Source organism: Amblyomma americanum, chromosome 2 (assembly GCF_052857255.1).
Source record: "Amblyomma americanum isolate KBUSLIRL-KWMA chromosome 2, ASM5285725v1, whole genome shotgun sequence".
NCBI lineage: Eukaryota > Metazoa > Arthropoda > Arachnida > Ixodida > Ixodidae > Amblyomma > Amblyomma americanum.
Window position 1 is genome coordinate 92,618,108 of NC_135498.1, and position 70,825 is coordinate 92,688,932.

Here is a 70,825-nt window from a genome sequence, read left to right on the forward strand (position 1 = left end):
TGATCATTCCTTTGTTTGCATAAGTTGTTAAGCATTATTTTTGCTACACAGTTTAGAACAAGTGTGACAAGGAGCTTGTAGGCATGCCCATTTTCACATGCATCTATGCCCTCAAGCCTCGGTAGAGAGTTGAGCGTCTGTTGCCGAACGAAATTCCTTTGGTTGGGCCCATGGAGAAATTGTGTGCAGGAACTTTGTTTCACAAGCTTTGTAACTACAACCTCCGTGTACATGACTATTGTAATCACAAGGGCAGAGGGAAACTTGAGTCTACCTCGGTCCAGTTGTGCGATTAAGGAATGGGTGTCTTCCATTTCCGTCTCACTTCCGGTAACAACCAAGTGTCCTCGGCAACTTTGACACTTTAAAACTTTCATTGTAGCATGCGCCCAATAGCCGCCAACATAACCAATAACTGGCATTCGTTCTCTGAGTGCATCAAGGTCAGCGTCTAAACTTGAACACTAAAGGAGGTTCCTATATCTCTGACACTGTCTCTTCGATGTTTCTGAAGTCATCAGTGCTCATGTTTGGCAGGGCATTTTGAAGGCGAATCCTGCCCTCTGTCTCACAAAGCTGTCGAACATATATGTGGTACTGCCCACCAGCCATTTGCCGGTACTGTCCAAAACGACTCTCGAGAGGATCCGTTTGAACTTCTCCTAGTAGGACGTGCTTAAAATAAAATTCACTTATGCAGTACTTTGCCAATGCCAGTAAGGATTGAGGAGATAGTCTTAGGGCACTCAATGTGTCCTGGATAAGGACCCCAGTGTCATGTCCATAAAATTCCCAGACATGAAGCCAGGTAATGAAACGATTCAGAAAAGCTACTTTTGGGTCATCTGTACTGCAAGACATGGGTTCTTCGTTAACAGTACGATGATGGAAGCCTTTATTTGGCGTTTTTACGTTGACAATACTCCACCAGCGAAGAATGATTTTGATGAAATCTGCTGTTGATGCCACATGTTGAACATTAGCTTCACCACTGCGAGCTGCCAGGGCTGTGGCTATGTGCGGATTAAAACCCTGCAGTACCAGCTTCACATTTTGCCGTTCCAAGTTGCTCCGATTAAGGGCCTTGGATGTCAAGCCATACTCAGACTTTATAAGTAGAGATGACTTCCCTTTATGTAAATCTCTCAGATTCTTAAATGAGGCAGTCATTTGCATTCAGGACGAACATCATTGCTCGAAAGCTCAAAGCGTGGGTAGAAAAAGCAAGTCCCCGCATTTTTCTGATACACTTCAAAAGATGTACAGCATCTACCACATAAAATACTGGCCGATCTGGATCTGCCGGATGTGGATAAACATGACAAAGCTTTGGCTTTGGCAGAAACATCTTCATTACCTTTCTGTTTGGAGCGTTATTGTCATAAACAACGCCTATGACCCTGTACCCAATCTCTTCTAAGCGTATGATCACCTTCTTCAGTATGGCATGAAGTTGGTCGTCCTGTATGGTTTTACCGGAATAATGTGTGCTACCTCCTTGAATGAGCTCAGCAGACTTTGTATCATAAACACGTGTATAGATTTGGCTGCCTCGCTGGAATTCACTGCAGCACCACATATGCTGCCCCCCTTATAATCAAAACAAGGCTTGATATGAATTTCGTCCAGCATGAACGTCACTGTCTTTTAATGTGGCTGCAGATGTGTAAATCTCTGGGAAACATACTGAACAAAAGTTGCATCACAAGAATCAATTTCTGGGCACATTTGTACAGATGAGCACAATTTTCTAATAGTGCTCGCATGGGGCAAGGGTAGTGTACTTGTTTTTCTCAAATACTTGTAGGCATGCGGCGGTATTGTGTGGAGAATGCATACAAACACCATTACCTGTGTGCTGTACTGAATACGCTCTGCCGAGAGCAGTGCTAATTGTCCCCATAAAAATTTCAAGCCCCTTTTTTGTTTTCATTAATGCTTGCTTACAATTTGTCTAGAAGGGAATTTGCTGCAAGCGACAGGTGGCGAGATCTACAACGCTCGCCAGACTCGTCAGATAGCATGCACAGGTAGTTCAAAATTTCCAACAAGGAGCTTACTTTGCAAACCGAGTCTGGTACAACAGCGCTCCCAAGATTCTTGATCGCGGATCCTTGGTAGCAGGCTGAGACTTGGAGGTTTTCGAACACTGTCAATGACGCCTTCAACCAAGGATCACGATCGTTGGTGATGTTCAAAACATCGTACACTTTTCTTTATGAATCACAGTCCACTGCACTGACACTGAGGCCACTTGCAGACGCGCCTTCAGTTCTTCGAGTGACGAAAATTGGTCTCTCTCCTGCTCCGCTTCATATGACGCTAGTAATCCTTTGACCAAACGGGCGAGTTGGGAAGCTTCTAGTCGGCTCCTCCTAGCATCAGGTGCTTCTCTCTTGTTGTTGTCTGGTGCTGAAAGGTACGAAGGTGTCAAGATATCGTGGGCGGCTGTGGTGTTGGTTGGCGCCGAAGTTACAATTAATCGGGCCAACCTGCCCACCACTGCATTCTCCGTAAGTTCGGAGGGGGAGGAGCGACAAACTTCTCCACCCCGCGTGCGAAAGATTGTGATTCGACTGCTGACCGGCGATAGGGGCCACGCCTGATTAGTCGTTGACGGGAGGCATGAGGCGTAGGCAAGTTCCGTAGCGAATTAATTTAATTAGGCAAACAACAACCAAGTATTACAATATGCCCGACAAGGTAGCGCCGTACACTGACGTGACGCAAATAACACAAGCACCAATTGAACACGTTAACAAAACAATTAACACAAAGAAAAAAACATCAGGGCGATTGCTATACAACAATGTTACGGGACGGAAATACAGTACAAAGGATTACAACGAGAAACACAGAAAGCAAAAATACAAAGATAAAAGAGTTGAAGTGAGTGGTGAGAAACGATGGCTTAGCTGCGGAGTGGCAAGGTCCGGTCGCAGGGAGCGTCGGGCTGCGGTTGCTCGTCGCGGGGCTGATGGGGGCTTGCGGATACGGGCGAACTTGGGCCTCGCGTCTTCGGGACCACCGTCGCCGCGCTCTACGCGTCAGATCTCCGCCTAGGCTCCTCGCCGACCACTTCCCTGGCGACCTCTCACGACCGCACGCACCGAAATCTCCAGAACAACTGCCAGCGCGCGGCGTTCCCGTCGCCCCCTTCGCGTGGCAAGGAATGAAAAAAAAAACACAGGGAAAAAAAGACTCTTCAGGAGCCACGCACAGAGGAATGCAGCTCCAAAAAAGGAAAAAAAGAACACACGAAGGAATGTCGGAAGAATTCGGCACAATGCCTTAATCTCACGAGGAGTCATTGGGGGCCGCGAACAGTGCCGGGGCATTGAATCCGTTTCTGCTGTTCCCAACACATACAAGAGCTTGCCACATGTATGGCAACAATGCTAGGAGGGGGGGGGGGGAAGGGAGTAGTTTGAGTGACCCCTCCAGCGCTATGGTGACAATGCCGTTCCCCCGCGGGGGAGGGGGAAAGAGTCGTCGACGCCGCTCCTCGACATGTTTCTGGGAAACAAAGGTCAAAGCTGAACAGGGCAGGCATGAACTTTGTGACAGAAGGGCAGTTGGGAAATACGGTAGGCACCGATCCACGGCGAAACCGCGGTACTGGCAATCGAACTGTAAGAACATTTCCTGTTCTTGTATCCGTGTACGATGTCGTCGTCTCGATGCATGAAGCGTCGAAATGATCGGCGCAAACCTGCACAAACGTACAAACGTTTCGTAAACATCCCAGAATCCACTTATTAAAGTAGCTTAATGCTAGCCCCTTTGTCTATTAGCGTGTTTGCAGCAAAGAAATGCGGCCACAATCAATCTATCTGGGCTTCGGAAGTATCCCAATAAACGTGCTGATTATGTCAAAGCAACCAGGAACACATAACAGTACCATAAACATTACTTTAGTGTACGAAGTGGGCACGAAGTCCTTCCTTGGAATGGCGCGTAACCACTTCTTGAAAGTGTCGTCGTCTTTTGGGAAAGAAAACACTTGTGTCTTCCTGCCCGTATCGTATTTGCCAGTGCACCCCGGCACTTCGGTATCCACTGCACATCGCACACGGAAACAAAATTGCCACAAAACAGCGCCGAGAGACGACAAACGCGACCACGCCGCTGCAACCAACCGGCCCGCGCGGCGCAGGGAGCGTGAAAGAAAGGCTGCGTTCCAATACTCCCAAGTAGACGGCTACTTAGACGTCTAGCCGGACAGCCGCCATCTTGGGACGCGTTCCATTTCTCGGCGAAGCAGTCTCATAAGAATGCTTCGCCGAAGTCCACATCGATGCAGGCTAACTTGCTGTCTAAAGATGGCGGAGCTGATGTACGCGGATGAGCGAGTCGTGCTCTTGCGGGCGTCGGACTGTACACGGAGTATAGGAAAGGAAAAATGTGAGTCATTCCATTATGTTATTTGGTACGCAAACTAGTGGCTAATTAATCTTCGTGGACGTGCGATTCCTAGCAGTGAATCACGCAGGAGAAAATCGTGCAGTTGAGAGCTTTGCTAAAGCAGCGGACGCTGTAGGTCTGTTTACGTGATCCGGCATCTGACGATGCCGGATCTTAATTAGCACCTTGATTTTAGAGAATACTCGTCGCTGTCGTTGGTTTCCTCGACGGGCGTTAAGACGGCAGGCGTCACGGTTAACAAATGTGTTCTTCTGTTGCTATATTAGTTGCACCAACTCTTTAGCATGCATTCTTTTTTATCTTTACACTCTCAGAACAAATACACCAGCATGTTGCGAATTGATTTTAGTCTTTGCAGGATTAAAGATCGCTGCTGTATTTAGGTCTCTCGCTGTCTCCGAGTGCCTCGTACGGCAGACAGCAGGTTTAATGTCACGTATGTGTTTTCCTGTTGCAGTGTATATTAGCCGTATCGCATTTTGCGCATATTGATTACAGTTTTTCGTATTCTTTCTTATGTTTACAGGACCGTCTGGACGAGCACGTTCGAGGAGCATGTACAATTTAGCATCAATAATAAAAAATTAATCGCATATCACTTTAGCGTCGTCTTCGGAGAGCGGTACCGTCTGCTACAAGTAGACTGACCGATAGGCACATCCACCAGTCCGGTTTACGCGCAAAGTCATTGCAGAAGAAATGTGTAAACTTGTTGAAAACACGTTTTTAATTATTGTTATTGCTCAGTTTGTGAAAAATAGTAGTACAACTGTTCATAAGCTTTAGTTACACAATTACGCCGCGAGGCGGCGTGAGCAGTAGACAAGTTCCAATGCATGGACATGTAGACTGCTTCCTAGACGTCACACTAGACGTCTTGCTAGACGTCTAGAGTATTGGAACGCAGCTAAAGAACAGCAGGGACTAAAATCATGTCGCTGGCGATGCGGCTTCTGCAAGTGTCAGCCTGCCGGATGCGACGTCAAAATTTTGGGCGCAGGCCTGAAAGCTGTTTAGGGGGTAATGGCTGAACCCGGTCCGACGGAGCCCATCGAAACAGGTTCGTCACGCTCGGTGGCCGGAAGTAGAATCCCGGCCATCCCAACGAACACGGGTGGACAGAAATCCGTGCAGAATAAAACCTTTCTTTTCAGTCTTGTGCGCAGAAAAAAAAAATAGTGATGTAAGAAGTGGGATTCGAACCAACGCCCTGAGGACCGGACTGCGACCTGAACGCAGCGCCTTCGACCGCTCGGCCATCCCGACGAGTTCAGTGCAGAGTAAAACCTTCATTTCGGTTCTTGTGCGCATAAACTTTTAAAGTTTATTTCAAACAGCACATTGGTTACCGAGGGGGCGACAATTTGTGAACAAAGTTGCTTGACGAAGTATAACCCCTTTTTCACTCCTACACGCAGAGCAGTGGGCAATTTTTAAACATAAATCATAATACTCTTTCATCCATAAGAATATTACACAGAAAGCAAAACACAGTCATAAGCATTTATTTATATAATTCAGATGAGTGAGAAAAAACGGAAAACTGAAGAAACTAACATGAACAATCGGTATGGATAAAATACATTGTACATAATTGCAGAATATTTAAGACAATACGATGAGAAAAAAAAAACTGAATCCGTATGCTTAACCGAAGAGATAAACAAGAAGTGGATTTCTAGTACAAAAGGAAGGAAGGTGAAAAATATGGGATAGATTTTGTTTGTAGGAAACGGCCTTTTTTAGGCCAACGAAAAGAGGCGGAAAATCTTTTTCTAAACGCCCATATGAAAGCACTATCCTCTATTGTTCCTTAATATGAGCGTATTTATTGAGCAGATCAGCTATTTGATGGTTCAGTGTTTGTGTTGGAGAGTGAATTTATTGATGTGTCACGGCGACCAACGCTGGCAGCACTCAGATAGCAGCTGGACAGGAGAGCCGGAGTCAGCAGCTTCAGACCGAGACTCGCGCTCTAGCCTCCAGCGATGACGACGAAACGCGGTAATAATGAGTCGTCCTCGTCTTCTTTTATCAGCGTTTTTTTTTTCATTTGGAGCTTTTGAACCGCGTCAGTCTGGAAAAAAAATGAGAGCATTTTTGTTTTTAAGTTGAATTTCAACTCCGCAAGGGTTCTCTTTTCGCTAAATATTTTGTTGTCTCAAATTTCCTGCGAAAGAGAAAATTCCCCGAATGGCTCATCGTTGTAACGCAGCGTACTCGGCAGAGCAGACGGGGGCGCAGCGATTGTTCTACCCATGCAAGGCGATCAGTCGGCGATCAGGGGAAGGGCAGCTCTTAGGAACAAATACTGTCAGCGCGATGAGGCACACGTGATGTCATGAAGACACGCTTCTTTCCTTGATTCCGACGCTTCATGCTTGGAGTTCCAGCGCTGAAGAGCCAAAGAAAGCTATCCTTACGAGTGCCGACAGCCTGACGCGCCCTAACTCGCCGTGGGAAGAGGCAGTTTAGAACAGGAGGACCCTATCGGTTAGGGTGTAGGGGAAAGCGGGGAGCCTGTGCTCATGCGCGGGACAAGAACCCCAGGGGTGTTATTGTTCTGAGCATGCGCACTGTCGCTCCGCTATTCCCCTATCCCCCTAATCAATAGGGTCTTCACATTCCAAAACTCCCTAAAGTCGCGCTGCGGAGAATTCGCGTGGGCGCTGTGCTGGCTCCTACGGTCAGGGCGTCCTTGTCATCCAGGTCACATATCCCGCCGCTTAAATGCCCCTTCTGCCCCGCTCCCGCCAAGGAGGCAACGCCGAATCACTTTTCGGGGACTTGACCCGGACTTCGAGCGGCGAGCGACAATCTGCGCAGCCAGGGCTACCATCCAAGACGCTCGCCAGCCAGACACGCGCATGTGGACACGCTGGCCTGAGCATCGACTGGACTGAGCATCGAGCCCTGTTGACATTCAACAACGAATCTAGCCATTACCTTTTCTTTTAACTTATGTCAAAGGGCAAATTTGCACAATACGAAGAAAAAGGAATAGCGGCGAGCAATTGGACTGATGTGGTGGAAAGGCGATTCTCTTCCAGTTCTGATTCATTTTCATTCATTCGCTAATCTGTTCCAGTTCTGCTTGTATTCTATTTGTGATTATGCTTCTGCTTCTATTCTTATTACATTTATATTCCTAATCGCTGTTTTTATCCGTCTTTGCTGAGCTACTCTTAGTAATTTTCATTTTTGGTGAGTCATTCTTAGTCCGGACTCTCCCTACTCTCCCCTACAAGTGGCGTGAAGGGGGACTCCCTTCTCTCCACCTGCCACTGTTTTCAGGTGCAGGCTTCGCACAGACGGCAGTGCCGGGAAGTTTTCGCTTTTATGGTACTCGTTACGCTGTAGCATAAAAACCCCTACTCAGTGTTGCCAGGCAGAGCCACTCCGAAAGTGGACCTAAATTTTTAGAGCGAAAGTTCCACTGGATGCAAAACTCGCATCTCCGATTCCGTCTCTCCAGATGACCCTGAAATAACTTTGCGATGCCCACTACAGCAACAGCGTTGCTGGAAGCTATACATAAGGTGTGCTATCTCTGCAAAGTTCACCATGACCAGCCTAGTCCACCATGATGGCATGGCCTTTGACCCCGGGCCACCCCCCTCCCCCCCCCCCCCCCCAAAAAAAAATGATCTTGTCAGATTTCGAGTTACCAAGATGAGAGACTATTACTACGCCATTTCCTTTCCTCAAAAAAAAAATGGAAGTGGCTTAGCTTGGCTATGCCGGATATACGTAGCGAGAGGTACGTTTCCCTGGCTGAGCTTGTATTTCGGAAATTCGAATGGTGCATGTGATCAATCAGACGGTGGGCCATCGCATCCTCTTCTGTTGGTTCCCGTTGACTGACGCCAAGCTTCTATAGGCTCCATCTCGGCAGCTATGCGCCGTCTATTACGCTCGGCAGGCTGGCATCTCAGTTTGGCAAGGCGTTCCTCTCTCTGTTCTGGAGTCTCCTCTTCTCTCTTCGCCTTCTGACGCTCATTCTCTCTTTGTTGAGCAGCAGCAAGTGCCAGGCGACAACCTGAGGATCGGAAGAGGTAATCTTCTCTTGTTTAAACCACCGTTTAGCAGCGGCTGGACTCTCCGCTGCATGCATGTCAAACGTTGTGATACAGACGCCCATTACATCTCCGCCGTTTATACGCAATGCTGCGCTTGCGACGCGCGGTTCGGGTGATAGAGCGGCGTGCGGCGAAGCGACGACGATGGACGCGGCGCAGCTGTGGGGTCGCTCTGGTTACCATGGCATCGGCGCATGCGCACAACTGCTCATCCGCGTGAAGTCACGATTGACTCCGAAGGTGGAGCGGGCGCTCGGCAACGGCCCCAACTCGATGCATACATCCTAGGCGTACGGCGGAGCGCCTACGCGCCCTGCGCCGCACCGCGCCGGGCGTCGAAAAAAGGCATCCACCTCCATGCTCCGTGTGCTTGCGCGTACCCCTTCTCGAGCCGACTGAAGGAATTTCAAGCTTGAATAAGGGAGATTTGGGGGGCGCTGCAAGGACAACTTAAACCGCGAAGAAAAGTTCCAAGAACCTGAGAGAGTGACGTGTGGGAACGCGAGAACGTGAACCTCAATGAGACGGCCAACTCGGCCGCGCGAGGACTAACCAACCGCGCGGCTGCAAGCACGGCCGACTCGGAGTGTTGGTCGCGGTACAGTGCCAAGGACAAGATGACCACCTTCAACCAAATATTGAAATGGTACAGACTGAACAGACATACTATGCCGCCACCTCACCCGGGGCTTACCCGGAAGGAGGCAGTGTTATACAGACAGTTACAGACGGGGTCCCTGCTCACCCCGGTGCTAGCTAAGCCCGTGTGTCCGAGTGTATACGCGGGTGACGTGTGTAGACCGTGCGCGAAGGAGAGAGCCACCGCGGCTCACATCCTTTGGGACTGTAGTGTAAATTCGCGAGAAGCCAGCGAGAAGACGACGATCCCGCCGCAGCTAGAGGCTGCAACGAGGAGCTATGATCAAGAGACACAACTCAAGGCCGTCCAGCAGGTCTCGGCAGCTCTAGAAAGGCAGCGACCGAGCGAAACCTAGGAGAAGGGGGGCAGCACCCCCAGGAAGGAGGCGGCGGCCCTCTCGGACCCGCGGAAGTAGCGAGGGACCAAGACCTCGAGGAGCGCGACGCACGAGACTGACGTAATCGCCGCGTCGCGGTAAAAGTTTGTCCTCCCTGCGTGGAGGGAGCCTAACCGATTTTGCAGACATTTTCAATAAAGTTCTCTCTCTTTCTCTATGAGAGAGCTTCAAGCCATGAAGAAAAGAGTCCGCAAGAGCCCCGCGGTCCTCCTATTGTTGTAAACCGGACCCCTGGCATGTACAGATATCTGCGCACTGCTCTCGCCTGCGCGCGCGTCGCTCTTTCAGTATGCGCAGACAGGATCTAGTGTACACCCGTGCGCGTACGCGCTCCGCTGGTACGCGTAGGATGCGTCCATCCATTGGGGCTTAAAGTTGGGGCCATGGTAACGGCGCATGCGCGACACTTTCCTCTCCGATCTATCGCGAAATACTCGGCTTGTAGCACAGTGTAACTCTCGCTACAAAAAACAAGCTTTCATTTGGAACAAAACTGATGTCTAACCATAATTGACCGCGCCCAACATGATGGTGATCCCAGCCCTGGATTTCCTGCCGGACAACCCGTTCTCACATATTGCTTGGACGCAGGGGCGACATCCCGGCTCCCTCCTCGCCTTCATTAGATCCGCCCACCTTTTCTTCATCATTTAACACCCACCCACTCTTTTCTTTCTCCTTCTACCTTCCCAAGCCCTCTTATGCCCTGAGGCAATAAATAACGTTATAAAAAAATGTCCAAATTTGGCCCAGGATAGCCCCAGAATTTTACCTACCCACCCCCGAAAATTGACCATGGTAAACTTGAACAAAACCATAATTGAGCGTGTCCGACACGGCGGCGAACTCTAGATTTGGCCCGGGCCATTGCCAAAATTTGACATTGGGAATGATTTCATACTATAATTGCTTTAACCAAGTTACTGGTATTTTTTTTTCTGCGCGTAGGAAGGAGCGGTGCGTGGAGGTCGGGCCTTTGACAAGTCTATAGCTCCATTCACGCACTCAGCGCACAACGCGAATCATTTGCGGACATGTAATGCTGCTCACCGGGTGACTCTTGACCCGAGCACTGGCAGCGTCGTGAAGCGTCGGTTACACAATCGTGCTTGAGAACAGTTCCGACCAAGGCGGCGCAGAAGTTGCTATCTCGACATCAAGATTGAGCGCCGAGAAATGGTTGGGAAGATTCAAGGGCAAATGTCGCAGCGCTGCGGAGCGAAGGGAAGCTTAGCTGAAGCCTGGAGGGAGTTAGGTCACATGACGAAAGGAACTCTGCTGACATTGCGTAGGCATAGCTGACGCGACTTAATTGCTGGGAATTTGAGGAGGAGGTCTTCGTTCTGTAATGGACGTGGCCAGGAACGACCATGATTTTCATCATTACTGCTGTGACCTGCAACCAATTTGCCCTACGCGATTGCGCAACACCTCGAAATTGGCATGCAAAAAGGCAGCTAATTTGTCCACGCCGAGCACTACCGTCACATTAGCTATCAAAAAACAAAAAAATACGGCATGCGTCGAACCATCCACCGCTCAGTCGCGGCCAGAATGTTCACACCCTCACCCTCGAAGTCCATCCGCGAGCATCCGTCAAGTGAGAGATCGTGCGCTGAGAATTCTGAAGCAGGCCACTCTTAGAGGAGAGTGGAGAGGACAACAGTAGTATCCCATTGTCTCCACAGACAGCGTTGCCGCCTGCTACAAACGTCACAGAGGTAGAGTGGCAGCCCCGGATCCTCTGCCCGTCTACACAGGCAGCCCCGTCGGAGAGGTGCAGAAGGGCACTACCAGCGCCTTCCCGATGGCAGTCTTTCGGCTGGTGCAGCACCACACACACCACACGCATGATGCACCGCACGTCAACCGGACGCATTGTGCGCCATTGGTGGGCGGAACCCACTTCTCTCCACCTCACTCCTTTCCTCCGCGATACGAGTAAGGAGAGCCCGAACTCTCACAACACAACGAGCGACATGGGCCGCAATGGCGCCATGAAAGAACAGCACGCGATGAAACTGAACATTTTGTTTATTTGCAACATCATGATAGGCGCCCTGGGCTTTTTTTTCTGAAGAAGGGGCGGAGGAGGGGACGATTGGAATAAAAACATGACTAGTAACGTGACACAGTACTCCTTCCATCACATCTTTTGCCTCGTGTTGACGGCTCTGGGACGGATGCTTGCCGGTTGTGCAATTTTGTCTTCTGCTGTGCTTCCTGCTGCGTATGAACTCGATGAAGTACCAGCCAGCCCCTCGGCACGGTATTGATGTCGCGAACTGTTCTGGAGATGAAAGGTTTTGTACAATACAGGGTCTTCGTCATCACTCCCGGATGGTGTCGACTTGATGGGCTCCGTTTCTTTGTCCCAATTTCAATAAGGAGTTGAACACTGAGCCCGACAGTTGTGAGCGCCCATAGAGATGAAAGTGCTATCTTGTTCGGTGAGGTCATTTCCCGCCTGCCTTTCTTCGGTGCACGTAGCAGAGTGGGCACATTTCACACGAACAGGAGACTTCGGTTCCATATTACTCATGGTTACTTGGCAGGACATAACTTGGGCATGTGGCAGTAATGAGCATATGTTAATAGTGTCTTGCAGCCTGTGTACGTGCGTTGCTGACAGTCTCTCTGAGATAACTTCTCTATAAATTTCTCCACTCGTAACCTTCTCCACGCAAATAGCAGTGGATCTGCAGGGATATCATTGTAAGGAGGCATACTCACGGTTTAATCCTGCGTTGAACACTGCTCCCGGTTTCAGTTCTAACGTACTTGATGCCAGCTGTCCTTCTATAGCTAGAAGTCTGCTTCCGCCTAGGGCAGCTCCTGATTTTTTCCTTCATTGCTAGAGCTACGCCTTGACGTGATGCGTGCTTCCCACTAGCCGTCTCATTGGGCTCTCGATCACTAAAGTCTTTATAAGATGCTCTTTTTCGCCAGAGGTCCACGGCCTGTGCAATGGCCACAGATCATCGTCGCTCCTCATAGACCTCTGAAGGTTTCTGTAACTTCCGTCTTCAGTCGAATCGCGACCTGCATAGGTGAGCGCTCGCTGCGTCCTAACTCATCGGCCTGCGTAACACTTTCCGCTGGCCTTGCTCCGCGAGTCTTTTGTGACGGCGAGGTAACGCGGTTGAGCTCTCTTGACCTCCGGCAAAAAGATCTCTGAGAAATCTCTGACCCACTGCGATTTTCTTGTGGGCTTCCGCCTGTGTTAACTTGCGCCCGATGAAAGTCAAGAGGCCTGCTCGGCGGTTGGAAAGCCGATGCCTGAGGTCCTCGCAGGAGGCTCGTTCATCCGGAAACCCTGGCGGCGTAGGCGGTGCTGGCCAGCATCCACGAACACCCTGTGATGGCGTTGGCGAACTGCGTCCCGGCCGCGGAGATCGCCCAAATGCCCTCCAAGTGCGTCCGTCACGGACAAGCGGCTCGCCGAGTTCAGAGGTCATTCCTGGAGACCCTGGGTACCTCAAAAAGCGTCTGCGGCGGTCCCCAGCTGCAGGATGCGGCAGTGCCGCGGTCGAAGCTGAAGCCTGGGTTGCCGCGGCCGCTGTCGATGCAGATGGGGGGTACAGCTCACCCTGCAGACAAAAGGTGTATGCTCCAGGAAGCTGGCGACTTTCGCAGATAGATTGAACCCATATGATGGGGTCCAGTCCAGTCTTCTCCATCTTCGGCATCCTAAAGCTCGCTTCTGAACGAACGCCTTCTCCGGTTCTATTCGTTTTCTTTCCCTTCACCTTTCCTTAATCTTCTTCGTCTTCTAGCACCGAATTGGAAGGAGTACACGAACACGATTATACTGTGCATTTTTTTTAATGATATGCACAAGACATTCGTAAACATAGGTTGTCACGAGCAGTTATCTTTCGCCCGGTAAATAATTTATAACTTAACATCTTTTCCCATGTTTCTGCTTCGGTTTAAGCCATTGAACGGAACCTATGTCATCGTGAGCGAGCTTGTAATCAGGTGAGGCGCGGGCAAAATGAAATATGACCACTGATTGACGGTGCGATTCTGCTCGCACCTCCTCATCGGGAACCCTGTGTAGTAGCCAGTGCAGTTTCAGGCGCACGTACTGGTTCGCCGGGTCAATCACCTTTTTCACAAGTTGCTCGCCGATGCCTGTAATCCTTTTCAGCGTCTCGGCATCCTTTAGGGTGGTCGCACAGACGTGACTCATGCGATACGCCCCCAGGGCGATAACGTCCGGGAGCAGCGAATGTTCCGCCAACGCGTCGCGGAAACCTTCCACACGGTACGGCAGGGCCGTGACATCCATCCTCATGCAAAAAACTATTTAAAACGAAACGGCCTGTAGGCAACCCTGGTAAAACAACCTGGTAGTCACTTTCCTTTTCCGTAGTCCTATTATCGCGGCCAGACATGGCAGCTGAAGCCGCTTGTACGGAACCCGTCATCGCACGTCCGAACTCCGAACACAGCGGTGGCGGGAAGTGGAATCCCCCCGCTCGGCCATCCTGACAGAACACGGGTGCACTGAAATCAGTGCAGAGTAAAACCTTCCTGCACACGACTTTTCAAAGCCCGTCAATAACGGAAACCAAACAGATGCAATTTCATAGATTTCGCGAAAGCCTTTGACAAGGTCTGTCATAAAAAGTAGCGTTGCAAAATCCATAACACAGTAAGGAATAACAAAATCGTTACCAGGATTTCATCATACCTGATTAACCGTCAACAATATGTATCGTTTGGTGGCCATTCCTCTGAAATTGTTGCTGTTGACTCTGGAGTTCCTCAGAGTTCGGTGCTTGGAGCACTCTTGTTCATTATATACATTAACGACATAGTAAATGACATTCCAGTTCACCTTAAACTATATTCGGACCACTGCGTGCTGTATTCAAAAATTGAAAATAAAACAGGCCAGCTGATACTAGACGATGTTTTTCAAGAACTTACCGCATGGTGTGACACCTGGCAAATGCCAATCAACTTTCAAAAAACCCTCTTCATTAGGATAATTATAAAAATATCCCCTCATATTGCCACAGTACCAATGAATCCAGTGGCGCCATACTGCGGCCGAACTGTTTTAGATAGGACTTGCCGTGCCTTGCGCACTCTAGGGACTAGAGGTTTTTATCTTCTTCCCCGCTCGAGCTCCCCGCTGTCTTGCACGCCCAGCACGTTTAATTAAACCTGGTTTGAGTGCTTCGACCGTTTATCAGGGACATATTTGGTGGAGGTGCTGGGTTACGGTCCATGTACGCTGACCTCGAGGACACTCTTGACGTCAGTTCCCAACGCGTGGGTACAAAACCAATCCACAAGGCGAGCCGCCACCTGCGAGGCCTACAACCAGAGTTCGGTCAACTCGCAAGATCAGCAAGGGCCATGACGTCCGCTACGGCTAGCCAGACAAGTCAGCTTTCCGGGAATACCCCGCCGTTCGTCCTTCACACACCTCGGTCGCCCCCATCATTCCACGGTGAGAGGTTTGAGGACGTCGAAGACTGGATGGCCAGCTTTGACCGTGTGGCGGGCTTCAACGAGTGGGACGGCGAGCGCAAATTGCAGAACGTGTACTTCGCACTACAGGACTCGGCCAAGACGTGGTATGAGAACCACGAAGCTTCCTTCAGTAACTGGGAGATATTTTGCCGAGAGGTCTTAGCCACGTTCAGCACCAGCGAACGAAATGATTAAGGCCGAAATCGCCTTGCAATCGAGGTTGCAGCAGCCGAACGAGAGCGTCGCCATGTTCACCGAGGACATGACGCGACTCTTCAATCGCGCCGACCCTGCTATGCCCGAGGACAAAAAGGTACGCCACCTAAAGCGCGGCGACAAAGAGCAATTGTTTGCCGGACTGGTACGTGACCCGCCAAGAACGGTGGCCGACTTTGCCAAGGAGGCAACAAGCATGGAGCGTTCTTTGCAAGAACGGGGCGCGTACTACGGCCGTCAGGCTAGTGTAGCAGCCGCTCACCACTGCGCGCCCACGGCGTTACCCACTGAGGAGCTTCGAGAGCTTGTGAGGAGCCTGGTGCGCGAAGAACTCGAGAAACTTCGCTTCGAAGCTCCACAGGCCAGCGTCGCTGCCATACCGTGCGTGGTCCGAGATGAAGTCCGGTGAGCTGTTCAGTCGCCACCAGCTCCGCAGTCAGTGCCCTATGTGATGACATACAGTCAAGCACTACAAAGTCGTCCTGGGCCAGTGAGACAAGCCTTTTCCCCCGTCACTCCTGTGCCTTCACCGCGGTACTCAACTGCAGCTGTACCCGTCGTACCGCAGGAGCCCCTGTCCACCATGAGCAAAGCGCGCGTTTGGCGTACGCCAAACAATAGGCCGCTCTGCTACCACTGCGGGGAGCTGGAGCAACAGAAGGCCTTTGAAGACCTCCAAACTCGTCTCCAAAGTACGCCCATCCTTGAACACTTCGACGAGTCGGCCGCCACTGAACTGCACACAGACGCCAGCAACATCGGCCTCGGTGCGGTCCTTGTGCAGTGGCAGGATGGTCTCGAACGCGTAATCGCATACGCGAGCCGCACCTTGTCACGATCTGAGGCAAACTATTCCACCACCGAGAAAGAATGCCTGGCCGTTGTGGGGGCAGTGACCAAATTCCGCCCGTATTTATATGGCCGCCCTTTCAGGGTCGTCAGCGGCCACCACTCGCTCTGTTGGCTGGCGAACCTCAAATATCCCTCGAGACGGCTTGCACGCTGGAGCCTTCGACTTCAGGAATTCGATGACACCATCGTCTATAAGTCTGGTAGGAAGCACAGTGATGCCGACTGTTTGTCTCGTGCTCCTATCGAGGACCCCCGAGCTGACCCCGACGACGATTCAGATTTTCTTGGCGCCATCTCCACGTCCGTTCTGATTCAACACTAAAGAGACGACAGTGAGCTACGGCCCCTCATTGAGTATCTCGAAGGAAGCGCTCAGTCTCCCCCACGAATCTTCTCACGCGGACTGTCGTCGTTCTGTTTACGCGACGGCATCTTGTATAAGAAAAATTACAGCCCGACAGAAGCTGTGTATCTGCTCGTCGTGCCTACGGCTCTTCGCGACGAATTCCTGCAGGCGTGCCATGATGACCCATCTTCTGGTCACCTGGGTTTTTGTCGAACTTTGGCACGAATACGGCAAAAGTACTACTGGTCCAGGGTTGCTGCAATTGTGAAGCATTACGTAAGAACTTGCCGCGAGTGCCAGCGTCGCAAGACGCCGCCGACTAAGCCAGCCGGCCTACTGCAGCCTATTGATCCGCCTCAGGTCCCCTTCCATCAAGTCGGCATGGACTTACTCGGCCCGTTTCCGGTGACCTCACTGGGTAACCGCTACATTGTGATCGCCACCGACTACCTCAGCCGATACTGTGAAACTAAGCCTCTTCCCCGTGGTACCGCTGACGAAATTGCGAACTTTTTTCTCCAAAACATTGTGCTTCGTCAAGGTGCACCCACCATCGTTTTAACTGACAGGGGAACAGTGTTCACCTCGGCCCTTACGCAGGAGGTTATGCTCCTGAGCGGCACCAGTCACCGCAAGACAACCGCTTACCACCCTCAAACCAATGGCCTCACTGAACGGCTCAAGACGATCGCCGACATGATTTTCATGTATGTCGATGCGGACCACCGGAACTGGGATGCCATACTCCCTTACGTCACATTTGCCTATAATACTGCAGTCCAGGAAACGACACGCTTCACTCCTCTTCGTTTAGTACATGGCCGCGAAGCCACAATCATGCTTGATGCAGTGCTGCTTCCAGCTAGCACTACCTGCTCTGCTATGGGTGCTGCCCAATTCGTTCGTTACGCTGAGGCCGCCCGCCAACTAGCTAGAGAGCGCATCCGGCACCAGCAAGTTCTCGACGCTCGGCGCTATAACCTCCGCCACCGAAATGTGCGTTAGAAGCCCGGCGAACAAGTTTGGGTGTGGAGCCCAATCCGCATGTGTGGGCGCTCCGCAAAGCTTCTACAGCGATATTTTGGCCCCTACGAGGTGCTCCGCCAAGTCAGTGAGGTGAACTATGAAGTTCTCCCCCAGGGAACAGTTCGCTCCTCTAGACGGCCGACCTCCGAAGTCGTCCATGTCGCACAGATGAAGCCGTACCACGCCCTCTAGGTCTTTAGGCGTGTCTTCACCAGCCGCCGGAACATTCGCCGTCCTTTGCCTTCCTGCTCCTCATTGTCGCGGCACCGAGTCGTTGCCCTTCAGAGAGTGGGAGAAATGCCACAGTACCGATGAATCCAGTGGCGCCATACTGCGGCCGAACTGTTTTAGATAGGACTTGCCGTGCCTTGCGCACTCTAGGGGCTAGAGGTTTTTATCTTCTTCCTCGCTCGAGCTCCGCGCTGTCTTGCACGCCTAGCACGTTTAATTAAATTTGAGTGCTTCGACCGTTTATCAGTGACAATATTCCATTCTTCCTCCAGTAACATTCTTTGCGAGGTTGAACACTACAAACATCTGGGTCTATGGATCTCTAACACTCCTGACTGGACCAGCCACATGAATCAGGTTTCTAGCAATGCATGCCATAAACTTTTCTTTCTAAGGCATGCACTGAACTTCTCCACCCCCGAAATTTGGCTTCTAGCCTACAAGTCAATTGTCCTCCCAATACTAGATTATTTGGTCGCAATTTGGGATGCGTTCACGAACACAAATATTGAAAAATTGAAAAAAAGAGCAGTACATCAGTGACTAACCTGTTGCATAAGGCTTGTGTGATACCATTAAATGAAAGGAATCGCGTCTCTCGTTTTAAAATTTTGTACCATCTTGTAAACGGTCATTTGAAGAACTTGTAAACGGTCATTTCAAAATTAATCTTGGTGAAATAATATCTTTCTCTTCAGCTTACAACACAAGGCAGCGACACAATCTCACAATTACCCCTTTTAGTCCTCGTGACAATTGGTTCAAATATTTTTTCCCCAAGAACAGTAACGGACTCGAATCGGCTTACAAACTACGAAATTTCACAGCAATCTGTGGCGCCATTTACTACAGGTCAATGTTTTCCCTAATTTCTGCTTTGTGTTTGCATTTCGTTGTACTTGCTCATCAGGTTTAAATATTTTTGTTACTGACTGGTAGTAATAGTTGCACTATGTATTATTTCTGTGTTTACGGCCGATGAGCCTTCGTTTAATACTGTTACTTTTATATCTAAGCTTTTTGCCTGAAGTTTTGGTACCTGTGCCAAGTATTATTTTTTTCTGTTTATTGCCGATGAGCGGTTGTTCATTACTGTGACTTTCATATCTGAGCTTTTTGCCTGAACTTTTGACACTTGTACTTGTAATTTCCTTTTTTTGTATCCATGTGCACACCCTGTTAAACTGTCTTGTGGGATTGCAGCATTCATAAATAAAAATAAATTGTCTTGTGTGCATAACAAGAAAAAAAGATGTCAGAAGTGGGATTCGAACCCACGCCCGGAAGACCGGACTACGACTTGAGCGCAGCTGCTTGAACCGCTCGGCCATCCTCACAGTTTTTCTTTCTTTATTGCATGGAAATAGTGCCGAAAAGAAAAATCTACGCATGCTCACGCCATAAAACACCAGGCCACCTTACCCCTGCATGAACCCGCCTTTCCGAAAATCAAAAGTGTGGGAGACACACACATGCATCCAGACAGGGGAGCCAGCTAGGCGGCTCTTGAAGGGCAGCATAGACACCACGCACCAAAGCGCATATTTCACGAAACAAAGATTTCGACGACCGTGGTGATTCGGCGTGGCGGTCTATCATGCGGCTCTTCCAGAGACTAAATACTCCCAGCAACATAAATAGAACATATAGCACAACACTATTTTTCCACAGGCAAAAAACGTATACTGTAGGGTGTGATGTCAATGTCCTTCTTAATTGATCGTTCTAAAATGTCCCAGAAGAATAGATCGAGCATCAATGCATAGAATAAAACAATGCTCAATTGTCTCAGGTGTATTGCACAGGCGGCAATTCACCGTCCATGGGGCGAGCATCTCCTTAGCATGAAGCCATGCCTTCACAAGCAGCGTTGACGTGTGCAGCTTAAAAAAGAATGTTTTCGCGGCAGGAGCAATGCACATTCGCCTAACACATTTTATAACACTTGCGTCAGGGAACTCCAGAAAAGATTGCCGATACAATGGCACAGGGAACAAATACTCTGCAATGGCCAGAGTCAGCTGCCTTCTGGAGAGGCTATACAGGTAGTCTAAAGAAAAGCGCACACTGAGGAAATTGAAGGCGTCAGCAACTTCCTTAAGGAATCCCCATAAAGGCCCCCTACGAATGTGTCCCGTCGGTGCTAATAGGAAGTGCAAATGAGCACTGAGACGCCTAATAAGCACAGCTACTAAAAAAGGGTGGTTTCACGATTTCAAAAAGAAAAAAAAACGCGAGACAGGCTGATGCACGAATAAGTGAACAAGGCCAATTCCAACAGAATCTAGATAAAGAAATAGGTTATCGCGACACATGGGTTCCCATTTCGAACGCCACACGAATGTAGCAAATATTATGTGCATCACCTGCACTTTCTTCCTCAACCTGCAACACATAGGCAAGTTTTGCAAATAAAAAAAAATGTTGCAGACTTGAGCCCGAGCAAACACTGATAGTTCCCTACCCATCCAAGCCTGGGTTTTTCGCCTCATGGAGACTACCTGTGAATTCCAGTAGGCTTCACTGTTGCGAATTTGGTGAAGAGGAGCCCCTATGAAGGGGCCTGCAGTCGCAGCTTATGCCACCATAATGACTTGGCGTTGTACCCCAATGGCCCAAACAAAACCCCTTGGATTTATCAAGATTAAGAGCCGCACCTGATACCTCGCAAAACTGTTCAATAAAATGCAATGCCTCAAACACCCTTTTCGTGAGAATAAAAGAGGGCGACATCATCTGCATAGGCAAAAATCTTAATTTCACACTACGCCAGGGAGAAACCACGGATAGATGTGCAGTTAATAATACTGAGGCAAAGGGGTTAAAGAAATAGGGCATACAACAAAGGCGATAAAGGACAGCCTTAGCGAAAAGCTAATTTCAATGGAATAGGTTTGGTTAGCTCTTAGTTAACAATTAGCCTTGTATGGGACTCCTTAGAGCACAGTCTTATGACTCTAAGCAAAACACCTCCAATATTTGCATGCTCTAAGACCGCAAACAAGAAATGGTGACGAGCTTTATCAAAGGCCTTGGCAAGGTCAATCTGAATTAGAGCTACGTGTCCGATCTCAACTAATACTGTCTCCACTATTGAACGTGATATATGAATATGGATTTGGGTGCTGCGGCCTCTGATACCGCAGACCTGATGCGTGCCTATTAATTGAGCGAAAACTAGCTGCAGACGATTGCAAAGAACATTTGCAAAAAGTTTGGATTCTACATTACACAGGGAAATGGAACATCATCCCTCAACTGTTTTCAAACGACATGAATCTGCGCTTTTTGAAATCAAAATAGTATGCCCAGAATAGAAATTGGGGGGAAAAAAACCAACATCGTAAGAAGCCTGGAAAATCTTCATCTATACAGGCGCTAGGCAAGTGAAAAATGTTTTATAGAACTCGCTAGTAAGGCAATCTGGCCCAGGAGATTTCTGAGCTGTCAGGTCAGAAATGGCAGATTTAATTTCGTCCAAAGAGATAGGCCCCTCCACAACAGCACGCTGCTCATCGCCAAATCGGGGCAAGGCTTCGAATAAGTGACTGTAATCTGATGTCACATTTGTGCCCGCCCAACCACCAAACAACTTCCGATAATCGACAAAGAAAGCTTCAATAATAGCAGGACCATCGCTGTTTGTGCAACCATCATACTGAATTTCCAGTATTTCTTTAGCTAGAGCAGTCAGCCTTTGATCACACAGGGCCCGACTAGATGGTTGCTCATCCAGAAATCTCCGGGTCCTAGATCTTTTCAAGGCCCTTTGTATATATCGGTTTGAAACTGCTGAAGCTCTGCTTTTACGGCAGTGCTATCATCTGCATAGGCACCTGGGCTAATCCTCTCTAACTGATGTAACTCAACCAAAGTACGGCCGAGCTCTCGAAGGTGATGCCTCTTCAAAATGCGATTCTTGCTGAAGCTTCAATAGCAATGTTTTTTGTTTCTTGTTTAACTAAGTCCCATTTTTGCAAAACTGAGAGATCACCGCGTGACCACGCATCCTTCAAGCAAGTAGATACAGCTCGTTTGAAGATTTCATTAGATAGCAGGCAGCTATTCAGCTTCCACAGCTCACATCGAGGATGGAGTATGCGCCTACTGTACCTTCCTATCTGAAGACACACCATGCAGTGATCACTGAAAAATATGGGCCACACCCATTGACCAAAAACACTAGATAACATGTCTGCTGAAACGCAAATCCTACATGTCGAGCACTAGAGGAGCACTAAAAATGAGTGAAATGAATGTTATGTCATTTATCTTGGCCAACATCCACCAGGTTGTATTCGCATGCCAAATCAGTGAGTAAAGCAGCACTAGGGTCATAACGCTTACTTAACACTGCTCGGTCTTCATCCCTACAAATACAATTGAAATCACTCAACAGCATAATTTTACGATCCGTGGACAAATGGTCTACTAATGACTGGAAAAATAGCCTTCTATCACTCTCCTTCGCAGGGGCATAAACACAAACAATTCACCACTGTACACACGAAATTGCGAGGTCACAGCAGATAAGTCGCCTGTCATCATCTGTGCTATACGAGACGGCTGCAATCCCCACTGTGTTGGCCAGGAATAGCTTGCACCCACCTGATAAGCCTCTCGAGTGACTAACGATAACATTGAACTCTGACGAAACAGGCTCGACAGCAGCTTCAGTCTCCTAATCATAGGACAGCTTGGTTTCCTGGATGGCTGCCACACTCACACCCCATTTCTTTAAGAGATTCCGTAACTAATGTTGCCTTCGACGATTACGCAAACCCCTAATGTTAAGGGTAGCGACTTGAAATGCTGTGGCGCCCGCCATTTTTGGTTCTTGTCTTATTGAAGGCCGTCCCCTGTACTGGGGTGGCCGGCCTGCAAATCGGCGGCCTCTAGGGCAGACATCGCCCTTCATTTTGAGGTGACCCTTCCCAATGCCACCGCACTAAGTGCCATCTGCTCATCGCCATCGATGCGCATCTAATCATTTGCAGGACGCCTCAAAGGTGCGCTGTTCATCGACTCTTCTGAGACAGCCAAGGCTTTGGCCCATGAAGCCGAGTGGACCACGTCACTCGCAACCACACTGACAGCCGACGGGGCACCGAACACACTAGAAGCTGACACTTCAGGCGGCACACTGCTGCACTCTGTCGACGAAGGGGCATCGCCGGCGCAGAAGGCATGTCGCACAATCACTGGCTGAAGCGCCTGCACTGACTCTTCAGCAGAGGTGTTCTGCTCTCGTGATTGTTGGGTGGCACGTGGCTCCTGAGCAGCAAGCACAGGAGTCAAAGTAGCAGACCCGGGCAGACCCGGGTCCGGTGGCTTTGGGTCTGGAGACGGGTATTACTGTTTTTCCGTACTTGCAGGCGGACCCTTGGCGTTATTCGGTGCAGAAGCACTTCGTCCATCTTCTGTTTGGAGCTCATGACTCAGTTCACTCGTCGCTTCCACAATATCCGGCACATCCATAATGTGCTCTGACACTTCATCCTCATGTGCCCAGTTGCATTGGCGTAACCTGTCAGCATAGCTCATAACACAATTGTCTACTCTGTGCCCAAAGCGTCGGCACTGGGTGCATCGAGGCGTACGACACTGACGCCGTACATGGCCCACACGGTTACAACGAAGACACAGCGGAGGCCTGCCTGGAATCACAACTAAATCTTGTACCCCAAAAACGTTGAGCGTGTGAGGAATTGTAAATGCTTACACCCCGTCCTTGAGCATGAGCGGGATTTCACGGTTCGCTGTTTCCATGTGCTCCATTCCGGGGCACCGCCACTTCTCTCGCTCGATAGTTTATACAGTTCCAAAAGTCTCCAAAGCTTCCACAATCCTCCGGTGCTCCATATAGCGCGGGAGCCAAAGAAGCTTAAGCTTCACGTTTTTGGTGTCCGGGTCAAACATGATGCATTTAATTTAGACCTTTGACGTAGAACTCTGTCAATAAGCTTCTGCTTTGAGGAACTGCTCTCGCAGGTACCCTTCCTAACGGGGCTCATTTGGTACCGACCAATACGCAGAATCTCACGGAGGTCCACAATCTGCGCGAGCGCGTCTCGGAAGTCGGGAGCATGGTTTGGGCGACCCTTGAGGTCTGCATGCAGAAAGACGGTGTTGAGGACATTACCGGTAGGTTGTCGAGAGAGGACAACTTTGTACGGGTCCGTGGCAACTTCAGGTGTCGGGAGACCTCGGCCAACGGCCGATGCGTTGTTTCCAGCTGTTGTTGTTGTTGTTGTTTGCCTATCAAAAGATGGAACATACCCACACTGCGGGATCGGCCAAGAATCGGGTGGCTATTCACCTGAACGCAGTTAACAAAAAGGAAAAGCACGTGGGAGCGCAACACCGGTGAATTTTTCGTCATGAACAGAAAAGGGATGTGTTTTGATTTTAAAATTTTAAGAATAATAATAAAGAGAGGGATTAAATATTAATGATTTAGTCAAAAGGTAATAATTGATAGAAAAGAAAAGGTTTTAACACTTAGCAAGGCAGTCGGTGAGATTCTATCAGGAAAATTTGAACAGCGGTGCAAACAGATCTGTGGCTGAACCCAAACGTGGTGGCGCCAAATGATAGCAAGAGCGGGCTGCTCAAACTAAGGCCAAGATGCTGCAAGGGCTCCTCCAGCAACCTTTTTCTCAGTGAGTTGAATCGGCGACAATACAGCCAAAAATGTTCAATAGATTCTGGCTCACGGCAAAATGCACAAAGAGGAGAGAGCGCCAAACCCGACTTGTGTAAATAGAAATTTAGAGGGGGGATGCGGCAGCGCAGCCTCGTCAGTGATACTTCAAGCTGCCGAGAGCAACAAATTTTCCTGTTCCAATAATATTTAAGGTGCTCATAATCCGCCGATGTTAAAAGTGATGTGTCTTGCGTGCTTAAAAACACACGTCGCCGAAATCTAGATGCTGTAATGTAGGCTGTAGCCGGGATGATTGGCAACACTAGAAGCATTTCAACACACAGCCGTTGAGAACGGCTTCCTCTTCCTCTGCACCCGTGTTCTGGTGCACCCGTGTCCTGTCGGCCATCCTGACAGAACAGGGGTGCATTAAAATCTGTGCTGAGTAAAACTTTGCTTTTTTCTTCTTGTGTGCATAAAAAGAAATAGTGATGTCAGAAGTGGGATTCGAACCCACGCCCGGAAGACTGGACTGCGACCTGAACCTCGCTGATGGAGGACTCACCGGTCCGACCACATCGACGTTCACTACCTGAAAGGGGTAACTAGGCCGCGTGAGTGGTGTGATAGGGACTCGGTCTATTGTCCGGCGGTCGGACCTCATTTGGCACCCATCACAGGTCCGACAATGCTCGTTGATATCCGCATTGACTCCTGGCCAGTAGAAGCTCATCTTAATTCTGTTTGCCGTTTTCCTCTTCCCGAGGTGCCCTCTCCACGGGGACTCATGCGCCAGAATCATTACTTCCCTTCTCCTTTCCCTCGGCAGCACTAGCTGCTCGTAGAGTATGCCGGCATTTTGTCGTTGTGATAAAGCAGCCCGTTCCGCACGAACATCCCGTGACTGCCCGCTTTGCCCTGTCGCCAGGCATCGGCCAGGCTCTCCTCCGACCGCTGCGCATCGCGGAATGCCTCATTCTCTTGCGCTCTTGTTTCCTCGGGACACATCTCGCTCGCGGCCACGAGTACCTCCTCCGTTGTCTGGTCTGCCTCGGCGTTTGCCGGTGACTGAGGTTCCTCCTCCCCCCAGCTATCTGTGGCCCATGTGTCGGCCACCTCCATTCTCTGGCCGGGGATCTCGTAAGAGTTGCCGCGCGCCTGTTCTAGCATGTGCCAAGCCTTGGCGCAGAGCAAGCAGTCAGCTTCTTTGCCCGCCAGCTCCTTCGTCACGGCGCACAGCAGTGACGCGCTCTCTCTAACATGCCGATCACGGCCTGCGGCTATGCTGAGTGACACCCGAGCTATTCTCGCTACCACTCTAGCACCAAATGCGGCAACAAGCGTGACGTTTCCTACCTCCTCCATCAGGTTACTGGGTATAGCGCCTTCTTTAATCACCGTTATTTCTGCGCCGGTGTCAATTAGCGCCCTGAGAACCACCTCGCCTCATCTCAAGTCGACATACTCCAGAGAGGCCAGTCCTTCCGTATTCGTGGGCTCCGCACTGGACTGAATGTCCACGGTAGCCCTCTGCCCGAGTGTACCTATATCTACGTCCCCGTAGCTTTCAGCGGCGCTATCTTTTCCTTCAGCTACCCTGTTTACGCTTTTCTTCTGCGTGTTCGCATTTCCCTGGTTTTTAGGGCACGACCGGGCAAAATGTGGGCCATTGCAAATAAAGCATGCCGAGGGCCTCGAAGCATGCGGCTTTTCCCGAGAAGCTGGGACCGACTTTTGAAAAGGTGCTGGTTGGTGGGCCGCAAAGGGGCTTTTGGCCGCCAATATTTGCTTCTTTCCCGAGCCTTTACCCTCACAGTCCTCGAACGCCTCCACTAGCTTCGCTATTTCGTGAGGCATCGCCTAGCTGTCTCCTTCCTCTCGCTTGACATATTTGTATGCCTCGGTGCTCAACGCCTGCTTCATCTGATCTGCCACGTTCAGGGAAACCAGGTCCTCGAGCGTCTTAATTCCCCGCGCCGACATGTAAAAAGCATGGTAGCTCTCAATGCGCGACGCGAAGTGTTGCCAGGTCTAGTTTCGCCCTGGCAGGGCACTAGGGAACTGCTTGAGGTAGTCGCCTGGGGACAGTTGGAGCTCGGACAGAATGGTCTGTTTGACCCGATCGTAGCTGTCGAGCTCTTCGGTAGAGAGGTTTGAGAAAAGGTGCGGGATTCTTGCGCTTACTAGAGGCAAAAGTAAATTGCTCTTAACCTCGTCCGGCACCTTATAGGAGCGAAAAATGCCCTCGGCTCCCTCAAGCCATACCGGCACTTCTGGATCCGTCGGAATGGTAGTCAGCAAGCTCATTAGACGTTTAGCGAAATACGCTAATGTTTCTTCGAGCGTCTGCCGCCCGCCCGCCTGCGAGCCCTGTGGTGAACCGGTTTGCAGCTCCAACTGCCGGGTTCTTTCTCGCTCGATAAGTAGCGTGGTTTTCCTCAACTCCAGCTCTATCTCCAGCCGCCGCATGACCACATTTCAATCTGCGGCATCACCTGCCCCCTTCGCTGCTCCCGTCGCACTTTCTGTTCCCGGCACTTGATCCATACTCGAGTCTGTGCTGTGACACTCAGTCTCGTCTGTACTCATTTTTGCCACAACTGCACCGCTACGCAGTATCATGCAAAATGCCCGTGACTCGCCTTGACGCCTTAATTCCGCGTCAGTGGGTTCCGAGGACCAGCAGAAGAACCACTCACTACAGGAGTAGCATGCCCTGTCGTCCCCGACACCCGCGTCTGATGCGCTTGCGTCTCACTCTCAGGTCGATTTTAGGCACAGTCCCCGTCCTTCGCCGTTCATAGCTCTCGTTGCTTTCCGTTGCCTCCGCTTGATGTGAGTCTCGGAAACCGTGAAAGTACACCGCTAGTCCGTCAGCGGCCAATGTGCCTCTTGTGGTATCATGGCAAAGCTGCTCGATCCGTTGAGCTGGAACTCTGTGGCTGCTGTGACGCTAGTCCGTCAGCGCTGATGTGTCGATCCGTTGATACACAAAGAGCCGGTTGTTCCGTCCGTCGACCGCTGCTCTAGGAGTCGATCGGCTGCTGCGATGTCGGTCGCTAGGCACTGGTCTGCCTTTCCGTTGACGCCTCAGCACCGCTGGCTCGGTCCGTTGGACGCAATGCTGGACTACTTTTGCTACTGTCTTCTTCCGGCGGAGACGTTTCTCAGGCACGGTTCATCGGCCCGGCCGTCATCGTTCTCGAAAGGTTTGAAGATCGCCGAAGTCTGACAGAAAACGGTGATCCTGTCGCAGGGTGCGCCAGTAGTAGTTGTTGTTGTTGTTGTTAGCCTATCAAAAGATGGCACATACCCACACTGGGGGATCGGCCAAGAATCGGGTGGCTATTCACCTGAACGCAGTTAACAAAAAGGAAAAGCACCTGGGAGCGCAACACCGGTGAATTTTTCGTCATGAACAGAAAAGGGATGAGTGTTTTGATTTTAAAATTTTAAGAATAATAATAAAGAGAGAGATTAAATAATAATGATTTAGTCAAAATGTAATAATTGATAGAAAAGAAAAGATTGGAACACTTAGCAAGGCAGTCGGTGAGATTCTATCAGGAAATTTTGAACAGCGGTGCAAACAGATCTGTGGCTGAACCCAAATGTGGTGGCGCCAAATGATAGCAAGAGCGGGCTGCTCAAACTAAGGCCAAGATGCTGCAAGGGCTCCTCCAGCAACCTTCTTCTCAGTGAGTTGAATCGGCGACAATACAGCCAAAAATGTTCAATAGATTCTGGCTCACGGCAAAATGCACAAAGGGGAGAGAGCGCCAAACCCGACTTGTGCAAATAGAAATTTAGAGGAGGGATGCGGCAGTAAAGATTTTCGCTTCTTTCTTGCTCTCGTTCGCTTTCTTCTCTCTCTTCTTCTTCGTAGGTCCCGTTTTCCTGCTTCGCCAAATAAACCTCTCGAATTGGCCGGATTAACTGAGAAAACTGATTTAATTATACACTTGATTACAACAATAAAAACGCAGTGCAGTTAAAATGATGACAGCGGCATAGGTACAGAATAACTGAGCTGGGCCGCCCTTGGACTTAGCACAGTCCGTCGTCCTAAGCGAGCATGCGGGAGGAAGTCCGTCTCCTACCAAGCTCCGGCCTCCACTGCCGCCCCGCTCAGAGCTCGCGGCCGTCACAGGGTTTCTTCCCAAAAGCAATCATTCTTTCGGCACTCCCACATTCCCAACGTCACTTTCCCCCAGATTTCTGAGAATGGATGTATCACGGACGGGGCTGGGACGCCGACGCGTCTGGGCCTCGTTCCGCCATGTCAGGAAACCCATTCCCGCGGAGAAGCGTAAATTTACGACCAATGGCTCCGAGGTTAAGCAAAGAAAAGCGCGAACCCTGCCACCTAACTAACACGCGGGGTGTGGTTCGGCGAAGGCGCTCGGAGACCCGTGCCCTAAATGATGCGCGAAGCGCCGTCTATGGAGACACATGGTGCCTCCCATGTCAGTGCGAGAACAAGACCCGGCACACTCATGCTCTCTCTACGCAAAGTCGGAGTTGACCCGCGTTAACAAACACATCGAAAGCCGGGTGATGAACGCGCGGACCGTGTCGCCCGGCCTCCGCTCAGACCAACAAACAGAAGACAAACCGAAGTTCGCCCGCGGAGGCACGCGGCCTCTCGGCCACGCGGCTCGGGGGTGCAACTGTACAGAACGCGACTGCGAACCACAAACCAAAGACCAACAAAAGTTTTCCCCGAAGACGCCTGGGGTCTTGGCGACGCGGCCTCGGGGGTGCAAATGAAAAAAAAAACATACAAGCAAAAGAGACGCGAACAAGCTCAAACGCATGACGACCTTACACTCTCCCAAGAGGACTGCCAAACAAAAACTTCGAAGAGACGATCAGCCATCCTGACAGAACACGGGTGCATACAAATCGGTGCACAGTAAAACCTTCCTTTTCGTCTTGTGTGCATAAAAAGAAAAAAATTGATGTCAGAAGTGGGATTTGAACCCGCGCCCGGAAGACCGGACTGCGACCTGAACGCAGCGCCTTGGACTGCTCGGCCATCCTGACAGTTTTTTTCTTTATTGCATGAATATACACATCAATAAAATATCGTAGTTGTCATCCCCTTGGCAGACAACCGTGTCTAATGAACTTTCATTACAACAAGTTGGTCCATCAGGCTCAATACATCATCCGCATAGTCCTGCTGCTTCAGGACTTCTCTTAATTTATACATATGTTCGACAAAATAATCACATACCGATCGTGCACCCAAGTCACAATGTCTAAAAGCCATTCTACTCCTCCAAATGCTGTGAAGGCCCAATAACATAATCTGGTCAACTGTGCAACATCCCTTTCAGTGGTCAGGTATCGAATTCCGCGCGGTGTCAATGGCAACTCTTTTTTTAGTGTTCTTTGCAAAACATCCCAGTAGAACACCGCATCCCAACAATCCAGGAACACGTGTTATACCGTCTCTGGCTTTCTACACAAGAGACAGTTTGAGTCCCAAGGAACGAAAAGGCCCTTTTCCTCTAGCCATGTCTTTACTGGTAGAGTTCCTGTATGCAATTTGAAAAAGAATGTTTTAACGCCAGGCGCAACAGTCATCATCTTAACTCGCCTGGGAACGTCTTTTCCAGGGCCTTCACAGTATAAGGTTCTGTATAGTGGAGGTGGAAACAACTGGTTGGTTTGATTTATCAGGGCTTAACGTCCCAAAGCGACTCAGGCTATGAGAGACGCCGTAGTGAAGGGCTCCGGAAATTTCGACCACCTGGGGTTCTTTAACGTGCACTGACAGCGCACAGTACACGGGCCTCTAGAATTTCGCCTCCATCGAAATTCGACCGCCGCGGCCGTGGAAACAACTGCTCAACAAGATCCTTGTATAGTCGCTTCGGCGTTACACTCGCTAAATACTCTAAAGAAAACCGCACTTGCAAAAACCTGAATGACCAGACAACCTCTCGCAGGAAGCGAGACACTGTGTACCTCCGAGGATTGCACGAAGAGACAATGAATTCTGGAAGTGCACTAGATAGCCTGGTTTGTATGAATGTTCGCAAGAAGGCGTCATTTTGGTCACGCAAGAAACAAAGCCTTAAATGCACCTGCCGTACATATAGATGCATAAGAGACAGTCCTCCGACTTTTACCCTCCGGAAGAGATTATCTCTGCGACATCGTTCCCAACTGTACACCCAAATAAAAACAGCAAAAACTCGATGGAACCTTTGGATGTTGTTTCGTGCACAATATAATAGTTGGAGTAAATACATGATCCTTGCAACAAGAAAGGTGTTACATACAGTAGCACGCGCGAAAATGGAAAGGTTACAGCCCATCCACCCTCTCGTCCTGGAACGCATTTCTTCTGCTTTTCATTCCAGTAATTGGTATTCTCCCCATATTTGTTCAGCGGGACTCCTAAATAAACTCCGGGAGTTGCAGCCCATCGGACCCCGCAGAACAATTCTGGTTCTAAGTCCCATTGCCCATGCCAGACTCCAAGACATTTGTCTAAATTAACAGCGCTGCCAGTTTGCCTGCAAAACCTTTCAGTTATTTGCAACGCTTCTACAACACTTTTGCGGTCTTCACAAAAGAGCGCTACGTCATCAGCGTATGCCAGTATTCTCACCTCACACGCTGCCAACCTAAAACGTCGGATGTTCCCACTCGAAGTTATCATCCTACAAAAAGGCTCCAAATAAATTGCAAAAAGGAGAGGGGACAGTGGACATCCTTGTCGAACAAATGCCCTTACATCAATTCTTTCAGATAACAGTTTGTTTATCATAAGGCGTGTCGAGCAGCAAGCATAAGCCATTTTTATCCCTTTGAGAACAACTGAACCAATACCAATATGTTCCAACAAACAGTAGAGTATTTCACGAGACACGCGATCGAACGCTTTTTCAAAACCAATTTGAACCGTGGCCACTTTCCTATTTAGAGCATCGCGGCACTCGAGCACGCTGCGTGCTACATGAATATTTTTAAATATGCTTCTGGCTTTTATTCCACACGTTTGGTGAGGTCCTATACAATATCCTTTATGACGTATTGCAATCGCTTAGCTAACACTTTCATCAGAATATTATAATCAACGTTTGTTAACGTGATCGGTCTATATCCTGTAACCTTTACCAGCTTGGCTAGGTCATGTCTAAGGAATTAGGACCGTATGGGCACTGTTAAACGAAGGTGGCAGCCTACCGACCTCAAAGCACTCCTTGAAAAGCTTATAAATCATAGTGGCAAGGTCATATTTAAAGCTCTTATAAAAGGCCGCACTCAAACCGTGAGGTCCCGGCGACTTTGCGGCATTCAGGTCCCCAATTGCTGTCACTATTTCCTCAATACTTAATTCATTCTGTAGTTTATCTGTGATCTCACTTTCTAATATTGGCATAAGTGGCAAAAAGTTCTCCTGAAACCCTTCTTCACTTGGTGCTTTGCTCGCAAACAGCTCACGGTAATGTTCCACGAACGCACTCGAAAGTCCAGTTTGATCACTCATGATTTGCCCTTTGTATTCGACAACTGAGATCTCGTTCGAGCGTACGTATCGCTTTTCATCTGAGAGCGCGCGTTTTGTTGGCGTTTCGCCAGTAAGCCATTTTTCCGTGCGTGCTCTTATCGCTGCCCCTCTGTACTTCTGAGCATCTAAAGCTTCTAGCCTAACTTTGACGACCTTTATATCATCCATGAACATTCCCGGCGTTTGTTCCTCTTCGCGCCCTAAATTTGCCAGAAGCTCTCGCAGTGGCTTTTCTTCTTTTTTTCCCCTCATACTTTATTATGCTTGAACGCTCAATGGCATGAATTTTCACCTCCAGCTTAAAGCGTTCCCAAGATTCAATACATCCTGCTTCACTATAATTAAACGCATTCATGCTTTCCTTAACTTTCCTTAAAAGTGTGTCGCTTCTATAAGCCTTGAGTTTAGCTTCCACGTATACGAGTTCATTTTTGTTTTACGCTGCTTCCTTCCTCCCAGAGTTACCGTAAATAGGCCGTGGTCACTAAAGGACACTTGCTTCACGCCGTACTGCTCACAGTAAGGCGACAACTCTGGCGACACGTATATTCTGTCGAGCCATGCGTAGCTACTTCCTTGAAAATGCGTAAAATGCACATGTTTATGGCTTTTCGCCAGGTACATTAAATCGGGAATCCTGACATTACACGGGTGCATAGAAATCGGTGCAGAGTAAAACCTTCCTTTTTCGTCTTGTGTGTATAAAAATAAAAACTGATGTCAGAAGTGGGATTTGAACCCACGGCCGGAAGACTGGACTGCGACCTGAACGCAGCGCCTTAGACCGCTCGGCCATCCTGACTTTTTTTTTATTTTATTGCAGACTTTGACATTCAAAACACACAAGATGAACGATTAAAACGTGTCGGCAGACCTTTGCCTGACACGGCATGTTAAAATTTTTTCAGTCTTGCCAAATCATCAAGCACATCGATCTATTTTGGCTGTTCAGGGAGGGCCTTATACGCCTCCATAAATCGCACAACATTTTGAATGAAATGTTCCCGTACAGGTTTCACTTGTTCATCTGCATTGTTAAACTCCATTCTGGTTTTCCACAAGCTGTGAAGTCCCAGGAGCATTACTGCATCAAATGGAAAATCATCTGTTTTGTGAAAAGGTAGAAATCTTATGCCATATGCATCTAATGATAGGTCTTTCTTTAAAGTTCCTGAAGGACATCCCAGAAAAAAATGGGATCCCAACAGTCCAAAAACACATGTTCAATGGTTTCCGGTTTGTGGCACAGCAAACAGTTTGTTGACCAAGGGAAGAAAAGACCTTTATCGTGCATCCACGTTTTCACTGATAAGGTATTAGTGTGGAGTTTAAAGGAAAAGGATTTGATCGCTGGCAATATTGGCATCTTCTTAACTGTTTTAAGTACATCAGCTCCTGGGCCTGCAACGTGTGGCAACCGATATATCGGCAGAGGAAGCATTGTGTCCACTAAGTCCACGTACAATTTTTTTTCTTGACATTACACAAATACTCCATGGAAAACCGAACATGCAGCATTCTGTACGCGAGCACAACTTCTTTAAGGTACCCTCTTATCGCACCATTTACATGTACCGAACTTACAAGAAGGTCAGGAAGAAGTCGACAAGGCCGTACTTGCATTACGGTCCGGAGGAAGACATCGTTTTCATCCCGTAGGTACATGAAACGCGAGACAACTTGTCTAAAAAATAAATGCGCCAGGCCAAGCCCACCTTTCTTCACAGAAAGAAACAAGTTTGTTCGACTCGTCCTTTCCCAGGTCGAAGCCCAAATAAAAACCGCAAATACACGATGAAGTTTTTGAATGCTTGCCCGGGAAGCACTGAGCACATTCATCACATACCACACTTTAGCAGTAAGGAACAGGTTGCAGATAATGGCACGCGAAAACATCGATAACTGTCTTCCTTGCCATGCATCACTTCTTTCCTTGGCCCTCGATGCTTGGTCAAGCCAGTACGGATCTGGGTCCCGGTAACTGTCAAGGGGTACTCCTAAATACAACGCTGGAGTGGTGGACCAGCGCATCCGAGAATAGTGTTCAGGCGTGACGTCCCAGTCAGCGTGCCAGAACCCGTTGCTTTTTCCCCAGTGATCTGGGCTCCGGTGCAGCTACAAAATTTGTGTACTACGTTCGTTACCTCAGAATTACTTTCTGTATTTGCACAAAATACAGCGATGTCATCAGCATAAGCCAAGATTTTTACGTGCGCTGATTGCAGTCTGAAACCCGTTATGCATTCATTATTCCGGATGGCCAAGCAAAGTGGCTCAAGGTACGCCGCGAACAGCAATGGCAACAGGGGACAACCCTGTCTTACAGAAGATCGCACTTGCAGGCTGCCAGTGAGTTCGCCGTTCACAACAATCTGAGTCGTACAGTTTGCGTATGCCATTCTAACACCTGTTATTATTCGGCCAACATTCCCATGCTCTAGTACGGCAAACAGGACGTCATGAGACACCCGGTCAAAGGCTTTTGCCAGATCTAGTTGTATCATCGCCACTCGGTCATCAAAAGAGTCACAGCATTCTTGTATGGACCGCGCCACGTGTATGTTCGTAGCGATACTTCGACCTTTTATGCCACACGTTTGGTGCGTGCCTACAATCGATGTTATAACACTCTGCAGTCTCTTCGCCAACACCTTCATGAAAATCTTGTAGTCGACGTTTGTGAGGCTTATCGAGCGATAAACCCCACCATCAGGAGCTTTTCAGCATCATCGGTTTTAGGAATGAGCACTATGTGCGAAGTTGTGGACGACAGCGGAACACGTTTTTTCTCAAACTTTCAACGACAATGACTTGCAGTATCTGGGCTATTGCAGTTTAGAAAGCTTTGTAGAAAGCTGCTCCCAGGCCGTCGGGACCAGGAGCTTTACCGGTTGGCAATGCATCTATCGCGTCCTCTATTTCTTGCAAGGAAATCGTCTGTTCGAGCCGTATTTTGATTTCTTCGTCAAGTTTCGGCATAAGTGGTAGAAATTCGCAGTGGAAGCCCCTTTCCGCTTCCCGCGAATGACCCAGCATATCTTTGAAGTGATCACAGGTTGTTTCCTTGATTACGCCACTGTCTGCCGAAACCCCTGCCCCAGTGTTTATTTGTCGTATTTGCTTTCGGCACGAGTATCGTTTTTCATCGGATATCGCTCGTTTTGTTGGTGTTTCCCCTGCCCATAGCTGCTCAGTTCGAGCCCGAATAACTGCCGCAGTATACTTATCGGCGTCCATTTTTTCCAGCTGGGCTTTGACATCCCAGATTTCATTAAAGCATGTGCCTGGTTGTGCGCTTTCTATACACGTGAGGTATTCAAGCTGTTCACGAAGCTCTGCTTCCTTTTGTTTCTCGGCATATTTCAACTGCGTACCTTTTTCGAACGCTCTTATTTTTACCCTTTGCTTAAACTCCTCCCACTCTGCAGCGAAGTTCGACGGTTGCGCTGTAATTAGCTTCTCTAGTTCTTGCTTTACTTCCTTAGCGAATCCTTCGTCCTCCAACAACTTATTATTTAATTTCCATAAATGCCAATTAAACCGGTTTTTGCTTTGCTGCCTGCCAAAGGTTGTAATCACTAGGGCGTGGTCACTGAAAGCCACAGGTCTGACATTATACAATGTGCATAGTGAAAAAAGTTCTGCCGACACATACACTCTGTCCAATCGGGCATGGCTATTGCCCTGAAAATGGGTATACCGTGTACAAGGGCCATTGGTGAAAACACTTCCAATATCTTCTAAATTATGGCCATGGACCAATTCGTTCAAGACATCAGCACTCCTATCTCTCACAAACGAACTTCTTGCACGATCGGTAGCCTGACAGACGCAGTTGAAATCGCCCAGTAGGATTAGTACTTTGTCACAGTTTAGGTATGTCTCAAAGCGGTCAAAAAACACTCTTCGCTCGGACTCCGCATTTTGTGCATACACACAAATAACTCGGAACTCAACGCCAGAGTACAAAAAATCAACGACAAGAAGACGGCCGCTATCACACGAGAAAAGTGACTCCACCGTAATACCGAAATTATTGCGAAGAAAAAGTACGCAGCCGCCAGAGGCACCTACAGAATGACACACACATACTTCAAAGTGCGTACGGAAAACGGACACCATACGTTCTGTAGCTTCTTGGCTTTCAATATTAATTTCTTGTATTGCAACTACGTGCAGATCGTTGTCTAGAAGAAGGCGACTGAGCTGGCATTGTCGCCTTCTTGCTGCAAGGCCTCGCACGTTTAAAGTGGCTACACGCAGTGCTTTAGTTAAAATGAGAGCCATATCGAGAAAAAAAAACGCCTTATTTTATGGTGTCTGCCTTCGCGCCACGCCTAAAAAAAAAATCCCCAGACCCCAGAACGGGCTCTAGGCATGAAACTACGGAGGCGGTTTCCCCGCCTGCCGTGTTTCGGACGAAGTGTTCGGCCGCGGCTTCAAGGTCGGCCGCCTCATACCTGCGGCTTTGGACGGCGGCTCGTCTCCGCCATTGCCGTCCTGTTGAAGCGCCGTGCTCTCACCGTCGTCGTGCGGGCGCTTTCCCGCCGCAGGTTAGCCTCCCCGGAAGACATGTCCATGCTCACAAGGTCAGGAGGAATGGAAGGAGCCCCAGTAGCGACTGGGGATTTCACCTCGCCCTCCGACCTCGGCCCTGCGTCCTGGCGAGACGCTGGTTCACGTATGGTTACGCCCTCCTCAGCAACAATTTTGTCCTGTCCGATGTCTCCACGGCATTCGTCTCGCCCGCCGCTGTCGCAGTCGTAGCGGCAGACATCTCTTCCATATCCGCCGCGTCCATGAGCAAGGCTGAAGCGTCCTGAGTGTTAACGGACGCGGTGACTTTTGCGTAGGTACGCTCGCACTGGCTGTCCTCGTGGCCGAACCGTCGACAAGCACCGCACCGCGGTATGCGGCACTCCCGGCGTATGTGGCCCGTGCCACGGCAGCGAAGGCAGAGCGGAGCCCTGCCCGGCACGACCACGAGAGCCAGCTCACCGGCGACGCTCACCTGGTGGGGAATGTCGTCGAGCTTCACTCCCGGTTTCAGCTTCAGGGTGACGAGCCTTGTAGCGGAGCCTTTGTCTGCCATACCCTGCACTCGCCACCGCTCGCGGGCAACGTCAGTTACCTTGCCAAATGCCGCAAAGGCGAGCTTCACGTCGTCGTCAGGAACACTGCATGTGCAAAAGCCAGTGGACTTTCATGCGCACGTCTTGGTTAGCTGGGTCGATGACGAGACACCGGCACTTTTTCACAGCCAGCTCAGCACTCACAATTTTTTTCACGGCGTCTTCATCCTTAAACGTAACCGCCCACACGTGGCTCATCCTGTAGGCTCCGATGGCGATTACTTCCGGCAGGAGCGATAACTCAGCCAGAACATCGCGGAAATCTTCCACCCGGTATGGGCGTGCCCTGATATCACAGTGCAAAAAAAAACTGTGTTGGCAACGAAACGCCCTGTAGGCAAACTCGGTAGAACTACCTGGTATTCAGCACCTGTCGAAGAAAAAGCACCAAAAGACCTGTTTCCGCGGCCCTGCTGGGCCGCTGACGCCGCTCCGACGGAGCTCATGATAACGCGTCCGTTCGCTAGCGCAGCCGGAAGCAGAATCCCCTCCTGACAGGACACGAGCGCATACAAATCGGTGCAGAGTAAAACCTTCCTTTTTCGTCTTGTGTGTATAAAAATAAAAACTGATGTCAGAAGTGGGATTCGAACCCACGCCCGGAAGACCGGACTGCGACCTGAACGCAGCGCCTTGGACCGCTCGGCCATCCTGACAGGACAAGAGCGCATACAAATCGGTGCAGAGTAAAACCTTCCTTTTTCGTCTTGTGCGTATAAAAATAAAAACTGATATCAGAAGTGGGATTCGAACCCACACCCGGAAGACCGGACTGCGACCTGAACGCAGCGCCTTGGACCGCTCGGCCATCCTGACAGGACACGAGCGCATACAAATCGGTGCAGAGTAAAACCTTCCTTTTTCGTCTTGTGTGTATAAAAATAAAAACTGATGTCAGAAGTGGGATTCGAACCTACGCCCGGAAGACCGGACTGCGACCTGAACGCAGCGCCTTGGACCGCTCGGCCATCCTGACAGGACACGAGCGCATACAAATCGGTGCAGAGTAAAACCTTCCTCTTTCGTCTTGTGTGTATAAAAATGAAAACTGATGTCAGAAGTGGGATTCGAACCCACGCCCGGAAGACCGGACTGCGACCTGAACGCAGCGCCTTGGACCGCTCGGCCATCCTGACAGGACACGAGCGCATACAAATCGGTGCAGAGTAAAACCTTCCTCTTTCGTCTTGTGTGTATAAAAATGAAAACTGATGTCAGAAGTGGGATTCGAACCCACGCCCGGAAGACCGGACTGCGACCTGAACGCAGCGCCTTAGACCGCTCGGCCATTTTGACAGGACACGAGCGCATACAAATCGGTGCAGAGTAAAACCTTCCTTTTTCGTCTTGTGTGTATAAAAATAAAAACTGATGTCAGAAGTGGTATTCGAACCCACGCCCGGAAGACCGGACTGCGACCTGAACGCAGCGCCTTGGACCGCTCGGCCATCCTGACTTTTTTTTTATTGCCGGGCTTCGACAAAATACAACAAAAAGCATACACGGGTAGACACCCAAACTACAAAAAGGTAGCCTACAGCCCCCAGAGGGCCAGGCCTTGTCAGTTTAAATTTCCCTGAGTTCCGTCAAAGGTTCGAGCTTTGAAAGCCACTCAGTGGGAGATGCTTGTTTTCAGCACCTCGATGAACTTGTGCATTATCTAAAGGAAATTCAATAGCGCAGGCCGCGCATCCGGGTCACAATGAAATCCTGCAGCCATTCGGGAGCGCCATATGCTATGGAGGCTCGCGAGCATTACTAAATCCAACGGCATGCCATCTTCTTTTGCGGTAGGCAGGAATCGGATTCCATACGGATCCAATGGTAATTCTTTTTTGATGGTCCTTTGAAGGACGTCCCAAAAATATACCCCTTCCCAACAGTGCAAGAAAACGTGGTCGATTGTTTCTGGTTGTTTACATATAAGGCAGTGGGATCCCCAAGGAAGGTAAAAACCCTTTTTTTCTTGGAAAGATTTTACAGACAGAGTCCCGGTGTGAAGCTTGAAGAAGAATTTTTTTGTTCCCGGTGGTACCTGCATTTTTTTCACCCGTTTCAGGACACCTCTGCCTGGGCCTCCGAAGCATATTGCCCTGTACATTGGCTCCGGCAATAACACGTCACATACATCCTTGTACAATGTTTTCCGCTGAACACCACTTAAATAATTTTTTGAAAATCTCGCCGTCAAAAACCTGACGCTAAACACAACCTCTTTAAGAAAACCAAAAATACCTCCAGTCATAGTCTCCGTTCCAACAATGAAATCTGGCACAGCACGCCCGAGCCTGACTTGGCATACGGTACGTGGAAAGGAATCTTTAACGTCTCGAAGAAACAAAAATCTATTTACTATCTGCCGTATGAACAAGTGCCCCAGACCAAGTCCCCCTGCCTTGATGCTCCAGAACAAATTTGTCCGGCTGCACCTCTCCCATTTTGAGGCCCATATGAAGACAGCGAAAATACGGTGCAGCTTTTGCATATTTAACCGTGAGCAGTGGAGTACTTGCATCACGTACCAGAGCTTGCTTATCAAAAACAAATTGCACGCAGTTGCTCTTGCAAATACAGACAAATTAGCACTTTTCCATTTTTCTGCTTTCTCACGCGTTTCTTCAGCCTGTGTTTTCCAAAAAGGCTCAGTGTCCCTGTAAAATTCGAGTGGAACACCTAGGTATTTCACGGGTGTTGTCACCCAAGAAACGGTGGCGAAAACAGCTGGAGTTGACAGCCATTCTCCGTGCCAGAATCCCAGGCACTTGCCCCAATTCACCAAACTTCTGGTGACCTCACTGAAACCCTTTACTGCTTCGATTGTCCTGTTTATGCTATCTTGGTTAACGCAGAAAACAGCAACGTCATCTGCGTATGCTAAGGGCTTCACTTCTGATGCCTGTACACGAAAACCATGAATAGCCTCATTTCCTATAATGTTTAGGCAGAGGGTTTCTATATAAATACAAAACAGCAGGGGGCTGAGGGGACAGCCCTGGCGTACCGATCTCTGCACACTAATGGGGGCCCCCAAGGTCTTGTTTACTATTAACTTCGTAGTGCAGTTACGGTAAGCCATGGCCACACCCTCTCTGATAACAGAACCAACGTTAATGTAATGTAGAATGCAAAGCAGCAATTCGTGCGCCACACAGTCAAACGCCTTCTCAAGGTCAATCTGAAGAACTGCGACCCGAGCATATATTGCGTATCAACACTCGAGCACGCACCTAGCCCTGTGAATATTCTCAACAATGGAACGCCCCTTGATCCCACACGTTTGGTGAGGTCCGACTATTTTATGCATTGCGGTCTGTAGCCTGCCTGCAAGAACCTTCATATAAATTTTGTAGTCTACATTTGTAAGGGCTATGGGCCTGTACGATGTTACCTGTCTGAGTTTTTCTGTTTGGTCGGTTTTTGGTGTGAGCACAGTATGCGAGGATGCATATGATGCAGGCAGATCATGCAACTCATACGCTTCATTAAATACCACTGAGAGGAGCGGTCTTAGTTCCTTCTTGAAAGCTTTATAAAAAGCCGCGCTCAGGCCGTCGGGCCCCGGTGACTTTTCCGAGTTTAATTTATCAATAGCCTGTTCCACTTCTTGTTCGCTAATTTGCAGCTCTAAACTTATTTTGTCTACGTCATCAATACGTGGCATGGCCCCTAAAAATATCTCCTTAAATCTTCCCATGTCAACATGCCTCGAAGCGAAGAGCGCTTGACAGTAATCAAAAAAAGCCCTTGCAATGCTATCATCGTCAGATGCAGTGGCACCGCCCCATTGAATTTCCGCGACATGGTTTCGCCGAGCGTGCGCCGTTTCCATTCCTAACGCCCGTTTTGTGGGTGTTTCGCTCGCGGCGAATTGCTCAGCTCTCGCGCGCACAAGTGCGCCGCGATATCGCTCTTCCTCTATCGTTTCTAGCTTTTGTTTGGTTTTTCGGACGTGTTCACTGAAAAAACCCGGTGCCTTGCATTCCTGAGCTAATAACTTGTCCAGTAAGGACTTCAAATGCGCCTCGCTTAACCTTTCTTGAAAACGTATGCAGCTGGCCCTTTCTATTGCATACACTTTTATCTGCTGTTTGCAACTTTCCCATTCTTCTCCAGCTGCCCGATTGCCTTTAACGGTTATTTTGTTAATTTCCTGTGCTGCAAACCCGGTGAAAATTTCGTCTTCCAGAAGCTTATTGTTGAATATCCAGAGGTCCGACTGGAAAGAGTTTTTACGTTTTACCGCGCCTATACTACATTTCACCAAGCAGTTGTCCGAGAAAGTTGCAGGAACAACATCGTAGCTGTGACACTTTGGCGACAGGTCGACCGATACAAATATTCTATCAAGGCGGGCATGGCTACTTCGTTGGAAGTGCGTGAACATCATGCCGCGCTTGTATACCACACATTCAGTCACTTCCTCCAATGCAAACTTATCGATCAAGCGACGGAGAAGTTCGGTGCTTTCATCGCGGTGGGACCGCGTGCTGGTTTTGTCAGCCGCGCTCAAGACACAATTAAAATCTCCCAACAATATCAGGTGTTTTTCTGTGCGTAAAAAACGCTGAATGCTCACAAAAAAAGCTACCCTATCCTCGCCCACGTTAGGTGCGTAAACGCAAATTAGTCGCCATTCAGAGCAGGCGAAATCAAAATCCACTACTACACAACGACCCGAAGGGCACGATGTGTACGCCTGCACCTCGAGGCTAGGCAGCTTTTTTATAAACACAATGCATCCGGCAGATGTGCCGACGGCATGGCTCACGACCGCATAGAATCTTGACGTAAAACGTTCCACGATGCTCTCGGTGTCTTGTTCCCCTCCCACTTTCGTTTCCTGAATAGCAAGCAGATCGATATTATGATCTGTTAACATGCGGTGCACTTGGTTCTGCTTCCTCTTAGCGGCAAAACCTCTGACATTGAGCGTTGCAAAAGTCAAGGAGGTTGCAGAAGCCATATTTAAAAACGTGTGAAGACGCCGAGAGCACCGTGCTCACCTTTCACGTCTAGCCCGAAGCTAGACGCCGTTGCCACCACCGGAGCCGTCAGGAGTGGATGCCTGGTTTTGCTGCGGAAGCAATGGAGGCGCCTTCTCGGCGACCCGCTTGCCTGCCGCAAGGTTGGGCGTTGGCCTGAGTGTTGGTCGCCTGGACTGGCCTGTTTTCGCTGGCGGCTCCTCAACGCCGCCATCTGCGGGCTTGTCCCCTTCGTTGTCGGTCGGGTCGTGAGGTCGCTTGGCTGGGGCGGCGATGGTCGTCACACGGGCGCCGCTCTGGTCCATCTGTTCCTCGCTGGTCGGTGGTTGGTCGACATTTTTAGCCGGATGACTGGTCCCGTCGCTAGATGATCCTTCATTTGTCCCAGCAGGAATTAGCGTCCCCGGTTCCTTCCCACCGCCGCTGGCCGTGTTTCCGTCGCCGCTCTGGTGCCCCGAAGACTGCGTCGTCACCGCCGGTTTCGTCGTCACGTCGGTTCCCTTTGCCGCCTCTTCTGTCTCGGCGACGTCCATAATATGCTCCGTCGTGTCGACTCCCATTGCCAGCCCGGTTGCCACTGCGTATGTGCGGACGCAGTCGCTGTCGGCGTGGCCGTAACGCCTGCATTTCGAACACCGGGGCACTTTACACTCTAGCCGAACGTGGCCCGTGCCATGACAGCGCAAGCACTGCATCGGTCGCCCCGGCGCCACAACAAGGGCCAGCTCCCCGGCGACACGTATCTGGTGAGGCAGATCGTCGACCTTAAAACCAGGTTTCAGTTTTAGGAGCACAGTTCGTGTTGTAGACCCCTTGTAGTGGACGCCTTGGACGCGCCACCGTTCCCGTGTAACTTCTGTTACCTTCCCGAACGCAGCAAAAGCCGTCCGGAAGTCTTCGTCGGCCACGCCTTCCAGCATCCAGTGGAGCCGTAGCTTGACTTGTTGGTCTTCCGGATCGATGATAAGACATCGCCGTCCTTTCACTTTGAGTTCCTTGAAGGCGAGAAGCCTCTTGGCTCCTTCAGCGGTCTTGAAAGTCACAGTACGTGGTTGATTTGGTACGCCCCCAAAGCCACCACGTCAGGGAGCGTACCAGCCTGGACCAGCGCATCACGAAAATCCTCGACCCGAAATGGCCTAACACGAACATCGCCGTGCAGAAAAAGTGTGTTTAAAACCACACGTCCGGTAGGCAGCTGTGGCAAGATAACCTGATAGTCCGTATCGTCGTTTCCCTCGATCCTGTTTCCGCGGCCAGCAAGGGCCGCTGTCGCCGCTCCGCCGGAGCTCATGATCCTGCGTCCGTCACGCTCGGTGGCCGGAAGTAGAATGATGAGACCGCTCGGCCATCCTGACAGAACACCGGTGGAGAGAAATCGGTGCAGAGTTAAACCTTCCTTTTCCGTCTTGTGCGCATAAAAAGAAAAAGTAATGTCAGAAGTGGGATTCGAACCCACGCCCGGAAGACCGGACTGCGACCTGAACGCAGCCTGCGACCTGACTTGGACTGCTCGGCCATCCTGACAGAACACCGGTGGAGGGAAATCGGTGCAGAGTTAAACCTTCCTTTTTCGTCTTGTGCGCATAAAAAGAAAAACAAAAAGTGAAGTCAGAAGTGGGATTCGAATCCACGCACGGAAGACCGGACTGCTACCTGAACGCAGCGCCTTGGGCCGCTCGGCCATCCTGACAGGACACTTTTTTTTACTGCCGACTTTGACATTCAAAACACACAAGATGAACGATTAAAACGTGTCGGCAGGCCTTTGCCTGACACGGCATGTTAAAATTTTTTCAGTCTTGCCAAATCATCAAGCACATCGATCCATTTTGGCTGTTCAGGGAGGGCCTTATACGCCTCCCTAAATCGCACAACATTTTGAATGAAATGTTCCCGTACAGGTTTCACTTGTTCATCTGCATTGTTAAACTCCATTCTGGTTTTCCACAAGCTGTGAAGACCCAGGAGCATTACTGCATCAAATGGAAAATCATCTGTTTTGTGAAAAGGTAGAAATCTTATGCCATATGCATCTAATGGTAGGTCTTTCTTTAAAGTTCTCTGAAGGACATCCCAGAAAAAAAAAGGGATCCCAACCGACCAAAAACACATGTTCAATGGTTTCCGGTTTGTGGCACAGGAAACAGTTTGTTGACCAAGTGACGAAAAGACATTTATCGTGCATCCACGTTTTCACTGATAAGGTATTAGTGTGGAGTTTAAAGAAAAAGGATTTGATCGCTGGCAATATTGGCATCTTCTTAACTCTTTTAAGTACATCAGCTCCTGGGCCTGCAATGTGTGGCAAACGATATATCGGCAGAGGAAGCATTGTGTCCACTAAGTCCTCGTACAATTTTTTTTTCTTGACATTACACAAATGCTCCATGGAAAACCGAACATGCAGCATTCTGTACGCGAGCACAACTTCGTTAAGGTACCCTCTTATCGCACCATTTACATGTACTTTGGGCCGCCGCGGTGGCTCAGCGGTTATGGCGCTCGGCTGCCGGCCCGAAAGATGCGGGTTCGATCCCGGCCGCGGCGATCGAATTTCGATGGAGGCGAAATTCTAGAGGCCCGTGTGCTGTGCGATGTCAGTGCACGTTAAAGAACCCCAGGTGGTCTAAATTTCCGGAGCCTTCCACTACGGCGTCCCTCATAGCCTGAGTTGCTTTGGGACGTTAAACCCTATAAACCAAACCAAACCAACCATTTACATGTACCGAACTTACAAGAAGGTCAGGAAGAAGTCGACAAAGCCGTACTTGCATTACGGTCCGGAGGAAGACATTTTCATCCCGTAGGTGCATGAAACGCGAGACAACTTGTCTCAAAATAAATGTGCCAGGCCAAGCCCACCTTTCTTCACAGAAAGAAACAAGTTTGTTCGACTCGTCCTTTCCCAGGTCGAAGCCCAAATAAAAACCGCAAATACACGATGAAGTTTTTGAATGCTTGCCCGGGAAGCACTGAGCACATTCATCACATACCACACTTTAGCAGTAAGGAACAGGTTGCAGATAATGGCACGCGAAAACATCGATAACTGTCTCCCTTGCCATGCATCACTTCTTTCCTTGGTCCTCGATGCTTGGTCAAGCCAGTACGGATCTGGGTCCCGGTAACTGTCAAGGGGTACTCCTAAATACAACGCTGGAGTGGTGGACCAGCGCATCCGAGAATAGTGTTCAGGCGTGACGTCCCAGTCAGCGTGCCAGAACCCGTTGCTTTTTTCCCAGTTGATCTGGGCTCCAGTGCAGCTACAAAATTTGTGCGCTACGTTCGTTACCTCAGAAATACTTTCTGTATTTGCACAAAATACAGTGATGTCATCAGCATAAGCCAAGATTTTTACGTGCGCTGATTGCAGCCTGAAACACGTTATGCATTCATTATTCCGGATGGCCAAGCAAAGTGGCTCAAGGTACGCCGCGAACAGCAATGGCGACAGGGGACAACCCTGTCTTACAGAAGATCGCACTTGCAGGCTGCCAGTGAGTTCGCCGTTCACAACAATCTGAGTCGTACAGTTTGCGTATGCCATTCTAACACCTTCTGTTATTATTCGGCCAACATTCGCATGCTCTAGTACGGCAAACAGGACGTCATGAGACACCCGGTCAAAGGCTTTTGCCAGATCTAGTTGTATCATCGCCACTCGGTCATCAAAAGAGTCACAGCATTCTAGTATGGACCGCGCCACGTGTATGTTCGTAGCGATACTTCGACCTTTTATGCCACACGTTTGGTGCGTGCCTACAATCGATGTTATAACACTCTGCAGTTTCTTCGCCAACACCTTCATGAAAATCTTGTAGTCGACGTTTGTGAGGCTTATCGGGCGATAAGACTCCACCATCAGGAGCTTTTCAGCATCATCGGTTTTAGGAATGAGCACTATGTGCGAAGTTGTGAAGGACAGCGGAACACGTTTTTTCTCATAACTTTCAACGACAATGACTTGCAGTATCTGGGCTATTGCAGTTTAGAAAGCTTTGTAGAAAGCTGCTCCCAGGCCGTCGGGACCAGGAGCTTTACCGGTTGGCAATGCATCTATCGCGTCCTCTATTTCTTGCAAGGAAATCGTCTGTTCGAGCCGTATTTTGATTTCTTCGTCAAGTTTCGGCACAAGTGGTAGAAATTCGCCGTGGAAGCCCCTTTCCGCGAATGACCCAGCATATCTTTGAAGTGATCACAGATTGTTTCCTTGATTACGCCACTGTCTGCCGAAACTCCTGCCCCAGTGTTTATTTGTCGTATTTGCTTTCGGCACGAGCATCGTTTTTCATCGGATATCGCTCGTTTTGTTGGTGTTTCCCCTGCCCATAGCTGCTCAGTTCGCGCCCGAATAACTGCCGCAGTATACTTATCGGTATCCATTTTTTCCAGCTGGGCTTTGACATCCCTGATTTCATTAAAGCATGTGCCTGGTTGTGCGCTTTCTATACACGTGAGGTATTCAAGCTGTTCACGAAGCTCTGCTTCCTTTTGTTTCTCGGCATATTTCAACTGCGTACCTTTTTCAATCGCTCTTATTTTTACCCTTTGCTTAAACTCCTCCCACTCTGCAGCGAAGTTCGACGGTTGCGCTGTAATTAGCTTCTCTAGTTCTTGCTTTACTTCCTTAGCGAATCCATCGTCCTCCAACAACTTATTATTTATTTTCCATAAATGTCAATTAAACCGCTTTTTGCTTTGCTGCCTGCCAAAGGTTGTAATCACTAGGGCGTGGTCACTGAAAGCCACAGGTCTGACATCATACAATGTGCATAGTGAAAAAAGTTCTGCCGACACATACACTCTGTCCAATCGGGCATGGCTATTGCCTTGAAAATGGGTATACCGTGTACAAGGGCCATTGGTGAAAACACTTCCAATATCTTTTAAATTATGGCCATGGACCAATTCGTTCAAGACATCAGCACTCCTATCTCTCACAAACGAACTTCTTGCACGATCGGTAGCCTGACAGACGCAATTGAAATCGCCCAGTAGGATTAGTACTTTGTCACAGTTTAGGTATGTCTCAAAGCGGTCAAAAAAAACACTCTTCGCTCGGACTCCGCATTTGGTGCATACACACTAATAACTCGGAACTCAACGCCAGAGTACAAAAAATCAACGACAAGAAGACGGCCGCTATCACACGAGAAAAGTGACTGCACCGTAATACCGAAATTATTGCGAAGAAAAAGTACGCAGCCGCCAGAGGCACCTACAGAATGACACACACATACTTCAAAGTGCGTACGGGAAACGGACACCATACGTTCTGTAGCTTCTTGGCTTACAATATTAGTTTCTTGTATTGCAACTACGTGCAGATCGTTGTCTAGAAGAAGGCGACTGAGCTGGCATTGTCGCCTTCTAGCTGCAAGGCCTCGCACGTTTAAAGTGGTACACGCAGTGCTTTAGTTAAAATGAGAGCTATATCGAGAAAAAAAAAACGCCTTATTTTATGGTGTCTGCCTTCGCGCCACGCCTAAAAAAAAATCCCCAGACCCCAGAACGGGCTCTAGGCATGAAACTACGGAGGCGGTTTCCCCGCCTGCCGTGTTTCGGACGAAGTGTTCGGCCGCGGCTTCAACGTCGGCCGCCTCATACCTGCGGCTTTGGACGGCGGCTCGTCTCCGCCATTGCCGTCCTGTTGAAGCGCCGTGCGGGCGCTTTCCCGCCGCTAGGTTAGCCGCCCCGGAAGACATGTCCATGCTCACAGGGTCAGGAGGAATGGAAGGAGCCCCAGTAGCGACTGGGGATTTCACCTCGCCCTCCGACCTCGGCCCTGCGTCCTGGCGAGGCGGTATGGGCGTGCCCTGATATCACAGTGCAAAAAAAACTGTGTTGGCAACGAAACGCCCTGTAGCCAAACTCGGTACAACTACCTGGTATTCAGCACCTGTCGAAGAAAAAGCACCAAAAGACCTGTTTCCGCGGCCCTGCTGGGCCGCTGACGCCGCTCCGACGGAGCTCATGATAACGCGTCCGTTCGCTAGCGCGGCCGGAAGCAGAATCCCCTCCTGACAGGACACGAGCGCATACAAATCGGTGCGGAGTAAAACCTTCCTTTTTCGTCTTGTGTGTATAAAAATAAAAACTGATGTCAGAAGTGGGATTCGAACCCACGCCCGGAAGACCGGACTGCGACCTGAACGCAGCGCCTTGGACCGCTCGGCCATCCTGACTTTTTTTTTCTTTATTGCCGGTGAACAGTACATACGCAAAAATGAAAATCTCTAGCCACACTTTGGCCGAGACAATGGGTTAAAACATTTTCATATCAATCAGTTCATCCATAACTGCCACCCAGTCCGGCGGCTGGGGTTGACTGCGGAGAACATCTCTCAGGAAAACTGCACTTTCTATAAAGTTTTCTCTCACTGGTCGCACATTTGCGTCGGCGTGCCTGACACCATTCTCGTTTTCCAGATGCTGTGGAGGCCCAGTAGCATAAACATGTCGTAAGGAACCTCCTCACTTTCTATAGGTAGAAACCGGATGCCATAAGGAGTTACAGGTAGTTCTTTCTTCAATGTTCTTTGCAAGATGTCCCAGTGGAAAACCGGGTCCCAGCAGTCGATAAACACATGTTCGATGGTCTCGGGTTTTTTGCAGAGTATGCAGTTGGTGGTCCAGGGCACAAAAATGCCTTTATCGTTTAGCCATGTTTTGACGGGAAGGGTACCAGTATGAAGTTTAAAGAAAAAGGATTTGACAGTCGGTCTTACCGGCATCTTCTTAACTCGCTTTAGAACATCTTTGCCTGTGCCTCCGCTGTAAAAGGAACGGTATAAGGGAGCAGGTGTAAAGATATCTAGCAAATCTTTGCACAGTTTTTTCCTGGGTACAGCACATAGATACTGTGTAGAAAAGTGAGCGCTCAAAGTGCGAAAGGCTGCCACAACTTCACACAAAAAAGCTGTTACAGCACGATTCGTGGCCGGGTAACTGGACACAACCAATTCCGGCAACACGTTGCCTAAGCGCAGCTGCAACATTGTGCGCAACAAAGGATCGGTTCGATCACGTAGAAACAAAAATCTTGGGAAAACTTGTTTCAGAAACAAATCAGAAAGACCAAGGCCGCCCCTTTTGACCGGAAGGAACAGATTAACTCGCCTTGTTCGCTCCCAATTTGAGCCCCAAATAAAGACAGCAAACACTCTATGCAGCTTCTGCAGGTTTGCTCGGGTAATGAGCACGAACTGCAATAAATACCAAATTATGGCTATTAAATATACATTGCACGCACTTTCGCGCGCGAAAACAGAAAGGTCACGTCCTTTCCAGCCATCCGCTTTTTCCCTTGCACTCTGCGTAATCTCACTCCACAACTCCGTACTGCTTTTATAGTGCTCCAAGGGTATACCCCCCAAGTACTTCGCAGGGGAGGTCGTCCATTTCATGTTAGCAAACATGGCAGGTGTGCTGTACCAATCACCGTACCAAAAAGTTATGCACTTATCCCAGTTAATTTCGGACCCAGTCTTTTTGCAATATTCCCCCGCAACTTTCACAACTTCTTTAACGCTTTCTTGATCCGCGCAAAAAACAGCAATATCATCAGCGTAAGCAAGAACTTTTACTTGCGCCGACAGAAGAGTGAAACCGCAGATCCCATATTTGTGTAACAGTGATAACAGAAAAGGCTCAAGGTAGATCGCAAAGAGCAAAGGCGAGAGCGGGCAACCCTGCCTGACCGAAGAACACACAGGTACAGGTACAGTCAGCTGTTTGTTCACTATAATTCGGGTAACACAGTTTTCGTACGCCATCTGTAGACGTTGTGTTATCACAGAGCCTACGTTGGCATATTCTAGAATGGCGAAAAGAATTTCGTGCGACACTCGATCGAAGGCCTTTGCAAGGTCAAGCTGCATCATGGTAACTCGGCCCCCGAAGGCATCGCAGCATTCAAGAACAGTTCTAGCAATGTGCACATTTGTTCCAGTTGTGCGACCTTTAATACCGCACGTTTGGTGGGGCCATACAAGGTTCTTTATGACCTTTTGCAGTCTGTTGGCAAGAATCTTCATAAACACTTTACAGTCAACGTTGGTTAGGCTTATCGGCCGATAAGCCCCAACGGACAGAAGTTTAGCCTGGTCCTCACTCTTGGGTATTAAAACCACGTGTGCTGTTTTGAATGATGGTGGCATTTTGTTTGTTTCTTAAATTTCGATGAAGACGCAGTGGAGAGCTTGGGTGAGTTCGGCTTTGAACTTCTTATAAAATTCACTACCTAGGCCGTCAGGACCGGGAGATTTTCCGGCACTCAGCTCTTCGATTGCTCTTCCCACTTCGCTTACGCTGATTGGTACCTCCAGCCCTTGTTTTATTTCGTCTCCTAGCTTTGGCATACGGGACAAGAACGTGTTTGCAAACCCCTCTTCCTCAAGCCGTCGCCGCCCAAACAATTCCAGATACTGCTCAACAAACGCTAACTGAATCACTTTGCTATAATTCGTTAGCTCCTTTCTGTACCTGATTTGTCTTACTTCATTCTGAGTCACGTACTTCTTTTCGTCACTAAGCGAGCGTTTAATTGGTACTTAGTCAAGCCAGAGACGTTCAGCACGGGCCCGTATCATGGCAGCTGTATACGTGTCTTTTTCGATAATCTCAAGTTTACTTTTTGTATCTCTTATTTCTTTCTTATATCTTCCCGGCTGGGAACTTTCCAGGCTTACGAGCAAGTCAAGTTGGCAATGTAGTTCTTTTTCTTTAACACGTTTTTTGTGGCATATAATGCTTGCCCTTTCAATCGCGTTTATTTTCACTTGCTGTTTGAAATCTTCCCACATAATTACCCAGTTCCCAGGCTCTGCTGATAGCAATGCTTTAATGCATTCATTAACTTTAATGCCAAAGCGTTCATCCTCGAGTAACTGTGCGTGAAACTTCCACAGGTCCCACGAGAAACGAGATTTCTTGTCTTTTTTCCCCAGGGTAAACGTAACTAATACCCCTGCCACACGGCAAATTTAATGTCATTTCCATCGAATGACATTCGTTCAAGACGACATTAGTTTGCTGCCAAACGAGAAAATATAATGACATTCGATGAAAACGACATTAGGTATTGAATGAGTTTGGGGAACTCATTCGCCAGCAAACTCCGAGCTAATGTGTTCCCTTGACACCAGAGACTTGGTGAGAATATGCACCGAACATAAATTTCAAACGCGACACAAGCATTATAATATTTCAACGCCCGTATAATTCTGTGGTCGTTCATTTATTTATATAATAATACCGAATAGCACCAGAAAAAATCAAACTGTCACTCTCGCTACCAGCCAACCGGAATGGACGAGCAGGCATGTTTTTTGGCCTTTTTGTGTAGCGTGGCCCAAAGCCAGCCGTAGCCAGCCCATGAGCCAGCGGCAGGCGCGTGCGTTGTGTTGCCGGAGTCCGGAGTGCTGGCTGTGTCAATTGCTGCGGTAGTTGTGCGCTCGGAGTTGTTTGTTATTTATTCTTGCTGGATCCGCGATGGCCGAGAGCGGAGCAAAAAACCGAGCTCAGTGGACAGAGTCGGAGACTTACGCTCTAATCAAAGTGTGGCAGGATCACCTTCGTGACTTGCGCCGGACAAAGAGGAACGCGAAAGTTTATGCTGCTATTCACGAAGCCCTTCACGCAGAGGGCATTGAAAAGCCGCTTAAGGCAATCAAGGCAAAAATCGAGAACCTGGGAAACAAGTACAGGTAAGCACTGCCTTTTTTTTCGTTATGTAGTACGTGATCTGAACCAGCAGCGCGCAGCAGCACGGGCATAGAACGCGGAGACGACACCCGCGCAACGGCAGTGCGCGTCCTGTTCCGTCTTCATGTCACTGCCCATTGCTGATAATTTCTGATGAAAAGTTGACTAACCAGACAGCCTTAAGGTGCTAGTTGTTTACCTCCGCATTTTTTTTTTCATTTAGTAGTCCTAGCTGCCTAAAGTGACAGCACCCAACTTGAAAAAACGAGAATCAAGCGTTTACTTGCAAGACCATGTGCCGATTTGTTTCATCAAAGTGGCTTTTATCATGGTGCCACGGTCCTTCTATCCTTAAACATTGTACTCTCGTAGCAATTCTGAAAACTTCATGAACAATAACCAACTTTTCCAGGGAGCTGAGGAAAAAAACAACGGGGCAAGGAGCAGTAGCATGGAAATTTTATTGGGAATTACACCAATTCCTAGGCACACTTCCTGCTAATGACTCTAGCCTGGCGGAAGAGACAGTCTGTCGCCAGGAAGCCACAGCTGAGGAGGTAAGAAAAAGAGCTGCATGTACAGAGTCTCTGAACTGCGCCACACCTTCATGGTTTTCAGTCAGTACTGTTGTGACACAAAATGTTTTATTTTTGTTCGCCAAGAAAGGCATGTACCATGGAGTGTACCGATCTGAAGCCGCACCTTTCTTTACCAACGCTCATATGATGATGACACAAGGTGAATATATGTTTATCACAGAATGCAACATAGCTTGTATATTATTGTCTGTCATGGCTTGTGATTGTGATTAAACACTGACTATAGCCCTTGCCATGGAGATTCTAAAGCCACACCTATATGATGTGTCAATCTATTGTGCTTCAAGCTCTTGATTACTTTGTCTTTGCATACCAACATTTGATATGTATTACTGGTTCAGCTTTTCCACAGCATGGTGCACGGGCAAGACGAAAGCCCTGTATATTCAGGTCCTACAGACTATGTGGATGAGACATCCAGCGGCCCATCGCCCCTGCAGCTTTCCACCCCTGGTAGCCCTGACCAAATTTCAGAAGGAACTGTTTCTACGGGACCACAAACACCAGCGGAGAAGCAGTTGATGGCTAAGCAGCGGTCCCCGTGCATTCGCCCAAAAAGGCCACAAAGGGACATCTTACTGAGCCAGCTCATTGAAGAGCAGCGGAAGCTGCGTATTGCATTCGAAGCAAAAAGAATTTGAGCTCGGGGAAAGGGCACTGAAGATGCAAGAAGCTGCCGAGCGGGAAAAGAAGGCTGCTGACAGGGAAGAGCGCATGATTTCATTATTAGAAAAGTGCTTCCATAAATAAAATTAGCAATTACTGGCGCTTTGGTTGTTTATGTTGCATGGTGCTTTCAGTGATGGTAAGAAGTCACATGACGAAAGCAGCTTAACATTCAACACATGCCAAAATATTGCATGTAGCAGCTGAACACACAGGCTCCATTTTTGTAGCTTGCCGGAATTTCATTGCACATGTGATGGCTAGCTTTGCATTTGGAGTTTGTACACACGTGCTCATGGATATGCACACCAAGTATTATACAAAAACTCTTAAAACATAAAATACTACAAGGCACCTTATGAGAAAAAATGGAAAAAAGCTCAAAATGGGCTAATAAAGCATAAACAATAGGGACCCAAGGCAACTAGCGAATACTTTGTATCGCTTGAAGTATGAACATGGCTACAGACTGTGCCACAACAGTGATCAACGCGTCATTGAAACGAGGATTAAACTGCTGAACCATGCACACCACTTGTAACAGCAAGCACATATACACCATTTGTAACAAAGAAAAAGCAGCTGCAGTGTTGATTGTACTATAAAAAATTAAGACCTGCCACCAGAAGCTGCAGTTGTACATATTCTGAAGCACAGCTGCAAGTTCGGAGCTTGGACCATTTGTTCACAGCATGTGCAATCTTTTGCTGCTGCAAGCTAAACACTCCTCAGATTCCTGCTCTGCGGGATGCTCTGCAGAGGCTTTCTTTTTTAGAGAAATAAGTGGCAAGGGCTGCCCTGACTTCATTTCCATGGCTGCTGGCTTCAGTTGTGTTATGCACAGGTTGTGCATACAAGGAATCAAACTCGTGCACTTCCTGCACCCACTGCTGTTCTATGGGGTCATTTAGAGCCTCGCAGATGTTGTGCAAAACACATGCTGCTTTGATGGCTCGCTTTGCGGTTGGAAGCTTGCACTCCATTCGCTTCATGACGAATCTGAAGCGAGCCTTCAGTCGTCCAAAGGCATTCTCTACTATTCTTCTTGTCTTTGACTAATTGAATTGTGCTTCATTCGAGCCTGAAAGAGCATTCGCAAACGGCTTGAGAAGATTTGAAGTTAAAGGGAAAGCTTGGTCGCAAAGCACCACCGGTGGCACAGCTACTCCCTCGATGACGGACACAGGTGACTGGAAGTAGTCACTCTTGATGTGTTTGGAGAGCTGTGACCGCCCGTACACAAAAGCATCGTGGCATCTTCCAGTACTCCCCACATTCAGGTACCAGAAGCTGTACTTGTGGTCAACAATGGCCAAAAGAATGATGCTGTGCCTGCATGAAACAGAACAAATTGGACATTATTAGCACTTAACAATGACGAGAGGAATTTCGTAATTTTTCTCTGCACAAAAATACATGGCAATATTTGTGTCATCAACCAAGGTACCGTTAGCATTGTTCTAAGCTCACACACCTTGAATTGAAGGCACAGAAGTCAGTACATAAAAAAAGCGGCAGAAAATTGCCTGGTTGCTTGAATAATGGCTTCAGATTTAACACACAAAAGATAAAAACACACTTACCACCCTTTATAATTGTAATAATCAGCTGCATGCTCTTGTGGTGGTGAGATGGGAATGTGACATCCATCCATGGCGCCGAGAGCCTGGGAGAAGCCGCTGAACGCATAGAATTCACGGATGTGATTGGGCATTTCTTGCCGGCTGACCATGTTAAGCAACTCCCCTCCCAACACATCAATGACTGCGGCAAAAAACTTCTTGGTGAGGAGATTCACTGTTGACCGTCCCACACCAAATAGATGGGCGATGGTCTGGTCCTAAGCGCTGGAATGCAGCCGGTAGAGTTCTATCGCTACGCGTTTTTCAACCGGAATGTTTCCCGCATATTTGTCGTAGCGCGTTCCAGGACACAGCTCAGCTCGTCAACAATATAGCGGAACATGTCAAAAGTCACGCGAAGCGACTGTCGAAAATGCAGTTCACCCAAGTGCGGCAAAGTTTCTTCAAACCATCTTTCGCTCCTCTGGAATGTCCATCGCTCTCGAGGCACCGCTGGCAAATTTTCAGCAATAGCTGCACTTATCGCGAAGGCATTGGCGATAAGTCGATCCTCAAGGACAGCGCTCACTGCTTCTTGATGGCGTATGGCTACCCTCAGCTGCGCTAATCTGCCTTTGTACAGGGCCAGCCTGCTGCGTCTTTGTGCTCGCAAGCATAGACTCGCAGCGATCGCATTCCGCTGCCGCGAATCAATTGCACAAAGCGACGTAGTGACGTCCGCCATTTGTCTGCCGCCGCTGGCTGAACTTTGGCTTGGCTTGGGCTCCTGGTGGATAGCAGTGATCAACGCGTTATTGAAACGAGGATTAAAATTTTGAAATCGGTTTCCATTCGCAAAACAATACTTTTCGAAACATATTGAAGCATAGATCGAAATGTTTTTATGCTGCACTTTTTCTCCATCGCAATCGCCACCATTTGCAAATGGCATTACTTTTGGCCGTGTAGCAGCACGCAGAATAAATGACATTAAGTCGAACAAATGTCATTCGATGGGAATGACATTAGATTTGCCGTGTGGCAGGGGTATAAGCTGTGGTCGTTAAATGACATGTGTTTCACCTCGTAGCTATTGCACAAAGGAATCAGATCAAGCGACACATACGCTCTGTCAAGTCTCGGGTGACTTTCACCCTGGAAGTGAGTAAAATGCGGCGCTACTGAATGAACTTCAGCAAAATCATCTAAACCATTTTCTTGCACAATCGAATTCAACAATTCCGCACTTTTGTCACGAAGGGGTCTTTTTGTAATTCTATCCTCTGCTTTACAAACGCAGTTAAAGTCGCCCAAAAGCACAATTAACCGCTCACAGCACACATGTTGTTCAAGGCAATCAAAAAATTCCTTGCGCTCGTTCTCCCTGTTAGGGGCTTACACGCATATGACTTTCCATAGCAAATTGCAATAAAAAAATCCACTACAACCAAACGGCCAGTTTAACACAGTTAAATTCTGCTCGACAGTCCCCAGAGAATTCCTAATAAATACAGCACATCCGCCCGATGTGCCAGAAGAATGGCACACACATTGTAACGTGCCGTTAAAGGCTGCACCATAAGGTCCGCCTGTTCCTTTCTTTCGACTTTCGTCTCCTGCACGGCTATTAAGTCTAGGTCATTATCAACGAACAGCCGGCTTAGTTGGTACTGCCGCTTCTTGGAAACCAGTCCCCTGACATTAATTGTTGCAATGAGCAACGCTCTAAGAGGTGTAGAAGCCATCTAGTTTAGGTACAGGAGCCATATGGTGCATACCTCGGGACACAAGGCGATGGTGCGGGTGACTTGCCTAGTCTAAGGTGTTCGATGGGTGCGGTGGCGGTAATCCAACATCTTTTACACAAGTGCCTCTTGCGTATGGACTGGAAAATCAGCCCATGCAGTCCGTCACCGAAAAAGTTCATCTCACGCCCACAGAAACCACTCACAGGGCACTCACTCCAACTAAGGCAGAGGCTTAGCCGCCGCTCGTTGATCGGCCTGTACATTCGGCCGCGGTTTCAACGTCGGTCGCCTGACACTAACAGTCTTCTGCGGTGGCTCGTCGCCTTGGCTCACTTTGGGCTCTCCATTCGCACAGTGCTCGTGCGGTCGCTTCCCTGCTTGGTTGCTGGTTGATGCATTTGACACTTCTATACTGTCACCATGCTGGGGAACGACGGGAGCTGACGCCCCACTGCTCAAGACTTCGTCCGTTGGCGCCTTGACTTCTGCAGGCTGCGCTACCTGTTGCTGCCGCTTACTGCTGGGCTCCTCTACGCTTGTGGATATTTCCGGAGGGGGCACAGCTGGGGCCTTCTCCACGCTGTCCCCTGCCTCTGCTGCCGCATCTTCCGCGTCAGCCTCGTTCATGACAAGTTCGGAAGAAATGTCAGTGTTGACTGGGACGGCAGCACTCGCGTACGTGCGTACGCAGCTGCTTTCTTCGTGCCCGTAGCGACGACAGGCGCCGCATCGTGGAACCTTGCACTCACGGCGAATGTGCCCAGTACCGTGGCAGCGCAGACACAGCGGAGCTCTGCCCGGTACAACCACGAGAGCCAGCTCACCGCCAACCCTGACTTCGTGAGGGAGGTCTTCCAGCTTCACGCCAGGATTCATTTTCAATGAAACCAAGCGTGTCGTCGACCCCTTGCTGGCGACACCCTGGACGCGCCACCGCTCCTTGGAGACTTCGCTCACCTTGCCGTACGGAGCAAAGGCTACCCTCACGTCTTCGTCGGGCACGTTGTGCAGCAGCCAGTGCAGCTTGATGCGGACGTCCTGGTTTGCCGGGTCGATGACGAGACAGCGGCGGTCCTTGACTTTCAGGTCTCCGGCAGAAAGAATTTTCGTCACCGCCTCAGCACTCGCGAAAGTAACAGCCCATACATGGCTCATGCGATACGCCCCCAAGGCGATAACCTCGGGGAGCAGCATCAGCTGAGCCAGCGCATCCCTGAAATCTTCGACCCGATAAGGACGGGCCCGCACGTCAGCGTGCAAAAAAACTGTGTTCAACACAACACGTCCTGTAGGAAGGGTAGGCAGAATCACCTGATACTCTTCATCCGAGGCAAAAGCCCTGTTTCCGCGGCCAGACATGACCGCTGTAGCTGCTCCAACGGAGCCCGTCATCGCACGTCCGTCACTTTTTTTTTTTTTTTCTTTATTGCCGGTATTTTGACCCACATGAAAAAAAAGCACATATTCATACATAAGCACTAAAACACAATCAACATCTTTGTTAAAGCAACGGCCGCTCAGCTTGTGCGGTCACGCTCATGCTAAAATTCCTTCATCGCCAATAATAACTCAACACGTGACAGCCCCTCTGGACTACATTCCAGCATCTTTTTCTCCTGAACAAAGTTGCTTATGCTTTCTTTGAAATATTGACGTGCCGGTCTTGCATCGAGATCGGCGTGCCTTACTGCCATTCTGCATTTCCAAATACTGTGTAGGGCTATTAGCATGATCAAATCAAATGGGGTACCGTCATCACTTTCAATTGGCAAGTAGCGAATTCCGTACCCATTAAGCGGAAATTCTTTTTTGATTGTGCGCTGAAGCACATCCCAAAGGAACACAGCATCCCAGCATTCAAGGAACACATGCTCAATTGTCTCCTCCTTTCTGCATATTATACAGTGAGTACCCCAGGGAACAAAAAAACCTTTTTCAGCCATCCACGGTTTGACAGTCAGAGTTCCAGTGTGTAATTTGAAAAAGAAAGTCTTAACACCAGACGGGACTAACATTGCCTTAACACGCTTTAGTACCTTGTTACCTATACCTTCCCTGTAAAGGGACCGATATAAAGGCACGGGGAGAACCACACTACAGAGGTCTTTATACAGTTTTTTCCGGTTGACTTCACTCAGGTATTGCAGTGAAAACCGCGCCATCAAAAACCTACATGAAACCACAACTTCGCGTAGAAAACCATGCACTCCACCGGGCATACTGCCAGCAGAGACAACCATATTAGGCAAGTGCTTCCCCAGGCGAAGTTGACAGACAGTGTGTAGAAACGGGTGCTTAACGTCCCGAAGAAATAAATACCGATTGACAACCTGTCTCAAAAACAAATGTGACAAACTGAGTCCTCCATTTCGAACTCGTAGAAATAAATTGGTGCGGCTTGATCTTTCCCAGGAAGATGCCCACACGAACACTGCAAACACCCGATGAAATTTTTGGATATGAACCCTGGAGCAATGCAAGACTTGAAGGACATACCAAAGTTTGCTCACTAAAAATATGTTGCAAATTGTGGCTCTCGAGAACATTGACCAATTCCAGCCATTCCATTTATTCACTCTTTCCCTCATTTTATCCACTTCACTCCTCCAGTAGGCTTCGCTGTCTTTGTAACACTCAAGAGGAACTCCCAAGTATTTAACAGGAGTCGTAGTAAAACTCATGTTGGCAAAAGTGTCTGGGGCCTCCGGCCAATCCCCGTGCCAGAATCCCAGGCACTTACTCCAGTTTACCGCGCTGCCACTGGCCGCACAAAAACTTTTAACACACTTAACAGCCTGTGTTACACTGTCGTAATCATTACAAAACATGGCTATATCATCCGCATAAGCCAACAGTCGGACTTCTAACTGATGTAGTTTAAAACCGCGCATACAATCGCTCTGTATCACGCTCAAACAAAATGACTCTATATACAAACAAAACAACAGTGGCGAAAGAGGGCAACCCTGGCGCACCGAGCGTTTGACTGGAATGCGTGTACCCACAACCTTGTTGACAATTAGACTTGTCGTGCAATCCTGGTACGCCATGGCGACCCCGCCTCGAATAATTCTACCCACATTCACATGATCTAGAATGCACAGAAGAATTTCATGAGGCACCCTATCGAAAGCTTTCTCCAGATCAATTTGGATCATTGCCACTTGTGTGCCCATTGCGTCGCAGCACTCAAGGATACTACGCGCTACATGTATATTTGAGAAAATAGATCGGCCTTTAATTCCGCACGTTTGATGCGGCCCCACCAGGTCAGTAATGACTGTCTGCAATCGCTTAGCCAAAATTTTCATCATTATCTTATAGTCTCCATTTGTGAGGCAAATTGGACGGTAAGAAGTTACTCTGCGCAATACAGAGGGGTCTTCTGATTTCGGTATAAGAACAGTGTGGGAGGATGTGAAGGACGGCGGCAGTACATTGAGATCGAATGCCTCATTATAGACAGCAGCTAAAACTGGTGAAATTATTCCTTTTAGACGTTTGTAAAAGGCTGAGGTCAGACCATCCGGGCCCGGAGACTTCCCCGGCTGCAAGCTTTCAATAGCGTTTTCCACCTCCTCTACTGAGATAGCTGCCTCCAATAGTTCCTTCGTACTGTCGTCTAGGCTGGGCATCAACCAAAGGAAGTCCTTCTTGAAACGATCAATGTCAACTGAGCAGTTGGCAAATAACCCACTGTAGTGCTCGAAGAAAGCGCGCTCAATATCTTCTGCTGTGTCACTAACTTTTCCACCAATTTCAATTTCCACTATCTGATTGCGCCGCGCATGCCACTTTTCTGCGCCCAACGCTCTTTTTGATGGAACTTCCCCCGCTATCAGCTTTTCAGCTCTCGCTCGCACCAGAGCACCGTGGTATCTTTCGATGTCGAACTGTTCTATTTTATGCTTTAGTGCGCGAATATCGTCCATGAACATGCCGGGTCTACTACACTCTTCACTGATCAATTTTTCCAAGTTTCTGCGCATCGTTTTTTCCTCTGCCCCCTTTTGTCTGCGTATAGCGCTCGCCCGCTCCAATGCTTTCATTTTAACTGTCTGTTTGAAGTTCTCCCATTTTTCTCTGTACATCGTATTACCCATATGTTTCATTGCATCAACTTGCGTCGTCACGTCTGCCATAAAAATTTCATCATCCAGTAATTTTGAATTCAATTTCCATAACTGCCACTCGAAGCTTCTTTTCCTTTCTTTCGTGCTTGCTACTAGAAAACTGACTAAGCAGTGATCAGTAAATGAAACAGCGCTCACTCGGTACTCCTTGCAAAAGGGTACCAAATCAAGGCTTACGTATGCTCTATCCAAACGAGCGTGACTCGAAGCCTGAAAATGGGTGTACTGCGTATTTCTTCCACCACCTAGGCATTCAGCCACATCCGCCAAACTACTGTTCCCTATTATTTCATTTAGGGCAGTCGTGCTTGCATCCTTGTACGGTCGGGTGCTAGTTTTGTCCCGGGATGAAAGAACGCAGTTGAAATCACCAATAAGAATGACCAACCTATTACACTGGGTATACTGTTTCAGCTGTTCAAAAAACCTGCACCTTTCCCCGGCAACAGTCGGCGCATACAAACAGATGACACGCCACTCCAAGGACGATAACAAGAAATCACATACAATAAACCGTCCTGACGTGCATGACGTAACGGCTTCTATTTTAGCTCCTAGACTATGTCGGACCAACAATGCGCAGCCTGAAGAATATCCCACGGAATGGCTCACAATAGCACAGTATCGCGCTACGAATTGCTGCACCATGCCCCCGGTTTCCACGTCGCCCTCGACTTTCGTCTCCTGCACTGCTAGAATGTCAAGGTCAAAGTCGCTTAACAGGCGGTACAGTTGACTCTGCTTCCTCCTTGAGGCAAGCCCTCGGACATTTAATGTTGCCACGCGAATGGACTTATCCATAGTCATCATAGCAAGGCGGGAAAGAAAACCGGGGGCATGGCGCTTACCTCACAACTGCGGTTTGATCCGGAGTGTGCTAGCACAGGGCGGTCCTCACGGCGGCATAGGCGGCGTTTCCGCCCTCTTGCGCGCCGCCGAAGTGTTCGGCAGCGGTCGAAATGAAGGACGCCGTCCAACAGTCGTCTTGGCTGGCGGCTCGTCCGCAGCAACGACACTAAGCTCCTTCCCATTTTCGCCTGCGTCGTGAGGTCGCTTTGCAGCGGCACTAATACTGTCGCTGTCCATCACGGTGACTGGTTCCGGCTCGGTGGGTGGTTTCTCGCCTCCTCCGGGAGAGGGGTGGCCCGTAGTGCTTGCCTCATCCTTCTCGTTCCCGCCTTCTGCGTCGTCATGTCGCCGGTTGTCTGCGGGTTTATCTCCGCCGTCAATTAGTTGTTCCCCTTGAAAGTTCGACGATGCACCTTGCGTAACCAGGTTACGGCTCGTCCTTGCTGTTTCCTCTGAGTCTTCCTCGTCCATCAGGTGGTCCGATATGTCGTTTGCCTGCACTGGTCCGGCTACGCTGGCGTACGTCTTTGCGCAATCAGCATCGACGTGGCCGAAACAACGACTACAGCGCGGCACTTTGCAGTCGCGACGAATGTGCCCGGTGCTCTTGCAGCGCAGACACAGAGGAGCGCGGCCCGGCACAACAACAAGAGTTAGCTCTCCGGCTATCTTGAGCTGATGCGGAATATCGTCTATTTTGACGTCGGCATGCAATTTTAGCCCAGCTGTACGAGTCGTCGACCCTTTTTCAGTGACACCGAGCGCCCGCCACTTCTCCCGGGTCACTTCCAATACCTTCCCGTAGGGCGACAGTGCCACGCGAACGTCTTCGTCGGTAACGCCATGCAGCAACCAGTGCAGCTTTACGCGAACCTCTCGGTTATTCGGATCAATGAGCAAACATGGGCGATCCTTTACCTTCACGTCGACGGCCAAAAGCAGCTTCTGAGCAGCATCAGCAGTTGTCATTGTCACAGCCCACACGTGGTTCATTTGATACGCCCCCAACGCCACAACGTCGGGAAGCGCACCAAGGTTGACCAAAGTGTCCCGGTAGTCTTCAACACGATACGGCCGGGCTCTTGGATCGCCGTGCATGAAAACGGTGTTGGCGACGATGCGTCCGGATGGCAGATTGGGCAGAATAACCTGGTAATCATCGGCAGTAGCCGCAAAAAACCTGTTACCGCGGCCCGACTGGGCCGCTGAAACCGCTCCGACGGAGCTCATGATAACGCGTCCGTCACGCTCGGTGGCCGGAAGTCGAATCCATCGCACGTCCGTCACGCTCGGTGGCCGGAAGTCGAATCCCGGCCATCCTGACAGGACACGGGTGCAAAGAAATTGGTGCAGAGTAAAACCTTTCTTTTTCGTCTTGTGCGCATAAAAATAAAAACACTGATGTCAGAAGTGGGATTCGAACCCACGCCCGGAAGACCGGACTGCGACCTGAACGCAGCGCCTTGGACCGCTCGGCCATCCTGACAGAACATGGGTGCATAGAAATCGGTGCAGAGTAAAACCTTCCTTTTTCGTCTTGTGCGCATAAAAATAAAAACACTGATGTCAGAAGTGGGATTCGAACCCACGCCCGGAAGACCGGACTGCGACCTGAACGCAGCGCCTTGGACCGCTCGGCCATCCTGACAGGACACGGGTGCATAGGAATCGGTGCAGAGTAAAACCTTTCTTTTTCGTCTTGTGCGCATAAAAATAAAAACACTGATGTCAGAAGTGGGATTCGAACCCACGCCCGGAAGACCGGACTGCGACCTGAACGCAGCGCCTTGGACAGCTCGGCCATCCTGACAGGACACGAGCGCATACAAATCGGTGCAGAGTAAAACCTTCCTCTTTCGTCTTGTGTGTATAAAATAAAAACTGATGTCAGAAGTGGGATTTGAACCCACGCCCGGAGACTGGACTGCGACCTGAACGCAGCGCCTTAGACCGCTCGGCCATTTTGACAGGACACGAGCGCATACAAATTGGTGCAGAGTAAAACCTTCCTTTTTCGTCTTGTGTGTATAAAAATAAGAACTGATGTCAGAAGTGGGATTCGAACCTACGCCCGGAAGACCGGACTGCGACCTGAACGCAGCGCCTTGGACCGCTCGGCCATCCTGACTTTTTTTTTATTGCCGGGCTTCGACAAAATACAACAAAAAGCATACACGGGTAGACACCCAAACTACAAAAAGGTAGCCTACAGCCCCCAGAGGGCCAGGCCTTGTCAGTTTAAAATTCCCTGAGTTCCGTCAAAGGTTCGAGCTTTGAAAGCCACTCAGGGGGAGATGCTTGTGTTTTCAGCACCTCGATGAACTTGTGCATTATCTCAAGGAAATACAATCGCGCAGGCCGCGGATCCGGGTCACAATGAAAGCCTGCAGCCATTCGGGAGCGCCATATGCTATGGAGGCTCGCGAGCATTACTAAATCCAACGGCATGCCATCTTCTTTTGCGGTAGGCAGGAATCGGATTCCATACGGATCCAATGGTAATTCTTTTTTGATGGTCCTTTGAAGGACGTCCCAAAAATATACCCCTTCCCAACAGTGCAAGAAAACGTGGTCGATTGTTTCTGGTTGTTTACATATAAGGCAGTGGGATCCCCAAGGAAGGTAAAACCCCTTTTTTTCTTGGAAAGGTTTTACAGACAGAGTCCCGGTGTGAAGCTTGAAGAAGAAATTTTTTGTTCCCGGTGGTACCTGCATTTTTTTCACCCGTTTCAGGACACCTCTGCCTGGGCCTCCGGAGCATATTGCCCTGTACATTGGCTCCGGCAATAACACGTCACATACATCCTTGTACAATGTTTTCCGCTGAACACCACTTAAATAATTTTTTGAAAATCTCTCCGTCGAAAACCTGGCGCTAAACACAACCTCTTTAAGAAAACCAAAAATACCTCCAGTCATAGTCTCCGTTACAACAATGAAATCTGGCACAGCACGCCCGAGCCTGACTTGGCATACGGTACGTAGAAAGGGATCTTTAACGTCACGAAGAAACAAAAATCTGTTTACTATCTGCCGCATGAACAAGTGCCCCAGACCAAGTCCCCCTGCCTTGATGCTCCTGAACAAATTTGTCCGGCTGCACCTCTCCCATTTTGAGGCCCATATGAAGACAGGGAAAATACGGTGCAGCTTTTGCACATTTAACCGTGAGCAGTGGAGTACTTGCATCACGTACCAGTGCTTGCTTATCAAAAACAAATTGCACACAGTTGCTCTTGCAAATACAGACAAATTAACACTTTTCCATTTTTCGGCTTTCTCACGCGTTTCTTCAACCTGTGTTTTCCAAAAAGGCTCAGTGTCCCTGTAAAATTCGAGTGGAACACCTAGGTATTTCACGGGTGTTGTCACCCAAAAAACGGTGGCGAAAACAGCTGGAGTTGACGGCCATTCTCCGTGCCAGAATCCCAGGCACTTGCCCCAATTCACCAAACTTCCGGTGACCTCACTGAAACCCTTTACTGCTTCGATTGTCCTGCTTATGCTATCTTGGTTAACGCAGAAAACAGCAACGTCATCTGCGTATGCTAAGAGCTTCACTTCTGATGCCTGTACACGAAAACCATGAATAGCCTCATTTCCTATAATGTTTAGGCAGAGGGTTTCTATATAAATACAAAACAGCAGGGGGCTGAGGGGACAGCCCTGGCGTACCGATCTCTGCACACTAATGGGGGCCCCCACGGTCTTGTTTACTATTAACCTCGTAGTGCAGTTACGGTAAGCCATGGCCTCACCCTCTCTTGTAACAGAACCCACGTTAATGTAATGTAGAATGCAAAGCAGCAATTCGTGCGCCACACAGTCAAACGCCTTCTCAAGGTCAATCTGAAGAACTGCGACCCGAGCATATATTGCGTCACAACACTCAAGCACGCACCTAGCCTTGTGAATATTCTCAACAATGGAACGCCCCTTGATCCCACACGTTTGGTGAGGTCCGACTATTTCATGCATTACGGTCTGTAGCCTGCCTGCAAGAACCTTCATATAAATTTTGTAGTCTACATTTGTGAGGGCTATGGGCCTGTACAATGTTACCTGTCTGAGTTTTTCTGTTTGGTCGGTTTTTGGTATGAGCACAGTATGCGAGGATGCATATGATGCAGGCAGAGCATGCAACTCATACGCTTCATTAAATACCACTGAGAGGAGCGGTGTTAGTTCCTTCTTGAAAGCTTTATAAAAAGCCGTGCTCAGGCCGTCGGGCCCCGGCGACTTTCCCGAGTTTAATTTATCAATAGCCTGTTCCACTTCTTGTTCGCTAATTTGCAGCTCTAAACTTATTTTGTCTACGTCATCAATACGTGGCATGGCCCCTAAAAATATCTCCTTAAATCTTCCCATGTCAACATGCCTCGAAGCGAAGAGCGCTTGACAGTAATCAAAAAAAGCCCTTGCAATGCTATCATCGTCAGATGCAGTGGCACCGCCCCATTGAATTTCCGCGACATGGTTTCGCCGAGCGTGCGCCGTTTCCATTCCTAACGCCCGTTTTGTGGGTGTTTCGCTCGCGGCGAATTGTTCAGCTCTCGCGCGCACAAGTGCGCCCCGATATCGCTCTTCCTCTATCGTTTTTAGCTTTTGTTTGGTTTTTCGGACGTCTTCACTGAAAACACCCGGTGCCTTGCATTCCTGAGCTAATAACTTGTCCAGTAAGGACTTCAAATGCGCCTCGCTTAACCTTTCTTGAAAACGTATGCAGCTGGCCCTTTCTATTGCATACACTTTTATCTGCTGTTTGCAACTTTCCCATTCTTCTCCAGCTGCCCGATTGCCTTTAACGGTTATTTTTTTAATTTCCTGTGCTGCAAACCCGGTGAAAATTTCGTCTTCCAGAAGCTTATTGTTGAATTTCCAGAGGTCCCACTGGAAAGAGTTTTTACGTTTTACCGCGCCTATACTGCATTTCACCAAGCAGTGGTCCGAGAAAGTTGCAGGAACAACATCGTAGCTGTGACACTTTGGCGACAGGTCGACCGATACATATATTCTATCAAGGCGGGCATGGCTACTTCGTTGGAAGTGCGTGAACATCATGCCGCGCTTGTATACCACGCATTCAGTCACGTCCTCCAATGCAAACTTATCGATCAAGCGACGGAGAAGTTCGGTGCTTTCATCGCGGTGGGACCGCGTGCTGGTTTTGTCAGCCGCGCTCAAGACAATTAAAATCTAACAACAATATAAGGTGTTTTTCTGTGCGTAAAAAACGCTGAATGCTCTCAAAAAAAGCTACCCTATCCTCGCCCACGTTAGGTGCGTAAACGCAAATTAGTCGCCATTCAGAGCAGGCGAAAGCAAAATCCACTACTACACAACGACCCTAAGGGCACGATGTGTACGCCTGCACCTCGAGGCTAGGCAGCTTTTTTATAAACACAATGCATCCGGCAGATGTGCCGACGGCATGGCTCACGACCGCATAGAATCTTGACGTAAAACGTTCCACGATGCTCTCGGTGTCCTGTTCCACTTCCACTTTCGTTTCCTGAATAGCAAGCAGATCGATATTATGATCGGTTAACATGCGGTGCACTTGGCTCTGCTTCCTCTTAGCGGCAAAACCTCTGACATTGAGCGTTGCAAAAGTCAAGGAGGTTGCAGAAGCCATATTTAAAAACGTGTGAAGACGCCGAGAGCACCGTGCTCACCTTTCACGTCTAGCCCGAAGCTAGACGCCGTTGCCACCACCGGAGCCGTCAGGAGCGGATGCCTGGTTTTGCTGCGGAAGCAGTGGAGGCGCCTTCTCGGCGACCCGCTTGCCTGCCGCAAGGTTGGGCGTCGGCCTGAGTGTTGGTCGCTTGGACTGGCCTGTTTTCGCTGGCGGCTCCTCAACGCCGCCATCTGCGGGCTTGTCCCCTTCGTTGTCGGTCGGGTCGTGAGGTCGCTTGGCTGGGGCGGCGATGGTCGTCACACGGGCGCCGCTCTGGTCCATCTGTTCCTCGCTGGTCGGTGGTTGGTCGACATTTTTAGCCGGATGACTGGTCCCGTCGCTAGATGACCCTTCATTTGTCCCAGCAGGAATTAGCGTCCCCGGTTCCTTCCCACCGCCGCTGTCCGTGTTTCCGTCGCCGCTCGGGTGCCCCGAAGACTGCGTCGTCACCGCCGGTTTCGTCGTCACGTCGGTTCCCTTTGCCGCCTCTTCTGTCTCGGCGATGTCCATAATGTGCTCCGTCGTGTGGACTCCCATTGCCAGCCCGGTTGCCACTGCGTATGTGCGGACGCAGTCGCTGTCGGCGTGGCCGTAACGCCTGCATTTCGAACACCGGGGCACTTTACACTCTAGCCGAACGTGGCCCGTGCCATGACAGCGCAAGCACTGCATCGGTCGGCCCGGCGCCACAACAAGGGCCAGCTCCCCGGCGACACGTATCTGGTGAGGCAGATCGTCGACCTTAAAACCAGGTTTCAGTTTTAGGAGCACAGTTCGTGTTGTAGATCCCTTGTCGTGGACGCCTTGGACGCGCCACCGTTCCCGTGTAACTTCTGTTACCTTCCCGAACGCAGCAAAAGCCGTCCGGATGTCTTCGTCGGCCACGCCTTCCAGCATCCAGTGTAGCCGTAGCTTGACTTGTTGGTCTTCCGGATCGATGATAAGACATCGCCGTCCTTTCACTTTGAGTTCCTTGAAGGCGAAAAGCCTCTTGGCTCCTTCAGCGGTCTTGAAAGTCACAGCCCAAACGTGGTTGATTTGTTACGCCCCCAAAGCCACCACGTCAGGGAGCGTACCAGCCTGGGAAAGCGCATCACGAAAATCCTCGACCCGAAAGGGCCTAACACGAACATCGCCGTGGAGAAAAAGTGTGTTTAAAACCACACGTCCGGTAGGCAGCTGTGGCAAGATAACCTGATAGTCCGTATCGTCGTTTCCCTCGATCTTGTTTCCGCGGCCAGCAAGGGCCGATGTCGCCGCTCCGCCGGAGCTCATGATCCCGCGTCCGTCACGCTCGGTGGCCGGAAGTAGAATCGCTCGGCCATCCTGACAGGACACTTTTTTTTATTGCCGACTTTGACATTCAAAACACACAAGATGAACGATTAAAACGTGTCGGCAGACCTTTGCCTGACACGGCATGTTAAAATTTTTTCAGTCATGCCAAATCATCAAGCACATCGATCCATTTTGGCTGTTCAGGGATGGCCTTATACGCATCCCTAAATCGCACATTTTGAATGAAATGTTCCCGTACAGGTTTCACTTGTTCATCTGCATTGTTAAACTCCATTCTGGTTTTCCACAAGCTGTGAAGACCCAGGAGCATTACTGCATCAAATGGAAAATCATCTGTTTTGTGAAAAGGTAGAAATCTTATGCCATATGCATCTAATGGTAGGTCTTTCTTTAAAGTTCTCTGAAGGATATCCCAGAAAAAAAAGGGATCCCAACAGTCCAAAAACACATGTTCAATGGTTTCCGGTTTATGGCACAGGAAACAGTTTGTTGACCAAGGGACGAAAAGACCTTTACCGTGCATCCACGTTTTCACTGATAAGGTATTAGTGTGGAGTTTAAAGAAAAAGGATTTGATCGCTGGCAATATTGACATCTTCTTAACTCTTTTAAGTACATCAGCTCCTGGGCCTGCAATGTGTGGCAAACGATATATCGGCAGAGGAAGCATTGTGTCCACTAAGTCCACGTACAATTTTTTTTTCTTGACATTACACAAATACTCCATGGAAAACCGAACATGCAGCATTCTGTACGCGAGCACACCTTCTTTAAGGTAGCCTCTTATCGCACCATTTACATGTACCGAACTTACAAGAAGGTCAGGAAGAAGTCGACAAAGCCCTACTTGCATTACGGTCCGGAGGAAAACATCATTTTCATCCCGTAGGTACATGAAACGCGAGACAACTTGTCTCAAAAATAAATGCGCCAGGCCAAGCCCACCTTTATTCACAGAAAGAAAAAAGTTTGTTCGACTCGTCCTTTCCCAGGTCGAAGCCCAAATAAAAACCGCAAATACACGATGAAGTTTTTGAATGCTTGCCCGGGAAGCACTGAGCACATTCATCACATACCACACTTTAGCAGTAAGGAACAGGTTGCAGATAATGGCACGCGAAAACATCGATAACTGTCTCCCTTGCCATGCATCACTTCTTTCCTTGGCCCTCGATGATTGGTCAAGCCAGTACGGATCTGGCTAGGCCGTCAGGACCGGGAGATTTTCCGGCACTCAGCTCATCGATTGCTCTTCCCACTTCGCTTACGCTGATTGGTACCTCCAGCCCTTGTTTTATTTCGTATCCTAGCTTTGGCATACGGGACAAGAACGTGTTTGCAAACCCCTCTTCCTCAAGCCGTCGCCGCCCAAGCAATTCCCGATACTGCTCAACAAACGCCAACTGAATCACTTTGCTATCATTCGTTACCTCGTTTCTGTACCTGATTTGTCTTACTTCGTTCTGTGTCGCGTACTTTTTTTCGTCACTAAGCGAGCGTTTAGTTGGTACTTAGTCAAGCCAGAGACGTTCAGCACGGGCCCGTATCATGGCAGCTGTATACGTGTCTTTTTCGATAATGTCAAGTTTACTTTTTGTATCTCTTATTTCTTTCTTATATCTTCCCGGCTGGGAACTTTCCAGGCTTACGAGCAAGTCAAGTTGGCAATGTAGTTCTTTTTCTTTAACACGTTTATCGTGGCATATAATGCTTGCCCTTTCAATCGCGTTTATTTTCACTTGCTGTTTGAAATCTTCCCACATAATTACCCAGTTCCCAGGCTCTGCTGATAGCAATGCTTTAATGCATTCATTAACTTTAATGCCAAAGCGTTCATCCTCGAGTAACTGTGCGTGAAACTTCCACAGGTCCCACGAGAAACGAGATTTCTTTTCTTTTTTCGCCAGGGTAAACGTAACTAATACCCCTGCCACACGGCAAATTTAATGTCATTTCCATCGAATGACATTCGTTCAAGACGCCATTAGTTTGCTGCCACACGAGAAAATATAATGACATTCGATGAAAACGACATTAGGTATCGAATGAGTTTGGGGAACTCATTCGCCAGCAAACTCCGAGCTAATGTGTTCCCTCGACACCAGAGACTTGGTGAGAATATGCACCGAACATAAATTTCAAACGTGACACAAGCATTATAATATTTCAACGCCCGTATAATTCTGTGGTCGTTCATTTATTTATATAATAATACCGAATAGCACCAGAAAAAATCAAACTGTCACTCTCGCTACCAGCCAACCGGAATGGACGAGCAGGCATGTTTTTTGGCCTTTTTGTGTAGCGTGGCCCAAAGCCAGCCGTAGCCAGCCCATGAGCCAGCGGCAGGCGCGTGCGTTGTGTTGCCGGAGTCCGGAGTGCTGGCTGTGTCAATTGCTGCGGTAGTTGTGCGCTCGGAGTTGTTTGTTATTTATTCTTGCTGGATCCGCGATGGCCGAGGGCGGAGCAAAAAACCGAGCTCAGTGGACAGAGTCGGAGACTTACGCTCTAATCAAAGTGTGGCAGGATCACCTTTGTGACTTGCGCCGGACAAAGAGGAACGCGAAAGTTTATGCTGCTATTCACGAAGCCCT

At 49.1% G+C, this 70,825-nt stretch overlaps 14 non-coding genes and 1 pseudogene across 14 annotated transcripts; all 15 read right to left on the reverse strand.

Moving 5' to 3' along the window:
• Positions 1–23,054: 23,054 nt before the first annotated feature.
• LOC144119885 (uncharacterized) lies at positions 23,055–37,206 on the reverse strand (annotated as a pseudogene).
• On the reverse strand, positions 29,311–29,394 carry TRNAL-CAG (transfer RNA leucine (anticodon CAG)). The gene has a single exon. It is a non-coding gene; the product is annotated as a tRNA-Leu (tRNA).
• On the reverse strand, positions 32,595–32,678 carry TRNAL-CAG (transfer RNA leucine (anticodon CAG)). Its single transcript has one exon. It is a non-coding gene; the product is annotated as a tRNA-Leu (tRNA).
• Positions 37,207–37,580: 374 nt separating the features above from the next.
• On the reverse strand, positions 37,581–37,664 carry TRNAL-CAG (transfer RNA leucine (anticodon CAG)). The gene has a single exon. It is a non-coding gene; the product is annotated as a tRNA-Leu (tRNA).
• A 76-nt stretch (positions 37,665–37,740) lies between these two features.
• TRNAL-CAG (transfer RNA leucine (anticodon CAG)) lies at positions 37,741–37,824 on the reverse strand. The gene has a single exon. It is a non-coding gene; the product is annotated as a tRNA-Leu (tRNA).
• A 76-nt stretch (positions 37,825–37,900) lies between these two features.
• On the reverse strand, positions 37,901–37,984 carry TRNAL-CAG (transfer RNA leucine (anticodon CAG)). Its single transcript has one exon. It is a non-coding gene; the product is annotated as a tRNA-Leu (tRNA).
• Positions 37,985–38,060: 76 nt separating this feature from the next.
• Positions 38,061–38,144, reverse strand: TRNAL-CAG (transfer RNA leucine (anticodon CAG)). Its single transcript has one exon. It is a non-coding gene; the product is annotated as a tRNA-Leu (tRNA).
• A 76-nt stretch (positions 38,145–38,220) lies between these two features.
• Positions 38,221–38,304, reverse strand: TRNAL-CAG (transfer RNA leucine (anticodon CAG)). Its single transcript has one exon. It is a non-coding gene; the product is annotated as a tRNA-Leu (tRNA).
• Positions 38,305–38,380: 76 nt separating this feature from the next.
• Positions 38,381–38,464, reverse strand: TRNAL-CAG (transfer RNA leucine (anticodon CAG)). The gene has a single exon. It is a non-coding gene; the product is annotated as a tRNA-Leu (tRNA).
• Positions 38,465–48,094: 9,630 nt separating this feature from the next.
• TRNAL-CAG (transfer RNA leucine (anticodon CAG)) lies at positions 48,095–48,178 on the reverse strand. The gene has a single exon. It is a non-coding gene; the product is annotated as a tRNA-Leu (tRNA).
• A 14,479-nt stretch (positions 48,179–62,657) lies between these two features.
• On the reverse strand, positions 62,658–62,741 carry TRNAL-CAG (transfer RNA leucine (anticodon CAG)). Its single transcript has one exon. It is a non-coding gene; the product is annotated as a tRNA-Leu (tRNA).
• A 78-nt stretch (positions 62,742–62,819) lies between these two features.
• On the reverse strand, positions 62,820–62,903 carry TRNAL-CAG (transfer RNA leucine (anticodon CAG)). The gene has a single exon. It is a non-coding gene; the product is annotated as a tRNA-Leu (tRNA).
• A 78-nt stretch (positions 62,904–62,981) lies between these two features.
• TRNAL-CAG (transfer RNA leucine (anticodon CAG)) lies at positions 62,982–63,065 on the reverse strand. Its single transcript has one exon. It is a non-coding gene; the product is annotated as a tRNA-Leu (tRNA).
• A 75-nt stretch (positions 63,066–63,140) lies between these two features.
• TRNAL-CAG (transfer RNA leucine (anticodon CAG)) lies at positions 63,141–63,223 on the reverse strand. Its single transcript has one exon. It is a non-coding gene; the product is annotated as a tRNA-Leu (tRNA).
• A 76-nt stretch (positions 63,224–63,299) lies between these two features.
• On the reverse strand, positions 63,300–63,383 carry TRNAL-CAG (transfer RNA leucine (anticodon CAG)). The gene has a single exon. It is a non-coding gene; the product is annotated as a tRNA-Leu (tRNA).
• Positions 63,384–70,825: the final 7,442 nt, after the last annotated feature.